Raw genomic sequence first — 72,089 nt, 5'->3', positions numbered from 1 at the left:
AGTTGACTTGAGCTAGTTGACCTAGGGATTCACCCTAACCTTCATTAGAAGTTGCTTTCTAATGACAAGCCCTTATTGCATTCTACTTGTTTTGGAATGCCTAAAGCTGAGAAATAAGAGTTTTACAAGGCTTTGAAAAATATGAAAGTCTTGGATGACTATGCATTAAATATATTGAGATGTGTGAATTTGAAAAACAAAAACTTTCTTCATTAAAGTCACATGATTTCCACATTTTAATGTAGAACTTACTTCCCCTTACTTTATATTCATCAATGTCAAAGCAAGTCACTTTAGTGGTAATTGAATTAAGTAACATATTTAAAGCTCTCTATGGGAAATTTTTGAAAGTGGAAGAGCTTAACAAATTTTAAAATCAAGCCGCAATTACTTTATGCCACTTAGAAAAGATTTTTCCTCTAAAATTCTTCACTATTATGATGCATTTGATTATCTACCTTCCATATAAAGCAAAAGTCGGTGGACCTATTTATTATTGATGTATGTATCCTATCAAAAAGTATTATTTACTAATAGCTTGATTAGGTTGTTAGTGTTGATCATACCACTCTAGTTAAAAAGGTATATAACAAATATTTTATGCCTTGGGTTTTTGGGGAGGTTAAGTCTTATTGTTGCAACAAACACTATCCAAAAGGTTCTGTTGCTGAAAGATATTTAGCAGAGAAATGTATGACATCTTGTTCTCATTATTTGGAAGATGTTGAAACAAGATTTAATAAACCATCAAGAAATGTTGGTATGTAGCATATTGACTTTGCCTACACTTATTTTTTTTGAAACTTTTGGTCAACTAGTAGGCAAAGTTGAAGTGGTGGAGTTAGATGATAAATCTTAGGCACAAGCACATTGATATATTCTTTTCTATCATGACTTAATTTAATCGTTTCACACATAAGTTTTCTTGCAAGAAAATCATTCATTTTACAAAGCATAATTTATTATATTTTTCTTATTGTTAATACTTTATCTTGATCATGTAACGAGTATAGAAACAATTTGAGAGCTTGTGCACATTACCAACAATCAAACCCTCGAAAGCTTGATAAGTTGTTCACTGATAATTTTCATGAATGGTTAGGAGAAATGTAAATAATGTCATACTTCCCATTATGAGAATTGTACATATAATGCGTAGGGTATAAATAAAATTAATAACATATATATATTTATTCCACCTTTATAGGTTTGGAGTGGAAAGCTTAATAACGAAGAGGTGAAATATCTTTCACAAGGTCCAAACAAGATTGTGAACGATATAAGGGTTTTATCATTAATAAATTTAAATTTCACACTAAATCCTATAAACAATTTAGAATAACTCAAAATTCAAGAGTTGTTGTTACTTCGTCAACTACTAGCTATGTTAGTACTAGGGACACAAACTCCTTTGGAGGAAAATGTTGACAATTATGGCATGATTAATGAATCGTTGAGTTGGATTATTATAGCAAGTGGAAGGTTGTTTTATTTTGGTGTGATTAGGCTTATGTAAATAGTACAAAGGGTATTAAAAAATATCAATTTCGATTTACAATCGTGAATTACTCTGGATTAATTCACACTGAACAACAACTCATAGATGAACCTAATGTTTTTTCCTTTCAAGTTAAACAAGGTTTTTATTTTGAAGACCATGAAGAATTGGTTGGTTTGTTGTTCTTTGTAACACACCTAGGGACTTATTTGATATGGGGTCAGATACCAGCGATGATGTTGAACATGGAACTGAATGTTTTCCTTTTGCTGAACAAAACGTAGATAGAAATATCCCTAATACCTTTGCTCAGTGGGTCCACAAAGATGTTGATGAAGACATTTATGAACCATGATGGTTTATCTATATTTTGTAATTAGAGTGTTTAAAACATAATGTAATAAATGCTTGCATGTAATTTATGTGGCATTTGCTTTCGTATATTTATTATGTTGTAAATCATACATTATCTTTAATTTAATAAAATCAATATTTTTTTTATAGATCGTTGGTTATGATTTCTTAACTTCTCAATGTCTTTATATATGTTCTTTAGATATGTTCTTTATATATTGTTTGTTATATTTACAATGTTTAAACTTTTCAACTTTTAATTGATTCACTTTTATAATACAACTAAGTTACATTGCTGAAGAGTAGATTGAGAGGAATATATATTAAAGATATTAGTTCAAAACCGTCCGTGGCACTTGTTGATCTTGGCCATGGATTAAATCTTTTGGAAAGGAATATGCCTACTGTAGTTCTAACTAAGTCACTTTTAACCCTTCAACTAATATTGGTTTAGTAATGTGGGAGCTCCAGGTTTAGATAGTATCCCATCAATTGATTCTGCTTCTAATTTGAATGCAGATATCATAAACCCTATATTTAGATTTCAATTATAATCATTAAAGTATTAGTAATTTACTAATTGACTTTTTTATTTTATGCAATTCATAACAATGGTCAACGAAAGACCAGAGGCATGACAACTTTGAAGGAATTATTTGCACTACCTACGAATGAATGTATTATGGTACCTACAAATTCTGATAGGCAACCAATTGGTTAAAAGTCTTAACTGTTGAATGGATTTTTAGGCATGATTGCCATCAATGGAATAAAACTGCCTATTCATTATGAAACATGGCATAAAGTTCTAGCAGAAGTTAAGGCCGATTCGTTAAACATTATTGAGGTATTAGTATAATTAATTACATATAAAAAATTATTAATTATTTTAAATTTGGTTTATCGATTATAACTTTTCTTTTTTATATTGTTACAGTCAAGATTTATACTTAAAATACCTACTTCATTTGTGCTTCAGTCATTGGAAAAGAAATGAAAGACTATAAGCATAATTTGATGAAAAAGTATTTTGATCGAAATAGTACTATACAGGCCACAATGGAACATCTACCTAATAATGTGTTAGATGGCAATATGAACAATTGGTTAAATTTTGGTTCTCAAAAAAAGAAAAGGTACAATAGAAATATAACCACATGAGTGGATCAAAAAGCATTGCAAGAAAACAAAAAGAAAAGGTAAGTTTACGATATTAAACTTATCTAAAAAATTGAACTTGGTTTCCATTGTTGATATGTGTGAAAAAGTTACAATTTATGTTTATTTAAGACTTTTTGTACCGTTAAAAGGTAAAAAAGCAAATTTGTAGTTATTGTTATGTTTTAGCAGTTTTGATAGCTTCAATACATGATATTAAACTTGTTTGAATGATTGAACTTGGTTTCCATGATTGATATGTGTGAAAAAGTTGTTATTTATGTCTATTTAGGACTTTTTGTGTTGTTAAAAGGAAAAAAATGCAAATTTGGTATTATTGTTTTGTTATAATATTTTAGATAGCTTAAATACATGATATTAAACTTGTTCGAATAATTGAACTAGGTTTTCACAGTTGATATGTGTGAAAAAGTTATCATTTACATTTGTTTAGGATTTTTTTTTTGTCGTTAAAAGGCAAAAATGCAAAATTGCTGTTATTGTTCTATGTTAACAATTTGGATAGCTTCAATATATGATATTAAACTTGTTTGAATGATTGAACATGGTTTCCATGATTAATATATGTGAAAACGTTGTCGTTTACATATATTTAGAACTTTTTATGCTGTTAAAAGGCAAAAATGCAAATTTGCTATTATTGTTCTATTTTAATAGTTTGGATAGCTTGAATACATGATATTAAATTTATTCGAATGATTGAACTTGGTTTCACGGTTAATATGTATGAAAACGTTATCGTTTATGTCTATTTAAGACTTTTTTTACTGTTAAAAGGCAAAAGTGTAAATTTGTTATTATTGTTCTATTTTAACAGTTTCGATAGCTTCATTACATAATATTAAACTTGTCCGAATGATTGAACTTGGTTTCCACGGATCATATGTGTGAAAAAGTTGTCGTTTACATCTATTTAGGACTTTTTTATCATTAAAAGGCAAAAATGCAAATTTTTTGTTATTGTTTTATTTTAACATTTGGGTAGCTTCAATACATGATATTAAACTTGTCTGAATTATTGAACTTGGTTTTCACGATTGATATGTGTGAAAAAGTTGTCGTTTACATCTATTTAGGACTTTTTTTGCTGTTAAAAGATAAAAATATAAACTTACTATTATTGTTATGTTTTAATAGTTTGGATAGCTTCAATACATGATATTAAACTTGTCCAAATGATTGAACTTTCTTTCCATAATTGATATGTGTGAAAAGGCAAAATATTGTTATTGCATATGTTTGTTTAGGACTTTTTGTGCCATTAAAGGGAAAAAATATAATTTTATAGTTATATTTTTTCTTTAACAATTTAGATAGCTTAAATACATGATATTAAACTTGTTTGAATTTTAAACTTAATTGCCACACTTGATATGCATGAATAAGTTGCAGTTTAACAATAATATGTGTTTTTATGCAAGAGATTAAGAAATTAGGGTGATTCTTCTCTTTATGATTGTAGGTGCTGCTGTAAAAGTTATGAGAGGGTTTTGTTTGCTTCATAAATTACAAGGTCTCAACCCTAAGTGGACACCTATAAGAGGATTAAAGGCCTTCACAAACTTCACATATCAGGAGTGGGTTATGGATGGCTCGGATAAGGGCAACAAATTATTGGGTTTCTAGAGCTTCTACCTTCTTGGTCAATATGGCAAGTTAGACTGTGATAGTGGTTATGGTATCTAGCTCAAACACACTAGTTACTTTTTTGTGGGCTTTTCTTTCAGCTCCCCGTTGATAGTTGTTGGTTGCCATTTCTTCAATCAGCTCATGAGCCATTTCAACAGTCATGTTCATGATAGCAACCCCAACTACTGAATCAATGGTGGTTCTTATAGAAGAAGTAAGCCTATTGTAAAAGATTTGGACTAGCAGCCACTGTGGTAATCTATGGTGTGGGCATTGTCAAAGCATTTCTTTGTACCTTTCTTGAGCATCATACAAAGTTTCACCATCATATTGCTAAAACATGGTGATCTCATTTCTCATCTCTATAGTTTTTGTTGGGAGAAAAACTTTGCAAGGAACTTCTAAACTAGATCTTCCCATGTTGTGATGAAACTATAAGGTAGTGATGATAGCTAACTTTTAGCTTTGTCCCTAAGAGAAAAAGGAAACAACCTTGGTCTAATTGCATCATCTAGCACTCCATTGTACTCAAAAGTGTCAGATAATTCTAAAATACTAGAAAGGTAAAGGTTAGGGTCATCATGGGGTAATCCTCCAACTGCACTACTGTTTGGACCATCTAGATGATAAACGGCTTGATCTCAAAATTATTAGCTTAGATTATAAGTTGCCTAATTGATGGTTGGAAACCTTCAGGGTAGGGATTGCATAATCCCTTAGAGTCATTTGTCCTTCATTTGTTGTGTTAGCCATGGAGTGGTTATTTGTTCTCACCTAAGTCTGTTAAATGTTCTTTCAATGTATTTGTTTAAAGGAGCTAAGTGACCACTTTTTGCACTACCCATGCAAAGAAAAGAAGGGATTAAAATAGATTAAAGCAAATACAAACAAAAAGAAATTTAGATTACAATACAAATAAAAAGAAATCTAGATTACAAAGTTGAAAAGCAAAGTTATCAATATTGGTATTTAGCACTACTATAATCCTTGACAACAGTGCCAAAAGCTTGATTGCTCCTTTTTATGAGGCTACAAGTGCACAAGTCGTTATCAAGTAATAAAGTGTGATGAGGGTTATTGATCCCACAGGGACTATATAATGGTTCTAGATCAAGCACTAAAAGTATGCCTTTTAACTTTATATTTAGATGGCCGATTGTTTAGAATAAGGAAAAGAACAAATTGAAACTTAATAATGTAAAGGCCGAAAGAACCAAGCTAAACAAAATAGGAATCTTGCTAGCAATGGTATAGGCTAATTGGATCAAAGCAAAGGAAAAAAGATTTGAAATGACTACAATCTTAAGAGAATTAAATAGTTTATTAAGAAAATGGAAGTTGGCCAAAGAAAAAAAGTGTTTGCAATATAAAATGTAAAACAGAATGCTTTAAGTAAAATAAAATGGAACAAAGTAAAAGAAAATAGATTTGTAAAAATAAACTATAAATTGAATGCTTTAAGATGCAAAAGGGGAATGGTCAAATATGCTTCAAAGAAATCAATATGATTGCAAGTTTAAAAAGTGAAAATCGAATGCTTTTAAGGGAATTGTAAGTGAACCAAAACCAGATTAAGTGTAATAATAAACAAATCAAAAGCTTTAGAAAGTAAACAAGAATGTTTAAGGGAGATTAAGAGAAGATAGTTTGCTTGTATTAAATTAAATAAAAGAGAGATTGTGCAAAATGTAAAAAAGACTTAATATTAAAACAAAATTAATGAAAGTAAAGGCTAATTTATCACCTTAGCTAAAAGGGAAAAAGAAGAAAATAACTAACAAAAACTAAAAATAAACTAAAGAAAGAAAAATGGAAAAAAGGATGGGAGAAGGGAATGGAGGATGGGCATCCATTACAAGAGAAATTCATGGCTTATTTATAGTGTATGTTTAGCCAATGGGGGATGAATCTGGACATTCTTGACTTTGGCACGTAATCAATTACATTTTCACTAATTAAAGGATTATCCATGAATGTGATTGATCCTAATCTTGTTCTTGCCTTCAACACCATTGTTGCCTATAATTTGCTATCCAAGAAGGGATTTTGGTTAACCATTAGTAAATTAACCTGTAAGACCCAAATTTCTTAATTTGCATAAACCATATGATTCTAGAATAATTCACTATTTGCATTTAAGTCATTGTTTCCCATTATTTGCAATCCAAGAGAGCATTGTATCAAGTATTAAATTCCATGATTTGTGTGATTTAGTAAATCATCATTAAATGCCATATCTCTTTGATTTTGCATGAATCATGGAATTTATTAGGATATCACACAATTCACTCTTGTCTTCATTCTAGCAAATGAAAAAATATCTTTTGGATCTCCATGGATTCTTGATGGGTTGGACTTGCTTGTCACCTTTGCATGGATCATATCTTTGCATTCATGACCTAACTTTGCCACCTTCGCATGGGTTGTATAGGATTTGCTGTTCACATTTAAAGTAATAAATTTCTCCATGCAAACCTAAACATTATCAATTTACATCATTATTGAGCAAAAATCATAAAAATTTTTGAAATTTTAACTCTCAAATGATTTGTAAATATCTATAAATCCTAAAGTTATCACTTACCCCTAAGACTAAACTTCTCAAATCCCTGAAGAGATGATATCCAGAATATTTTCAACCTTTATTAATTTTGTGACTCGTACACTTATGGTACTCTTGAAAGGAAGCAAGAAGAGCCTTGACCTTATTCTTTTAGACCCCCAAATAGAGAAAACCCTTAGGAAACTTTGGAAGGAAAGACTACGAAATCCTACCCTTACTCAAACCATGACCAACCCCATAGATAATAGCACCTTACAGGATTAAGCCATGCCTAATGTGGATGGATTTCAGCAAAGTATAAGATGACCAGCAATTCAAGCAAATAATTTTGAGTTCAAACTTATGATTGTTCAAATGATCTAAACTTTTGTCCAATTTAGGGGTTTAGATAATGAGATCCAAACCAATACATAGGGAACTTACTAGAAATTTACAATACCTTTCACCACAATGGTGTTATTAATGATGCCATTAGACTTGGGTTGTTTCTCTTCTCTCAGCATGATAGGGCAAAAAATTGGCTCACTTCAATGTCCCCAGAATTGATCATGACATGGGATAATCTGGTCCAAAAATTCTTTCAAAAAGTTTTCCCTCTAGCCAACACTGCTAAGCTTAAAAATGATATCATCACCTTTAGTCAGTTTAAGGTAGAATCCCTTTGTGAGGTGTTGGACTGATATAAGGATATGCGTTGCTACCCTTTAGGAGTACTGCAAGTATATGAGTTGCAAAAATAATAAAAATTGTAAGTATTCTAAATTATCATCTCTTTAGGGATTTGGGAGTTCTAGACATAGGGGTAAGTACCAATTTTGACCTTTCAAGTGTATCTAGTCTTATGACAAATTTTGAAATTGATTTAATTAGCCTAAATCAATCTAAATAAAATTACCAAACAAATTAAACCTAAATTAACCAAATTATGGAATTTAAAGACCTAAAGAAAAATTACTAAAATGGTAGTTTCCTAAAATAGTAGGCTACTAAAAATAGAGAGCAACAAAAATGAAAATTAAACTAAATAAGATTAAAAGCAAAAAATAAAATAAGAACAGAGTGATAGAAAACAAAACTTGGAATAAGCAATAAAAATTGAAATTAACTTAACAAAACATTAAAAAAAAAGGAAATTAGCATTTTTAATTTTTAAAATTAACTTAGTTAAAATTCTAACCTACCTATGATGCATAAAAAAAGTGAAACAAAAATTAAACATGAAATTAACATGAAAATGTTGGTATATGCCCTTCATGTCGAATCATATTTTGGCTAAGATATTGTCATATTTGTATTACTTTGATATTTAATATCTTATAAAAGTCTTATTTCTTTATCATTTAGCTTGTATACATATGTTTCAATGTTGATGATTATATGATAAAGTCCTCGGAATATAAATAAAGCTCTACAAGGGAATCACAATGAAATTATAATTATGAGATCATCATTGTATAAAAGCCATATGCTCTATAATTGTTCCTAGTCGATGCTTTATCAATAAGAGGACATTGACAAAAGTTCTTGAGACTAGCATATGGTTAAACTCTTACTTATGAACCAAACAATCAATCTCATAAGTTAAAGTTTGGGTAAACTTGAGCTAATATGTGGGTGCTTATTACAAGACCAAGCTTACTGAACATGACTTGATATAAGAATGCTATATGGTAGTTCACATAGTGCCTATAGCTACATTCTCATGTGATGGTTGTATAAGTGATCCTTTGACTTAAGATTACTTATGATCTTATATGATGAATGTTACACTTTGACTTCGCTTTACTTATGGTTCTAACCAAGAATGCTCTATTGAGTGTTGTTGGGTATAACATAACGCATATGAAGATGCATAAAGTAATCAAGATGAGATTCATTACCTTATGTGATCAAGAAAGTATCTCAACTAACCTTGATTGAATTAACATGAAAAACTTTAGCCAAAGTAAAATAAGATTTTAGAATTGTTCTAAAGCTTATTTTTTAGTTAATGTCGAGGACATAACTAAACATTGTTGAACAAGATTGAGTAAACACTCAACCATACTCAATGTTCAAACCAAGATTCTATCTAATGAAAGGATATTAATTATAAATAAGACTATTCACGGATAGGTTGTCAAGCCATATTGACTTTTCTTTAGCAATTGGGCATCATGGCAATGAAGCTATAAACATAAGATTGGCTAATTAGAGAGTTGGTGATAAAGACAAAAGGTTTGTTTCATATATAGCCGAATACTAAGGCTTACAATGCTTGTGTTTATTGCCAACATGCTCAAGAACCTAATGAGTTACACACAATAAGATAATTTTGAAAGATTAAAATTTGGACAAAATAAGTTGGACTTAATTTGATTTTGATATGACAAAAATAGAGGAAATAAAAAATAAGAGAAAAAGTTTCCCTTGTTTGGTACATTCAGCTAGCATAGGGTTAATTATGAAATTTTGTATTCTATGCATTAAACCTAATGTGGCTGAATGCTTCCCCTATAAAAAGAACATCAAAGCACCCCCTCTTGTATCAAGTCTTGTAACCAACCAAGCATCTATAGAGAAACTCAAAAAAATACAAGAGGTCTTACAAATATTTACTATCTATAGTGTGGCTTTAAGTTCTACAAACCTTAGAAAAGGTTCTTTCATAAGAGTTCATGTGGATCACCATTAGAGATTGAACACTTGGGCAGCTACTTGGCTTGGAACCTATTTGGAAGATCACCAAATTGAACCAAGGGATTTTTGGCATTCAAAGTTAACACCTTTAGCCGAAACTATGCATGCTTGTATATATATGTTTTTTATATAAACTTATTGATTGATCTTGGCTTTAAGGAATTAAAATTTTTAAAATTACACTACTTTAACTCTGATAATGATACACAGTTCCCTTCAAGTGGTATCAGAGCCTCTTTAATATAGATTATACAAATTAGAAGTTTGCTTGCTTGTTCATTATATTAAAACTATTTCAATTGCAATCTATTTGGTGACGTGGAGGCTAGAAAATTAATTTTTCTTGTATTTTTTTATTGTATTTTTTTTAATATCAAAGCATGATGTCTTAAGATGATTGGGATTAAATTTTGTAATTTATGGATATCATTTGTATGCTCAATGAATTTTTTGTTTGTAATCTATCCATATCAGGAAAATTCTATTATAGTAATATTACGAAAATTGTTTCTCACTCTAAGATATTATTTGGCTACGAATTTTAATAACTGAAAATAGACATATTGATAATCATCATATAAAAATTTTAGAATTTTTGGAGTTGATTTGGTCATTCAAAAGTCAAGTTCAACACAGAAATTTGCTAGAGGTGGTTAGGCATGTAAAATATGCATGTAACTCATGGTTGCCCTAATATGATTATGGCAGTTGGTTTTCTTGATGCAATTGGTATTTTTAAATTTAAGAGACTTTAAAACTTGCTCACTAAAATTTTACTGAAAACCTACTTGGTAATCAATAGTGGGAATATTAGGAAACTTGTTCACTAAGATTTCAAGATTTGCTTTCTTGATACCAAGTTTAGTGGACTATTTTTATAAAAGTCAAAGTAATTGTTATTTGTGATTCAAGAATCATGACCAAAGGCATAAAGAAGCATAGGAAAGATTTTAGAACTCCTGGAAGGTGGCTAGTAGGGGCAACATAGCAAAAGATGGCCGAAACTCATAGTTTCCATAAAAACTACCCTAGCCACAACTTGCTTTCCTTCTTGGATGGGTTTTTGGCCAAACCAAAGAATGGTGCTATTTTTTGTTGAATTTGGATTCCTAAATAGTTTAGGTTTGAGAAATAAGGTTTCATATAAAATCCAAATTGAATTTGTTTAGAACTTCTAATTAATAAGAAACTATTTCACTACAACACCTAGTTGGACTAGGAAAATCCCAATGCATGTAATTTGGCTTGATTTTAATTGATTAACATTCCTAAATGGCTCAAAGTGATGTTGACCATGTTACATTAAAATTCAAGTAAAATTATAATTCCTTAATTGTTTAGGAAATTATGCTTGCAAATTGTATATTCCTAAGATAATAGTTAGACATATTCAGCCATGATCGCTAAACATGTTTATGCCTTGCATCACATTGAGTTAGATTGATAATTGATATATGATATTGATATTGATTCAAAGAATAGATGTGCAAGATCATGAATTTGAAACAAACATGATGATTGTTGTAGTATGCATGTTAGTTACAAGATAAATACCGTGTATGCTATATTGATTTATCATATAAGCTAGAACCTATATATGATAAATGCCATGTATAATTGTGAGATGCATGATAAGATTACATGTATTGGATCTATGATGAATTCTTATGCATGCTTGATGAGACCTATGATGAATAAAAAATCCCTTATGAAAAATATTAACTATTGATGCATTCCATTAACATAAACAACTAAACTTTCTACTAGTGGGGCTTGTTGAAACTAAACTCAAGGCACTCATAATTCGAAATAAGGTTATGTTATGGTTAATGAGTCTTACTTAACTATCATTGTATTGTCCAAATGCAAAAAAGTTGACCTTATAATGATAAAGGTATTGATTGGGAGAATCACATAAGATGTGAGTAGATAAAGAGTTGTCAACCAATTGATCTAAGAGTTAAATAAGGATGGGATTGATAAGCAAGTTATCTACCTAATTTACTTATCATGGCTTGCTAAGACAAACCTCAAGGTTATGGTTAACTAAATGGGATCCTAGCCTACTAGAAAAAAATAATTTTTCCAAATTGATAATGAGTGCTATTGATTTTATTAAAATAGCGAGATCAACCAATATATAGATTTGGACCTTATCTATATTGGTATTGAATAATATGACTGATGCTTGTTCATATTTTATAGGTTGCAAAATGAGTAACAACTTGTCACTTCGTAGTATACTTGATGCTAACAAGCTCACATGGCTTAACTTTAATGATTGGTACTACAATTTGAAGCTTATCATAAAGAAGGAGAAAATGCTTTATATTCTTGATGAATCAGTTCCATCGAAACCAGATGCTAATGCTGATGATGCAGTGTGGCGGGTTTATGAAACCCATTAAGACCATGCTGATCAAGCCACATACATCATGGTGGCTAGCATTACCCTTGAGTTGCAAAGGTAGCATGAGAGATGGATACTTCAACAATCATTCTACACCTTAAAAAGTTGTTGGACAAACAAGGGGGAATTAAGAGGTTTGAGACCTTTTAGGAATTGTTTTGAACAATGATGTCCTAGAGCACTTTAATCAAACTGCATTGTCTCAAGATGATCAATTAAATTGAGAAACTTGGAAAATTAAGATTTATGATGGATCATGAGTTAAGTGTTAACTTGTTATTGTTATCTCTTGCCAGTAGCTTTTCACAATTAGTTATAAACTTCAATATGCACAAGATGGAAGTAACATTACTATAATTGATGAATATGTTTGACATTGCCAAAAAGTCCATTAAGAATCAAAAGCTTGAGACTCTTCTAATTTCTTCATCTAAGGCCAAAAAGATGACAAGTAAGAAAGTTGATAAGAAAAAAGATGCAAGTAAGGCTATTAAGCCTACAAGCAACATCAAGAAGGACAAAGTGCATGTCACCATTGTAATAAGGAAAGTTATTGGAAGAGGAATCACAAGGTCTGCTTAGCAAGCTTAAAGGAATAGAAGTCTAAAGATACTTCTACTTTAATATGTTCATGATTGAGATCAATCTATCTTTTCTTGACACATTCTTAGGTATTGGATACCGAATGTGGTTCACACTTATTTAATGACATAAGGGACTAAAAAAGTGTAGATGCCTAAAGAAATAAGAGTTGTCCTTGCATTTTGGAAATTGCACAAGTGTTATTGCATATGCCCTGTGGACTTATTATTTACCTTTACCTTCTAGTTTAGTTTTAGAACTAAAGGATTGTTATTAATACTTAAGCCATGATTTTCTAGGTTATCTAAAAGAGAATGGGATTTTCTCACAATGGACTTCGCCTGGAACACCACAATACAATAGAGTTTCTAAAAAGAGAAATAACCTTGTTGGACATGGTTCGATCCATGATGAGCAATTCAAATCATCCTATATCCCTCTAGTGTTATGCATTTGAAACAGCTGCTTATCTTCTAAATATAGTTCCATCTAAATCCGTTAACAAGACACCATATGATATGTGAAAAAGTAAAAGACCTAACTTGTCACACTTAAAGATTTAGGGATGTGATGCTTATGTGAAGCATGCACAAGCTGACAAGCTTGAAGCCATATTAGTTAAGTGTAAATTTGTGGGATATCCAAAGGTAACTATCATATATTATTTCTACAACTATGAAGAAAAAAAGGTATTTATTTCTAGACATATTGTCTTCTTGGAAAAAGAGTTTATCCTTGAAAAGAACAGTGGCAGTAAAGTAAAACTTGAAAAAAATTCAAGAAACACAAATTGACACAAGGATGGAACTTGAGCCAATGGCTAAGGCATCTGATACGCAGCTAAAAGTTCAAACTACATAAAAACTCCACAGGTCAAGTAAGACTTGCCAAGCTCTTGAGAGATATGGATTTCTCATGGACAAGGATGAGTTGATCATAAATGATGATCCTATTACCCATCAAAAAGCAATGTTGGACATTGATTTTAAAAAATGGCATGAGGCCATGATGTAAACATTCATCTGTCTTTAGGGTTTATCGAATCAATTTTTATTTACTAGTATTACATTACTATACTACTATTATATTATTATTATAGTATATTATATTATTATTTTATTACTATTATATTATATTATTATATTATAGTATATGACATTATTATATTATTGTAATGTATTATATTATTACTATTATTATTTTGTTTTTATTTTTCTTTTCTTTCTTGTTCAATCAATGGTGAGAATTTTGATAACTGAAATTTTGAATCAGCTAGATCAGAATCCCATAATCAAAATTTTTTAATACAGAATAAAGTCAGAATAATTAAGACCAAATCAGAGACCTAAGATTATGTTAAACAAAACCCAATCCCAGGATTCAAGTCTGGATTGATTCTATCTGATCTTTAAAATTCCTATTGAAAGAGGCTTATAAATTAGATAGTTTCCAGAGAACACATAGAGTGGATTTTGATAAGGAAAGGCTTGGTGTTTAAAAACTCTGAAAATAGGTTTCTGGGTAGTAAGGTTTCTAGATTTCGATCTTAAAATTTTTTTAGATTTTTGGGTTTGGACATAGGGTTTTGGAGTTTAAGTTGAAGTTCTGGAAGGTTTTTGAAGTGATCTAAGAAAATATGGGAAAATCTAGGATTTTTTCTAGGAAATCTGGGTTTTTGAGATGAACTTTGAATTTTTTAGTGTTTGAATTTTTCGATGGGATTCTAGTGATTTTTCCAGAAATCGATGAACTTTTCTAGTTTTTGGTGATGTTCTTGGGTGGATTTTAGAGAGAAGTCAAAGGATTCCAGTGTTAAATAGAAAAGAGATAGAGCAAATGGCTTCTAAAGAAAGTGTAGGGGACTTGGCTTTTATACTAACTCAACAAGACTTCATTTTTGCATACCCAAAATCCGCATGAACCTGAATAGGATCCACGTGTTAATCTGTTTCAACTTGACCTAATCACAGGTTTTTTTTTCTATTTTATTTTTATTTTTTGATTTGATTTTATTTATTTTATATTTTGAATTTATTTACTTATTTTTATTTATTTATTTTACTGACTTTTATTTTTTTTTATTGAGTGATTTATTATTTGCTAAATATTTTTATTTAAAAAAAAAGAAAAAAATCTTTTCAAATAAATTCATGAATCCTACCAAACTATTAAAGGATTTTCATGGATTTAAGTTTAAATGGAATCCACCAAACTATTGGGAAATTCCATAAATAAATTTCAAAAAATAAAAAAATAATTTTTATCATACCAAACTATTGGAGGATTGCTTTTTATATTAAGTCTTACCAAACTATCGAGAAATTTAATACATTTTCTCGAGAGAATAAAATTTTATAAATACTTTTCAAATAAAATCTTACCAAACTGTGAGAGATTTGCCTTAAAATAAGTCCTAGCAAACTATTGGGAGGCTTTACTAATTTTTCTAAACAAAATATTGTAATAAATCTGATGAATGAGCCTTTTTCAGGTAGGACACTAATCTCCATAAATGCTCTTAAGGTGAGAGAATTATCTTAAATTGTACTAAACTATTGGGATAATTTTAAGACTGATTTTCAATATTAAATATTCTGGTAAATTACAAACATTTTCAAGGCTTGGATATTTTGAAATCAAACGAGCACCATCTTTTGATGGACACTACGGGAGTTCTATAACCTTCCTCACGCGTAACTACACTCTTAAACCTAAAATATGGTTTCACAAATCAGAATCTACTATATAAAGATACCTAAGTCAATATTGGGACTCCTCTTTAAATAGGATAGATTCGATCAGGTGGCCAATCTCACCTAAACAAAAAAGATTGATGGCGACTCTCTTTAATCTATATCTAGCGATAGGTTCATAGATCTATACATTATGATAGTTTAAAGATTCCATTGAGGACATCGAGAGTCAAGCCAGTAAATGATTTCTTATTATCCAAGCCTTGCCTAATAAATTTAGGATTATTTTTTCCTATTTACTTTTTTCATTGCTTATATTTGTTTAGTTATTGATTTATTTATTGTATATATCTGTCATTCATTTGCATGTGCATAACATAAAGCTCTCCACCCAAGCTCTACCATTAAGAGGGAGTGAAGTACCAAAGCTTTTGTGAGATTGCATGTCTTCGCATGGGCATGTGAAACATTCTCACTCAAATTGAATCCTTTTTGTTTATAGCCTATGATGGGCGATGATCGAGGTGCCTTATTAGTTTGTAATGGATGATGATATAAAGAACAATTTGGGGACCTTTTCGAAGTAATCCAAACCACATATAGTTAACTTTAAGAGCCAAACCGTAGGTAGAGCGATAACCTTCCACCCTTTATAGTTAATCCAAAAATGTAGTGTCATGTTGTTATTTTACTTGCTTTACAGTGTTTATTATGTATTTTATATTGAGGTTACTAACTAATTTTCTCATCTTCTTTTATTGTTTTTCTTTTTGTGCATATTCATAAGCATATACGTAAATTGCATATTGTTCCTACACTAAAAGTATTTTCAACAAAATCTTTTATGAACAAGTTTGTGCTTCGTCTATACTTTTGAAATGTGATTCACCTACAAATGTGAAAATAAAGTCAGAAAAAAGGCAACAAGAAGAAGAAGATTGTTTACCACCTAATTATATCTCTACATTACCAAAAAAAGTGCATTTTTTCCTCAAACATAATGACCTGCCTATAAGATATATGGAATAGTATGGCTCTTTTGAGACAACAAGCTTTTTGTTAGAAGTTCAGGCATATTGCATATCTTCTGTTAATGAAAGTTGATAACTCACTCCTTAAGGCAATGATACAATTTTGGGATCCTTTCTATCGTTGTTTCATCGTCAATGAGGTTAACTTGGTGCCAACAATAGAGTAGTATTCAACTTTAGTGGGTATACATCTTTGGTCTCCAGACATAGTGTATGTGAATAAGCACAAATCAAAGAATCGTAGGAAGCTTATTCATATTTTAGGAATGGGAAAGGAGCTCATAGATTCATACATCTAAGAAAAAGGAAAGCATAAGGGTATTTCATGGGAGATTCTTTGTGATTTCATCATCAAACATCCAAATGATGATAAAGGAATAAGGGTGTTTGCTCTAGCCATATATGGGATGGTCATTTTCCTCAAGGTCTTAGGTTACATCGAGATAGAAATGGTGGATCTATTTAAATAGATTGAAAAGAGGTGTAATCTTTCACCAGCGATATTGGCAAAAACCATCTGATCTCTGAGCTTTCGTAGATAGAATGGCAAAGCATGTTTTATGGGTTGCATGCCACTGTTGTATTTATGGATGAAGAGCCATTTTGAATGCAAGAAGAGTGCTTTCTCCAAGCTTTATTTTGGCAGTCGAATTCCAATTAAGGAATTCTATCATAGTAATTGGCCAGAAGTAAATACCTAAAAAGAATAAGAGTGTCTACTGTAAAAGCTCATAGCTTGTCAAGTGAAATGGTTAGCTCCATGGATGAATCAAAAACTTATGTTGTATCAATGTGAAGATGAGATATGGGTTCCACTCTTAGGTTTATGGGGGTCAACAAGCTATGCACCATTAATGGTAATGAGACAGCATGGAGCTGAGCAATTTATTTTTATGACATGCAAGCTTAGCTAGTTTGACTATTCGTATAGAGAGTTGGGAACTTTTTAGAAGATTGATAGCATAATCAAAGCTTGGAAAAAACCCAAGAAGGTGAGCCTTAGACCATTTACTAATAAAACAATTCAAGGATATCTGATCTAAAGAGCCAAAAAGAGCTAAGAGATCACACCTATGATCAAGGACCATTGCCAGACAATGAACCAGGAGATGGGTAAAGTACTTTTAGAGTTAAAACTTACAATGAAGGAACATGAAGCAGAGAAAGAGAAATTGAAGTAAAAAATACTAAGACTTTAGAAAGAAAAAGAATAGTGGAAAGACAAAGTAGAAAAATTAGAAGTTTAAGTCTACAAGATTTTTAAGGAATGCAACAAGACTTAAAAGGTTATCAGAGAACGGGATAATGCCCTTAAGTAGTTGATAGAGTTGCAGCAAGAACACAAGAGGTTGCAGATATAAGTACAAGCAAAAAAAATATGAACTACAGACTATGGGGCACTATTTAGTACCAGAATGATGATCCCACCTAAGTTCAAAGTGTCAAAATTTAACAAATATGACAGTAGTAAATGCTCTATTACACATATCATAATGTACTATCAGAAGATGGTAACACATGCTAACAATAAGAAGCTACTCATGTATGTTTTCTAGGATAGCTTAATTGAGTCTACTACAAGGTAGTATGTTTAGTTGGATAAAACTCGTATAAGATCATGGAAGGACTTGACTCGACCTTCTATTAATTAGTATCACCACATCATAGATATGGCCCCTGATTGCCTTTCATTGTAAGGAATGGAGAAGAAAGCATCTGAGTCCTTTAAAGAATATGCTCAAAGGTGGTAGGAGGTCATTACTCAGGTACAACCTCCCCTAATAGAAAAAGAAATGACAGTGTTATTTGTAAGTACTCTAAAGTTGTCATATTATAAGAAGATGATAGGAAAAGTGACTAAGAATTTTATCGATATGGTGATTTCGAGAGAGATCATCAAAAATGCCATTAAAAATGGCAAACTTGAGGGGGCAAATCCTTTATTGCTAAAGAGGTGCCCAACTACACAACTATCAACCAACTACATAACCTTCTTATCCAACCATACCAAGATCCCTTACTCACTCAGCCAACACAATAAGTGGTGTTCAAGAATCACAAACTCGGGAAAGACCGACATTTGATCCCATTCCTATAAGCTATACCAAGTTATACCAAGAGCTTTACAAGAACCACCTGATTGCCCCTATTTTTGCTAAACAGCTTAAACTTTCTTATTCCAAATGGTATGATTCCATTACCTATTGTGACTACCATTATGGAGTGGCTGGCCATTCTACTAAGAATTGCAACTTTTTGAAGCATAGGGTGTAAAACTTAATTAAAAAATGGCTAATAAGCTTTGATATCATTGGGAATTCAACACCCAATGTCAACAAGAATCCACTATCTAATCATGCAATTAATGCCTTGAATAAAGAAAAAAGACATAAAAATAATAGTGAAGAAATCAACATGTCATTTAGGCAGCTATATAATGCTCTATATGAGGTCGGATTAACACAACTAGTAGCCTCATGTACCTATCGTGAGAGATGTGTCCCAAACCAAAAATACAAGTATCATAGTAGGGCTCTAGGACATTTCATTGAGACATGTCGATAGTTTCATGATAAGGTATAAAAATTAATGGATTCCTACTAGATAGAGTTATATAAGGAGTCAGAGGTCGTGGAAAATGCTAAAATGGCCATGACAAACAAATGGGTACCAAAACCCATCACCATCCACTGTAATGAAAAATCAAAATTAGTTGGGCATAAGTTTGTTCCCAAACCAATCACCTTCAAAGCCCTATGTCCATTCCCCTACAAAGACAAGAATGCTATACCATGGAAATATGGTTATAAGGTAACAGTCCATGAGTAAAAAGAAGTTATGCCAAAATCTAAAATGTCCAACATAACAAGTGTAGAAGGTATGACCAGAAGTGGAAGGTGTTATACTCCTGAGTCCTTAGAGAAAGCAAGGAGGGGGGCAAAAAAACAAATTGAGTCCAAGTGATTCCAGAGAAAGACGTCCTAAAGTCTATGCCCAAAAAAAAGGCTTACGAGTTTTTGAAGCTGGTAAAGCTTAGTGAATGCTTTGTGGTGGAGTAATTGAACAAGATGCTAGCCAAAGTTTTTTTGCTGTCACTTTTGTTAAACTCAAAACCACATCGCAATGCCTTGCTAAAGGTATTTAATCAGGTTTATGTGGCATACAATGTGTTCATAGAGTATGCGAATCACTTGGTAGGGAATTTAGTGGTACCATATCACATCTCTTTCAATGATGATAAGATTTCATCCAAGGGTAGAAAAAATGCCAAGGCTTTGCATATCACTATTAAATGCAAAAGCCATATAATAGCTAAAGTCCTTATTGATAATGGATCGACTATCAATATTATACCCATATCTACCCTGACCTAACTGCCTTTTGATAGGTCTCACATCTAAAGTAATCATATAGTGGTTTAAGCATTTGTTGGGACCAAACGTGAAGTCTTAAGAGATATTAAGTTACCCATATAGATTGGGTCATGTGTTTTCAACATAAAATTTTAAGTCATTGATATCTTTCAATCATGTAGTTACTTATTAAGAAGAGCATGGATTCATAAGGTAGGTGCAGTTCCTTCCTCATTGCATCAAAAGATCAAATTTAATATGAAAGGACAATTGGTGATTGTGGTTGGAAAAGAAGACTTATTAGTGGCTCAGCCTATAAATGCCTTATGTGTAGAAGCTGCAGAAAAGTCATTGGAATGCTCTTATCAGTCTTTCAAACATGTCAATGCAGTAAGTGAAGGCTTAAATTCAATAGGATTGTGATTAATCAAATGATCAATAAGGGTTGGAATATTAGGTTTGCTTTAGGTAAACGCTTATACGAGATAAGAGAGCCACCAAGGATTAAAGACAACAACAAAAGACTGGGTTAGGGTTGTGAAATGAAAGAAGTGTGAAATAACAGCAGAAGGGCAAAGAATAGGTCGATGGTTGTTCCCTATTTAAATGAGACCTTTATTCTTGGAAGATACATGTACCTGAGAGTAGAAGAGAATACAAAAGAAAAACCAAAGTGGGAAGAGACTTTAGCCAAATTGACCATTCATATAGTAGGTGAAAATAACCCAAATGAAGAAGCATTGGTTTACCCGTGCCCCTCAAATTTTGAGTGGAAAATTTAGAGCATCATCCAGATGCCTGTTGTTTTTTTATTTTTTTTCAATATAATTACAATTCCTAATTGCTTATGCCCAAAGGCATTAGGATGATCTCTTATGTTTGGGCCTTTTATTTTTCACTATTTTAATAAAAGATAAGAGCATGCTTTTTATCCATTTGTTCTATTCAAAGCATCTTGCCAATATTTCCTGTTTCATTTATTTTCAGGTCCCCATATGCTTATTAGGGTAATCATGACAATGATCAAAGATATAATTTTGATAACTTAATTAATACTGATGAACTCGACACTGAAGAGGATTCTAAAGAATACACTTTACCTATAAATTTATTAAGATTAATTAAGCAAAAGAATAAATTTATTGAGCCTCATCAGGAAGTTACTGAGATGTTCAATCTAGGTAATATCAAGAACAAAAAAGAAGTTAAGGTTGGTACCTCACTGCCAGCAGCTGATAGATAACGATTAGAATATCTGTTTTAAAAATTTGTAGATATGTTTGCTTGGTCCTACCAAGACATGCCTAGACTCAGTATTGAGGTAGTAGAACATAGATTACCCTTGAAGCCTTAATGCAAGCCGGTTCAGCAAAAGTTGAGAAGAATGAAACTGAAGATGTTGCTAAAAATTAAAGAAAAAGTAAATAAACAATTTGATGCGGGCTTTTTGCAAGTGGCCAAGTATCCTGAATGGGAGGCTAATATAGTACTTATCCCTAAAAAGAATGGAAAAATACGAATGTGTGTGGATTACCATGATTTGAATAGATCTAGCTCAAAAGATAATTTTTTTCTGCCACATATTGATAAGTTGGTAGACAATATGGCCTGACACGCAATGTTCTATTTTATGGATGGATTTTCTAGGTATAATTAGATAAAAATAGCCCAAAATGATATGGAAAAAATCACATTCATCACTATATGGGGAATTTTTTGTTACAAAGTCATGCCCTTTGGACTTAAAAATGTTAAGATGACCTATCAAAGGGCTAGGTGACACTTTTCCTTGATATGATACACAAAGAGATTGAGGTATATGTGGATGACATGATTACAAAATCTTGAAAAGAAAAGGACTATGTAGCTAACCTCAAAAAATTGTTTGAGAGGTTAAGAAAGTTTTAGCTCAAGCTGAATCCATCCAAATACACATTCGGTGGCAAGTCAAGGAAACTACTAGGATTTATAGTCAGTGAAAAAGGGATAGAAGCTGACTCGAATAAAATTTAAGCCATTCAGAACTTATCTCCTCTAAACACACTAAAAAGGGTTCAAGGTTTCTTAGGTAGATTGAACTACATTTCTTGATTAATCTCGTAACTTTCTTTCAAATGTGATCCTATCTTTAAGCTCTTTCGAAAAAACAACCTCGGTGAATGGAATGAAAAATGTCAAAAAGCTTTTGATATGGTTAAACAAAACCTATCAAACCTTCCAATTTTAGTGCCACCTATTTCAACAAGGTCATTGATTCTATACATAGTGGTGCATGAGAAATTGATGGGATATATGCTGAGACAGCATGATGAATCTAGCAAGAAAGAAGAGCTATCTATTACTTGAGTAAGAAGTTTACAGAGTATGAGTCTAAGTATTCATCAATAGAAAAGATGTGTTGTGCTTTGGCTTGGACAGCTAAAAGGTTCAGGCAGCGTATGCTTTACTACACGACTTGGCTTATAACCAAACTGGACCTAATTAAATACATCTTCGAGAAGCCATCATTATCATAAAGAATTGCAAGATGACAAGTGATGCTTTCAGAGTATAACATAGTCTATGTAAGCCAAAACGTCATTAAAGGAAGTGTCATTGCCCAATTTCTTACAGATCAGGTCGCTAAAGATTACGAGCCTATGAAATTTGATTTTCCAAATGAGAAATTAATGGCCACTTAGGTTAGAAGAGGATAATGATGATAAAAAAACATGGAGAATGTATTTCGATAGGGCTGCTAACGCTATAGGGTATGGGATTGGAGCAATTTAAATATCTCCAACAAAACATTATTACCTTGTTACAGCAAGATTAAACTTCAACTACACCAACAACGTGGCTATATATGAGGCTTGTGTCATGGGATTACAAGCTGCTTTGGATAAAAATATTGAGGCATTAAAGGTGTTTGGGGATTCAACCTTGGTCATTTATCAACTAAAAGGTGAATGGGAAATAAGGGATTCAAAACTCATCATTTATCATAAATACACCTTAGAGTTATGCAAATAATTCAAGACAATCCAGTATAAACACTTGCCTCGTGAAAAAAATTAGATCGCAGATGCTTTGGCCACTTTGATTGTAATGGTACAGATTGGTAGTAGTGTTGAAATTCAGCCCATCAAGTTAGATGTCAAGGAAATACCAGTGCATTACGGCAATCTAGACCTACACAATTTTTCTTTTAATCTGTGTTTACTTTTTGTTGCAAATCAAAGTTTTTATTAGTTTATATATAAGAGTTTAGTTCGTCACCTTTGGTACTTGAATCTTTCTGATAATTTAATTCTATAATCCTTATGGGATGATATTCTACTTTCATTACTACTATTACTTAATGCGATTTGTGCACTTGTAGGTATTGTGAAAATCAATCAAGCAATCAAGTTTTTGGTACCGCTACTTGGGATTATAGTAATGTTCAATTCAAAATCAATAAGGATTCTCTACTCTTTTGTAATCTAAACATTTACTTTTATTTACTTTTATCTAGTTTGATCTTTTGTTGTTTGCATGCCTAGATCTAGAAGTGTTGACCCAGCTTCACTCAACCAAAAAATTGAAAAGACTTTAAGACATTTAAGGAAAAATCAAACAACACTACCTACATCTATACCAATGTCGAATGCAAACAACAAAGGTCCAAGAACTTTAAGGGATTATGCTATCCCTAATATTAATGGTTTTCAACCATCTATCAAAAGGTCTTCCATACAAATGAATAACTTTGAGATCAAGCCTTCAATCATACAAATGGTCCAAACTTCTATACAATTTAGCAGTTTACCAAGAAATGATCCTAAGCTTCACTAGTTTAATTTTCTTGAATAATGTGATACTTTTAAATATAATGGTGTTTTAGATGAGGCAATAAGACTAAGACTTTTTTTTTCTCTCAAGGACAAGATGAAAAGTTAGTTATTATAATTACCATCTAGATCAATCACAACATGGAAGGATTTGGTGCAAAAATTTCTCACAACATTCTTTCCACCTACCCAGACTACCAAGTTAAGGAATGAAATAACCATCTTTATGCAAGTGGATGGTGAGAATCTCTATGATGCTTAAAAAAGATTCAAGAAGCCGTTGAGAGAGTGTCCACATCATAGTCTTCCCCAATATCTATATATTCAAGTATTCTATAATGGTTAAACTACTTCCATGAGAACTACCTGCTATAGGAGCCATAATGAGCAAGACTTATGAGAAGGCTCATAAGTTGATAGAGAAGGTGGCCGTTAACAATTACCAATGAGGTATGGAACGTAAGGTAAATGAGAAACCTACTAGCATTTATGAATTAGATGCCTTTACTTCCAATAATTCATAGTTGGCAGCCTTAACTAAGAAAATTAAAGCCTTAGGATCCACATCTCAAATCATCCATGCCATATAAAATCTTTTTGTATCCTGTGAAATATGTGATGGAGCTCATGTTAGTGATAAATGTCAATTTAGAATAGAAATGGTCCAGTTTGCTCAACAATAGTCCAAGCAACACTTACAACCTAGGCTGGAGAAACCACCTTAACTTTTTGGCAATGTTATAACAAATAGGTAAGATTTATGTTCATAATATTATTTATGGTTTTTAGTGTTTCATAGCAAATTACTAATATACCTTTAATATTTCTTTTAAGGCTGAGAGTACATATTTGAAATTAAAGAGGCATATTAGATCATCGTAGGGGGATTTCAAATTGCTATGGAAGATAATGAATGCACTTATTAAGCTCCAATATACAGAGATCAATGATTCATTTAAGTGAAGTATTACCATTATGAAGTATAATTTTAAGCCTTCATTGTTCAAAGAGTTGTGAAGTTTGGTTTCTAGGAGCACACTAAATATGATATTGATAAAGGTCAAGCAAGCTGATCATGTTGGGATTAATGCAAATGCTTGTGGTTGTGTGATCAAAAGCACTCATGGATTACTTTGTACTCATTAAGTTGCAAAGCATATAAGAATGGGAAGTCCAATTTCTTTATCTAAAATGCATCTACATTGAAAAAAGTTAAATTTAATGAAGAGCGAAGATAATTCAATATCTGATGAGTTAACCATCCGGTCTAAGGTTGGCCGAATCATCAAACGCTTAAATGAATATAATGAGTTCGGTATGTTAGCCATGAAAAGAAAGCTACAAAAACTCGGTGATCCGTCCACAACTGTCTTGATGCCATCATTAGAAATGGCTAAGCCAAAAGGTCGTAAAGTGCTAAAACATATACTGCTACACGACTCGACTTGTTACAATGAGAGATTATGTTATTAGCTTAAGATACTATATCACTACCAAGCACAACAATCTCAAAGAAACCAACACAACAAATTCGTAAAATTCCTATTCACTGGCCCCATGGTAAATAAAAAATACGATAATTGGATAGTTTACCAATAGAGTTACATCCGTATGTACAAAGCATTGTTGATGATGAGGTGGATGGATGCTATAGGTTTTATGCAATTGTTGGGTTGGTTGGATTGGGATTAGATGGTTGGGTACAAATGTGACGAAATTTAATTGAAGAGCTTAATCAATATCAAGGTGATTATTTGACTTTGTATGGATCCATGGAACGTGTTGAGGAGTTTTTACAAACTTTATCATGTTTTGAAACTTCTACATCATATGATAAGTGGATGACCTTACTTGATATGGGTCATCTGATTACCTCCCGATATAACATTGTGCTAGTCCACATCAGTCTTAAACAGTGCCTGACATATCTCTCTATTATTTCTGTACCACCTGCACCATTGGAGCATAGATTAATTACAATTGGATTTGTTAATGATTGTTATTTTGCACAGGTAATGTTAATTAGTGTTGTTGATTACTGTTTATGTTTATCGATTGTATTTTACACAAGCGTCAATGACATTATATAAATAATGTTCATATATTATGCAAGTGTTTCTGAAGTAATTCACACCAATACCTCCTATTACATGCAACTAGCGTAAGATTCGATATAATTGTGACCAAGGGTGGGAGATTCCATATATTCCTCATTTTGAATATTTCAAGTAATTATCTAGTTCAAATTTTGATATAGCCATTCAAGAAACAATAGACATTAATTGATTTTTGTAATGATCCTAAACATTTTGTATTAACGTTTGTTATTTATATTTGTTTATTCTTTAAATTATGTTTTGAAGATGTTATCTAATGGACAATTATTAAATTTAGGGGTTTAAGGTTATGAACATGTTGTCCAATTGACATTTAACAGATAATAAGCTAATGAATATTCTATAAATATAAACATACACATAACTACATATAAAATCAGTGTGCAAACATAAAATCAGTATCTAAACATCAATTCTTTTCCCTCGGCCTCTTGCCTTGATGATATATACATGGCAAAGGAAGAATGGGCTCTAATATAGTCTTAGTAAAATGGAGAACCATGTGGTGCGGATGACACAGAAGCGAATGAGATAGGTGAAGCTGATGGACCATGCACGATCAGGCTAGGAGTTGGCTTTGCTATCGTATCCAAAGGTGCAGGTGATGATTAGATTGTGGATAAAGCGAGCACGAGTGGCCTCGATGATCTAGGTGGTCTAAATGCATGAACTGATAGTGAAGGAGTCGATGTTGGTCTAGACTAACTGTTGCTGCCAACAATAATATGGTCAAACCCTGTCTAATATGGCTCGTACTCGGATAAAAGCATCTCTCTAATAGTCAATACTCTGACCAAATCTACCAGCCAAGATATTATCAACAAATGATAAAGCCGCCAAGCTTCTCTACAAAAATATTCATAACATTTTTAGTCTTGACATTATATAATTTAAATTAACCAATTAATAAAAAACCTTTAAATGATAAAATTTATAACTTACTGAATCACTCATATGTGTTATATGAACCAATTGAGGCTGAAATCTTGATCAATGCTCTAGATTTTGAATTTAAGGGTGTGAAATAGTTGCGAACCAAGCATCCTAATCTGATGAACACTTTTCAGGCCTCTAACATCTCTGGCCTCAATGCTCAACTGAGACAACATGCATATCCCATCGTTCCCAATATTGGTCTAGGAAGCTATACATAACATTGTACTAGTTGAACAATGGTCCTCATCGAGCATGAGACAGGGCCAATGATCTCTGCAGAATAGTTTATACAAAGCTGAACTGGGTTAGAACCCTCATTAGGTGATATGGCTCTATGATTGCCCCACACATGATACATCTAGGGAAAAAAATAATCTCATCCAATGGATGTGCCTTTAGTGTATCAGTATATGGGGCCCAGCGCATGTCTGATACTATCAACCTAGCCAAGCTCGCACATAAAGCAGGTAATGTATCAACATAAATACAAGCCTTCCACCATCAAGCACACAATAAATTGTCTGAGTATATCAAATTTACGACAGGGCCCAACAATGGAAAGTGCTCATAAATCCACTCCTACATGAAATACATAAATAATATTTAGTTAAACAATCACAGATATGACCAATAAAAAATATATCAAATCATTATAATATGTTTTAAATAATTAAAAATACATCCTGGACAAGTGTCTAATAACTAATGATAATGCACGTGTGCCCTGCTCGCAATCTTAAGCTACCTATACAAGTAAGTGAAGCCAACCATCCCTCAAGCATACGTCATAGTGGCAGCGAGTAGGGTCGGCAAATCAACCCGAAACCGTCGGGTTTCGACCCGACCTGACTATTTAGGGTTGAATTTTTTTTAAAAAAAATGAGTTTCGGGTCGGGTCGGGTCGATTTTATTTTTTGGAATGTCAGATTCGGGTCGGGGTCGGGTTTGTATGAAACCCGACCTAAAATATTTACCAAAATACCCTTAATGTATATATACTTTTTTTTAGGGTTTTTGAATTTTAATTTCTTTTGGCCGCTCTAGGTCTTTCGTCTCCCTTACTTTTAGTTGTAAGTCATCCGTTTTGCATTTATGTTTCTATATAAAGTGATGCCAGGCTGCTTCACACAGGTGCACTTCGCTCGGCCACATGATGAACATGTTTTGAGCTAACTGCATGTCAAGCGCTTAAACTTCGCTTGTGGTCACTCATTCTTCGCTTGTTCCAATCCTAGTACAGAACTTCAGATCCGATTTTACACTACATACGATATTCCATTTCGACCCTCACTAGCTCTTCGCTTGGTTCTACAACGAGCATGCCCAAGGGGGCTATTAGGCTCACCGCGCATTTGCATCACCACCTGAGCTTCGCTACCGCTTCGCCCAGCTTTTACACCTACCATGAACTTGATCTGCTTATCCACCCATCTAGCCATCCCACATTTCTTCCTCTGTTTAGGTTTCATATATTTCCAGATTCTTTCCTTTAATTCAGCAAAGGAATCCTTCAAGCCAGAAAGAAAAAATTCAATCGAACAGAAAATAGAAGGAGGACGAGCCAATTGTTAGTCCCTAGAAGCTGCCGTTTCCCCTTTTGAGAAACAAAAACTGCAACAGCCAAGCTTTCCTCTCAGTAATCGCCATTAGTACTAATAGATCTGAGGTAAGCTAAAACCATCTCTTTTATATATCTTATTTACAAGTATCAATCATTTTTATTATGTATTTTTCTTAAAAACTTGCTAATAGCTTAGAGACAAGACAACAAGGGTCAGGTCCGTGGCATTAATGGCTTGGTTTTTGAATTGAATACTCAGTGGGATTAGATTCTAGAATTAAAGTAAAAAGGAGAAATTGAAATTAGATGCTTCAGTGGGACATATTTAGCTGTAAATTTAGCATTTTTTGGCATATAATAACATAGTTTTAAATCAAATGACACTTTCCATCTTTGATAGTTGTCCAACTGATGTTGCAGGCAAAATTATAGTTGTTTGCAACTCTCAAGTCATCACAAAAATTACCTCATTGAATCAACTTTTTAGATTTAACACTAGCGCTTGAGGCCTCTTAGCCAAAGTAGGGGCTCTCTTAGGGATATAAACCTGGTAACTCACCTGAAAAAAGAAATTAACAATATTATAATAACACGTAAAGAAATCAGCGAATCAATGCCACCGGGTTAAAACCTAACTTGTACCATTTCCCCACCCCGTATCACAATTCACAGACATTGTCTTTTGCTGAAACTGTGAACTATCGTTGGTCTCATCTTTCAGTTTATCTGAGCTAATACCTCCAAAGGTAGATATGGAAGAAGAAAATGGCTTATTGAAAGCAGAATCATGGGTGTCATTAACTTTACCACCACTATTGCCACACTCTGGGGGGTTCACAGTATGGGTGGTTTCTAAACTACCCTCATTCATGCTACTTTTAGTTACCAACTTAGCTTGAGCAGATTCTTGTTTTTGGGTGGTATAAGTATTAGGTGATTCATGTCTTATTTACGATTTAACGAACTTTGGCCTATTCGAAACAGAAGTTGCATTGTACTCATGGGGTTTCACAGTTTGTGCAATTTCTAAACCACCCTCGTTCACAAATATAGGTGATTGTCAAATTTATAACTCTCTCTCCAAGAGATTTAAATAGAATTCATCTTTTCCAAGGATATAGATGTTAGCTTCCATACTCTAATGTTGTGAGCAAAATTTCTCTATAAAGAAAAGCTTCTTGCAATGGTGTAAGTACAAAACCTATATCTACAATTAAAATTAGTCCCAATTTCTTCTAACTTGGAACATTTATAAAGTTAATCAACTCACACATGAGAATTGTTACAATTAATGTAAGGAATCATTCATAATCTAGGAAGTTGATGAACTAGCTAGTTGTTGTTGTTGTTGTTATTATTATTATTATTATTATTACTTTACATAGTTTCTTGGCTTTTTAAGTTTGATAAGACAAATGAAGATACTTTAACTTGTTTTATATGTTAATTAGCCTTCTTATTTGGTTAAAGGTGCATGCTAAGTTGTACATGGTAGGATAATCTCTTACTTTTTTTTTAAGGAATGAACTTGTCTAATTTTTTTTATACTTAGATTCTAAGTTTGGTTTTCAATTGTTTCGGTAGAATTATTTGTTAATAAAACTTTTTATTTTGGTTTTATATAGTTAATCTATTCAGTTGCTTTATTTGTTAATATAAAAAATAATAACTCTATTTTTTTTTATGAATGAAGGTAAAATGTCTAATTTGGGAGATAATTCATGTTCCCTAACACCTCCTACTTCTACCTCACATCAATCACCAATTCAGCAAACTCCAATTCCAACATCTGATGAAAATACAACTCAATCATTAAGTGTGATGAATCAGGGTGCTGAAGTTGATGATAATGGGTATAACTCAAGTAAGCTAAAATCAGAAGTATGGAAACATTTTAAAAAAGAGAAGATCAATAATGAATGGAAGGCAATATGCAATTATTGTAAGAAAAAACTTGGTGGTGCTTCAAAGAATGGGACAAGTCATTTACGTGAACATTCAGAGAGGTGTAGCAAGCGATTTCAAATGGATATTCATCAACAAGTGCTGGTAGCAAATCAAAGGAAGGCAGATGGAAAAGTAACACTAAAAAACTTTTCCTTTGATCAAAATGTCACAAGGAGGGAGCTTACCGACATGATAATCATGCATAAATATCCTTTATCAATGGTTGATCATGTGCAATTCAGAAAGTATTCTTACAGTCTCTAACCTTTGTTTGCTATGCCTTCTCGAAATACTATAAAGAGTGATATTTTGAATATTTTCAAAGAGGAAAAGGCAAAAGTAATATCCAAGTTGGAAGCTAATGAAGGGAGAATTACTATCACAACTGATATGTGGATTGTTGATCACCAAAAAAGAGGATACATGGCTGTCACTGCTCATTACATCAATAATCAATGGAACTTACAAAAACGCATCATCAAGTATATTTTATTAAATTGTCTTATTTTGATAATGTTTATTTTTTATTAAGTAATTATTATTATTGAATTAATTATTAAATTAATGTAAATAATTGATTGTTTAATTAGGTTTGAATATGTGCCAACTCTACATACAAAAGAGGTCATTACTTCAAGTTTGATGAAATGTTTCCTAGATTGAAATATTGATAGAAAATTTTCATCTATTGCAGTGGATAATTGTAGTGTGAATGATGGTGTTACTGAGTTGTTAATTGATAGAATTGGTTGTGATGCATTTTTGCTTAATGAGGCTTTTTTTCATATGCGTTGTTGCGCACACATCTTGTATTTGATTGTGAAAGATGGATTGAGTGTGATTGGAGATGGAATTGAAAGAATTCATGATAGTGTTCTTTTTGGGGTGCTACACCAAAGAGGTGCGAAAATTTTGAAGAGGCAGCGCGTCAATTGCGTATTCCAACTTTAAAAAAGTTGTGTGTTGATGTCAAAACACGATGAAACTCTACTTATTTGATGTTTCGAACAACTTTGTTTTATAAAGATGTTTTTCCTCATTGTGTGCAATTACATGGTGATCCTTTGTACAAATATTTACCAACTGAAAATGATTGGATCATTGCAACCGAGATTTGTGAGAAGTTGAAATTGTTTTATGATATCACTAAAGGGTTTTCTGGCACAAAATATGCTACTGCAATTTTTTATTTTCCTAATATTTGCAAAATCAGATTGGCATTGAATGAATGGATTATGCATACCAATAGAATTATTTCATGTATGGCTGTGAGCATGTTAGGCAAATTTGAAAAATATTAGAATGATGTGCATGGCATAATGGGTGTTGCTACAATTTTAGATCCAAGGTATAAAACAGAGTTGTTGGAGTATTACTTTGAAAAGATTTATGGAGAAAATGTTGAATTTGAAATTGAAAGGATTTGCTTAAGGAGTATGAGGAGAAATTGGCTTTGAAAAAGGAAGAAGGACCTTCTAGTTCAAGCTTTTCATTCTTAGATGGTGTTGGTGTTACTAAATTGGAAAATTTGGGAGACTAAGATGATTTTGTTTCAAAGAAAAAAAAGAAAAATTCAAAAGTAAAATCAGAGTTTGATCGTTACTTGGATGAAGAAGTCATACCAAGAAAAAGAGATTTTGATATATTGAATTGGTGGAAACTAACTGGACCTCAATTTTCGACCTTACAACTTATTGTTAGAGATATATATGCCATACCAGTTTCTACTGTTGCTTCAGAGTCTACTTTTAGTATTGGAGGGAGGTTGGTGAGTGCACAACGTAATAGACTTCATCCATCAACTATAAAAGCTTTAACATTTTGTCAAAATTGGTTATAGGCTAAAGAAGAAGGTACAATAATTCATATTATGTAATTTTATTTTTTATTTTAGCATATTGTTAGTTACTATATTTTGTTGTTATATATTATTTGCTAATATTTTATTATTTCATTTGTAGGGTCAATTTCATTAGATGAAAATTCTTTTTACAAGGATGTTGATGATAGTGAGATTGAGGAAAAGATAACTAATTTGGTAAATAATATTATCTTTTATAACTAATTCATTTTTTATATTATTATTTTTAAATATATTATTTTATAATATTTATTTATTCATCTTATTGTTTTATTTTATAGGACTAGTGTGGTTAGAGGAGAATGATGATATGAAGCTTAGTGATGATGAAATGATTTGTTGTGGTCTTGGAAGATTTTCACCATATTGGATGAAAGAATGTTCAAACAATTTAACTTTTTATTGTGGTAGTTTAAGCTTTTAATGTTTATCTTGTATTATGTACTATATTTAAATTTTAGTTATTAACTTATGCTTGTTTCATATTTGAATTTTAGTTTACTAAGTTTTATATATTTCATAATTCCATCATCTATTGTGAGAATTTGTGAGTTTTGATTTACTATGTTTTATGTATTTTATAATTCTATTACTTATGGTAAGAATTTATGAGATTTTTATTAAATAAAAAAAAATGTATGTACTAAATTTGAATTTGTGAGTGATTATGTTAAATTTGTTCATGTTTGTAATATATTTAGATTATGATTTATTACATTTGCAATAAATTTGAATAGGTAGTAGATTAAATTAGGGTCGGGTCGGGTCGGGTAAAATTCGGGTAAATAATATTCAAGCGGGTCGGAGTCGGGTTTTTCAGCTACAACCTCCGAGCGGGGGTAGGTCGGGTATCGGATAAAAGCATTAAAGCATCGGGTCGAAGGCGGGGAAAATAAAACAACCCGCCCCACCCCGATGCCATCCCTAGCAACGAGGTCCTCGAGTAAGGGTAAGTACGTTAATGAGACTCTTATGGCGATCTCATCACAAAATAACATATTCCCTACCAAATAAAAAAGCATGGGATGCACATGCAATTGCCTCATCATCCGATGCATCAGTGACATGCCTAAAGGTCTCACACAGCCAAGATAGTCAAATAGTAGATCTTTTACTTGATTTAGTCTCCCATCTAGCATCATCATAAGAAACTCCGAAAACCTCGACAATAATATGTTTGCCTCGTGCATCGTCAACAAATGAAGCATTCTAACCGAGGTCATCCTTATCAATATGTGGAAAAAGATGAACACATCATCCAGCATGATAGTCATCTCACCAAACAGCATATAAAATGTGTTTGTCTCCAGCTACCACCTATTGACAAAAGTGGATACTAATGTTGCGTTGATGCTATGATAAGTGCAGTCAATGAGTGAAGACAACCCTGACTACACCATATGGGCTCAGATCTTTCTCTGTACATCATCTAGATGCCATTGCTATAACTTCGACCTATGGTTAATCGACTTCAACAAACCTCGCTCCTGTAACAATAACAACAACAACAACAACAACAACAATAAAATTTTAATACAACATTCCTAATTTTAATATCATATACAAATCATCAACAATAATATAATTTGAGTGGTTACTTGGCCATTCTAAATTTGGAATGCAACATAAGAAGCGAAACTCAAGATAATTGAGGTATCATGAGAACCCTCTGGGAATGACTCCACTTGATGCTCATCAATGGTGCAAGTTGAAGGCTCAGCCTAAGGAATCTCATTAAACATATGATTCTCAGGCTCACCATCCCCTACAATTCTCCATCACCTCTCAAAGGCACTCGAATGCCTCTGACTAGGACCGACATCAACTCCAGTACCTCTTTCTCTAGTACTAGCCATATCTGTAACAAAACATAAATCATTAAAAATGTCAACTCAAAGACAAATTTGCAAAATATATTAATTCATGGAAAAATTGAATCAAATTTATAGAATAAAAAATAGATCTTTAAGCTTCTCAAAAATCAACTACTGAGAAACCTAAAGTCTTATCAAGAATTGGTTTATGAGAAGCCTCAACTGCTTGAAAATCCAATGCTGTAAGGCCTAAAATCTTTTCAAAAATAGGTTTCTGAGAATATTAGAACCTACCTTCGCAGAATGGGTATCCAAGAATACTACAACCCTTTGGGAAATGAATTTTTGAGAAAAGCATCATTCTTCTCAAACACCCATTTCCGAGATAACTTAAGGTCTCTCGAAAATCAATTTCCAAGAAAACAATAGGTTTCTTAGCAATTGATTTTTGAGAAACCTCAAGTTTTTTCAAAAACACATTTCCAAGAAGCTCGAATTCAACCTCATTCTACCATAAACCCTAAACCTTTATTTCTACATGAATTTCAACCACATTTCAACCAAATTAATCGAAAAGAAAGCTAGAAATGTTGCCTTTAATAAGTAAAAAAACTCAAGAACAAAGTTGATTTGGGATTAGTTTGATTGATTTAGGGTTTTGAAGAGAAAAAAATAATAGAGAATGAAATTGAAAAAGTAAGAAGGGAAAATAAAAATGTGAGTTATGAGATATATTTAGTAAAAATAAGAAATTTTAGTTTGAATATAGATTATATTTAATAGTGGGGTGTATAAAATAAACATAGGAATGTAAATAAAATTCCTCATTTATTACTAATGAGCCTCAACAGTTTTTATCAATAAAAAAATCCAATAATTGACCTAAATTTGACTAAATTTGTCTAGTTTGACTAAATTATCTTTTAAATTGACTTTTGACTTTTTTCTTAATTATTGTTTTTCTTTTGTATTAACCTAAGAATCGATTTATTCAAAAGTCATGAAATAAAAAATCTTGAAAAAGACCCGAGTCTTAACTTTCAATGCATCATATTTGACCAAAACATACCTAAACAAACTTAAGTGTCTAATATTAAAAAAAAAAAAAAAAAAATCTAGATGCTTTATACTTGCAACATTATCCATCAAGTTTTAAATTTTTTTTAATATTAATAAACAAAAGATATAATAATAAAATAAAATAATTTTTTCATTTTTTTATTTTATAAAATCATAAATAAAAAAAATTAATTCTTTTCAACATTTCTATTCATTATTTTTTCTATACTAAAGACTTCCAGAATTTAAAACCATGAAATAGAATTAAAAATCTAAAACCTAGCATTCTACCGTAAGTCTAATATTTAACTAACAACTATTAACATATCTTTCTATATTTCCCCTTTTTCAATTTTTAATTTTTTTTATTTTTCTAACTTACTATTTTCCTATCCACGGTGCAAAGCAAAACCTTAAAATCTACTGCGAATTAAATTTCTCATTTCCAACCATAGCAAATTACTCATTGTGTTTAATTTTAAAAAAAAAAAAGAAAAAAAAAAAAAGAGGCAAATAAGATGATGACTGGCAATATACCATAGAAAACAATTGGCATCGTGGAAGTTCATAATGTATCAATAACTTGGACCTAAAACACATTTTCTTCAACAAATACTGCAAAAAGGGCTTGAAATTTTTTACAAGAATAAATATAATTTATATTTTTACGATCATGCACCACCAGCCAAATCCATATCTGTAACCCCATCAATTCCCTTGAAAACAACACGTAATTTTTTTAAACCAGAAGACTTTTTGTTGTCCTTGTTGATTGTACCAGTCGCATGGAGAATGTCTTTTGGGATTTTATCCATGAGGTCATATAGCGGCAGATTTAGATTTGATCTGGTCATTTCTTCCAGAACAGGAGGTGCCTGCATGTATAGATTCTTTCCGTGATATGTGATTGAGGCCTTCGATATGAGCAGCTTAGGATGCTCCTCTAGCATATTGATGAACTGCTTCAATATAAATCCAATAAAGGGAAAAGCATAAATAAAACAACGTACTAATAATGACCCAAGCCAACCTACAAACTCAGCTCCATAAGATTCAGAAAGTTAACCTTTTGAAGAGTAACAGTAGTATCCAGCTCAATGAGAACACCTGGACCACAGACAAGACAGTCCTTGTCCTTGACAAATTGAGTCACTTTGGAGTGAAGACCTTCAACACCATTATACCTATAAAAGAAGTATGCAAGTTTGACAATGGATTTTGAAGTATAATAGATAACCAACATGAAAATTTAAAATATAATAAACAAATAAATAAATATCACTGTTCTAAAGGCAGAGAGGAGATTAAAACAAGAAATTATTCATCCATGTACATGTATATCAAGTTTGCTGAATGTATTCATTTCTACGATATCCTGTTGACAATCAAGTCATCACAATAGGGGAATCAACTATTTTGCATGGTTTCAGAGAGCCTATTCTCCCTCCCTCTTGCTATCTTTTGCCGAGATTCAGAGATAATTGCTACTATCATAGTGGTTATAATCTACGTACATATAATAAATGGAAAATCAGTAGTGAAAGTACCATACTCAAACAAGAATAAATGTCAAAGCCATTCAAATATAGCCACCACAATCATTGTAAGTTTCAATAATAGAATGCCCCAAGGAGAGGTAGAGAGAGGGTTGGACATACGTAAGATAGTTTGATAGAGTTTTACTGCATCCTGATGCAATCTTCAAGGTTTCCAAAGCACATGCAGCAGAAACAATTGCATTGGTGGAAGCAATAGCTGGTATAATGTTTTTTACAACACCCTGTAAGTAACATTGAGATATTATATTATTTTATCTATAATCAAAGAGGAGAAGACACTAAAAAATGTGACCATTTATACTTTCACAAATGAAAATTAGTTCTTTAAATCTAGCATCATAATGCTATTTTGCTTATTGATACATTGGACACGTATGAAATCTTGAATAGTTAAGAAAAAGTAAATTGTTAAAAAACCAAATTGATACATTGGACAACTTAAAATATAAGCTATTTTCTTCAGGAATCATAAAGAACACCAGAAGTAGCAATACAGTGATCAAGAGAATATAAATCACAAACTTTAGCTTCCCAGAATACCTGTGTAAGAGAATAAGTAACTCCTGGAATGCCGAAAAGTTCAGCTCTCTTGACAGCCTGTGATATTTGGATGTCATTAGTGAAAGAATCACAAAAAGCAAAACCAGCTTAAAGGCAATCAATGCTAAAAAGATTCATATGTTTAACCTCATCATAGACCCACTTCATGTGATCTCCGTTATCTGGATCAAAAGCCTTCCCCCTGTGAACCTATAAGGTAGGGAGAAGAAAACTGTCATGAAAATTCAGAATCAACAGATTCAGAAAATGACAAATAAGACATTAATTATAATATTACCTCATCCCATTTAATTAAGTGAGCATATTCAATACAATGAGCTGCATTTCTGGGGGTTTCTGCTAAAGTACATAAAGGAAACTTCACTTGAGGAGGAAAAAGCCAGATTGTACACTCAAAGCATGGTGTGACCCCTGGCACAATCACCCTAGCATGGCCCTTGAAACCTTCAGTCCCACCATCTACCATAGGCTTCATTGTTTCTTCTCGTGGATTATCGTCAAAATCATACTCTTCAAAAACAGGAAAAAAGTTAGTTACAATATTAGCCTAATTTAATCTAGCAAGTCACTTTACAAAAAAATGTTCGGTACATTAAAGGAGAATAAACGCAGATGATAAAAGATCAAATACCTAACTCAGAATTCATGCTACAAGAAAGAAAAGCAAGTAAAATGGTATCATTACCAGACTCCTGCTTCTAATTATCTGTTGAACTTCAAATTATGAAACTAACTCCTTCAATGCCAGGTATTAAGGGATTAAACATGTCCCAAGCGACTCAAACATGTAGAGAAACATGCAACAGCTCTGAGCTCTCGTGCTTTTCATAGCTCATACAAGCATACGAAGCATATGCCATAAGGCTGTGTCTAATCTATTATCATTTTGTCATGATGATGAACCTAGAGGCTAGAGCATTAGAGTATATTTGCTAGCCCTCACATTAAGATAAATTCCAAGAATTTCCAAATAAAAATTTTGAATTTTAAAATGTCCTAGAACTAATATAATAGATATTTAAAGCAATTTTCAAATAGATGCAATCAACTATTAATAGGTTAAAAAACACACCAAGGAAACTACAAGCCACAGCATTAATGTAGCTCCGAGCCTCAATGGAATCAAGACCAAGGGCAATAATATTGAAGTCACTATAAAATTCAATGTCTTTGTCCTCAATTCGGCAAAAATGAGGCACAATATTCACACCACTAACTCTTTCCATCACACGCTTTGCTGCAACCTCAGCCTTTGGTTTACCAACATCTTCCAGCCTACAAGTATTAACACCCCAAATTACATCAGCTTTAAACTTTCCAGTCTCAAATATAAATTAAACAAAAGATGCATAGTAGATATTCAAGCTGCAGTGACAATAATCAAATGAAAGAGATAGTAAAGCAAATATAATGATGGTAAAATTAGCTAGTGTGAAAAAAAAATTCATAACCAAATGCATCGCCAATCTTTTTATGAGACATCCATGCATCTTTCCGTGCTTGGTTTTTTATTTAATACAAGTGAAAGTTCAACAGTCTATTGCTAGTTTGCTACACAAAAGTAAGAAACCCAATCTTGTACTAGGAATAGGATTTGGACCTAAGACTTCCATGCGAGATTGAATATTTAGAAAAAAGAACTAAAATTATGTTGCAGACCCAAAACAATTGAATATGATTTGGGTTACTTTTTAATACCGTTGGACTTTTTTTTTTTTATAATTTGGACTTTATTTTTCTGTAAGGCCTAAGCTGAGCTTGGCCCATCTAGTATGCATAGCTGTCGATACCATTAGGAGGAGGAAAGAGAATGTAATGTGTCATCCAAGATTCCAGAGGAATAGCAGCTGCCTGGTTACTAGCTCAAAAACAGAATGAGGAAAGGGATACTGTCATTCTGGAGAATTGAATTAACGTCCCATCCCTCAATTGTTCATCTCTTATTCTTCTTCTTCTTCCCCCTTTTCTACTATATTTTTTCTTATTCTGTTATCTTTAGAATTTAACCAGCATCATTTGGTATCAAAGCCCAATACCTGACACCAACAGTAGATGGAATCACTACCAGGAAGATACAACAAAAATGCACAAGAGATTTCCAGATTACAGAATGATCATCAACAAAGGGATGCACAGATGGAACAAAGATTTGTGGATTTGGAGCAGAAGATTGAAGGAATGAGAGCTCGGTTGTTGGATGAGTTTTAAAACTTGTTCGATATAGCTCCAAAGGATGGGAATTCCGCGCCTGATCAATGGGAAGGGCACCAAACTTCGATCGGTAAAAGCGGAGGTTGGGGAAGGAATCAGATTCTAGTAGTGAAGAACCCAAGCTTTCTTCTGGAGACATAACCCTGAACAATACTATGACTTTTGCAATCCAGAACAAGCATTTGATCTCTGAATCCTACAAGCTGCTTAAACTAGACTGTCCTAAGTTTAATGGAGATAACTTTAAGGGTTGGTACATGAAGCTAGAACAGTATTTTGATTATGAAAGGGTCCTTGAACACTCCAAGGTTAGAGTAGTACTGTTGGGCCTAGAAGGGAAAGCCTTGCAGTGGCACCAGTACTCTACTAAGTCTAAGGAGGATTTCAGAATTTAAGCACTGCACGGGGGGGGGGGGGGGGGGGGCCGCGGGGTGTACATTAAGGAGATGAAGGACAGATTCGCCTCTAAGGAGTATGAAGACTCCATGGCAGAGCTAGTGGAGCTTAAGCAAACTTCTTCTATTGAACAGTTTCACAAAGATTTTATAGGCATTCTTAATCTCTTACAATTACTTGATGCTTATGCCCTAAGCATTAGTAATCTTAAACCAAAGATATCACAATCTATTAGACTTTTCAGACCTACAACCTTGAATTAGGCTTTTCATTTGGCCAAACAAATTGAATCTATCATCTACCAAATTTATAAGAAACATACCTTACCTACAAAACCCTCTTATCACTTGTCTTTCCATAGCACCAGCAGGTACACTACCAAAAACAGTAACCTTCCATCCTTATTGCCTACCCCAAAAGCACCCCTAATCCCAACCTTTTGGATCTCAATAATAAAACTTTTACTCACCAACCTAATAGACCCAACTTCAATAGCAGTAGCTCAAACAATCCAAACGCCCTACACCAGCTGAGATGGAAGAGAGGACGAAAAAGGGGCTTTGTTATTGATGTGGAGCCAAGTATTCAGTTGGCCACAAATGCATGAAGTCTCAATTGTATCAATTACTCATTGAAGGGAGTGAAGAGGAAAATGAGACAGAAGAATTCTCAGATTGTGTTGATAATCCAGAAGTACCGATAACTGAGAATGATGGAAGTGAGGAACCTGTACTCTCTTTACATGCTATACCAGGCACTTCTGGGTTTCAAACCATGAGAACTCATGGTGTAATAAAAACCATAAACTGGTTATGCTGGTGGACTCTGGAAGTACCCACAACTTCATTGACCTCTCTGTGGCCAAGGCTTTGGGACTACATATTGGACAGAACCATAAGTTGGTGTAACAGTAGCTAATGGCGAAAGGGTAAGAACTGCAGGATTTAGTCAACAATTGCAATGGTCAGTCTTGGAGTCTGCATTTATAGCTGATTTTATGGTTTTGACACTGAAGGGGTGCGACGTAGTCTTGGGGGTACAATGGTGAAAACCTTGGAAACCATATTGTGGGATTTCTCTGTCTTAAACATGCAGTTTCAATATCAAGGGAATTGGAGGCCACTTTAGGGAATACAACCTGGTATCCTGGATATGGCCAATAAGAAACAAGAAATTAAACTGTTGCAAGCCTTGTCTGTTGGTCAGAAACTTCATCCATGCTCATTGTTACTCACCGCCAGCAACCAAGTTCAATTAAATGCCATCGCCACAACAACAGTTCAATTCCCAGGAAACAGCAACTTTGAGCAGCTAATACAGGAGTATGCTAAACTGTTTAAAGCAACTCAGTACCTCCCCATAGGTCCCATAATCACAGAATTCCTCTTAAGGACAAGACTCAAACAGTCAAGATTAAGCCCTATAGATATCCTGCAATATAAAAAGATGAGATTGAGAAGTTGATTAAGGAGATATTAAACTTTGGCATTATCAGGCACAATTGCAGCTTATTTGCTTCTCCAATTGTCATGGTCAAGAAAAAAGCTGGACCCTGGAGGCTATGTATTGACTACAGACAGTTGAACCAACTCACTATTAAAGATAAGTTTCCTATGCCCTTAGTAGAAGAGTTATTGGATGAGTTAAATGGTGCAAATATTTTCTCAAAACTAGATTTGAGATCAAGATATCATCAAATTAGAATGCATGAGGCAAACATTTATAAAACAGGTTTTAGAACACATGACCGGCACTATGAATTCTTAGTTATGCCCTATGGGCTTACTAATTCACCTTCAACTTTTCAAAGTCTAACGAATTCTCTTTTTAAAGCATACTTGAGGAGATTTGTATTAGTATTCTTTGATGATATTCTTATTTATTCTACTCATATGTGTAGTCATGTAGCTCACATGAGGCAGGTCTTTGAGATTCTCAAAGCTAACAAGTTGTTTCTTAAGAAAAGCAAATGTGTTTTTTGCTGCCATAGAGGTAGAGTAACTTGGACATGTGATTTCTGCTAAAAGAGTTGAGATGGATAAGTAGAAAGTTTTGCGTGTGTTGGAATGGCCTTAGCCTCACAATGTAAAAGAGATAAGAGGGTTTCTTGGCCTCATTGGTTATTACATAAGGTTAATTAATGGATACGGGGTGTTAGCCTAGCTGCTTGCATATTTACTCAAGAAAGATGCCTTCAAATGGAATAAGCAAGCGGGGGAATCTTTCAAGAAGTTACAGGTTGCCATGACTACTACCCTAGTATTAGCTCTGCCCAATTTTAACAAAGTGTTCATGGTGGAGATCGATGCTTCAGGGTCGGGTGTAGGGGCTCTATTGACTCAAGAAGGAAGACCTATAGCATATTTTAGCAAGGCTTTGTCACCTAGACATCAAATTCTATCTACATATGAGAAGGAGATGATGGTTGTTCTTATGGCAGTAAAAAAAAAAAAAAATGGAATGCCTATCTATGAAGGAGACATTTCATCATAAAGACAGATCATCAAAGTTTAAATTCCTCCTTACCAAACAGGAAGCCACTCCTGCACAGCAGCTTTGGATTGCAACGATGATGGTTTATGATTACGAGGTTGTCTACAGGAAGGGGGCATTCAACACAATAGCTGATGCCTTGTCCAGGAAATCCGAGAGTAAATCAGCACAGGTGATGGCCATAACTACTATAGGTACTGATTTGTTGGGAAGAATTCAAGCTTCTTGGAATCAGGATCCAAGGTTGCAACAGTTGATCAAGGAGCTGCAATGCAATACAAATCCCAATTCTAAATACACATGGCATAGAGGTCAACTAAGGTGAAAAGGTAAACTGGTAGTTGGGATGGTACCAGCACTGAGACAAGAACTTTTGCAATATTATCACAATAGCCCGACCAGTGGTCACTCTGAAGTATATGTCACTATGAAAAGGATTGCTAGTGTTCTGTATTGGAAAGGACTCAAGAAGGATAAGAGAAGAATGGTTCAGGAATGCAATGTGTGTCGGCAGTGCAAGTGTGATAATTCAGCCTCTCCAAGTCTTCTACAACCACTGCCTATACCTGAGAGGATTTGGCACAACATCTCTAAGGATTTCATAGAGGGATTACCCAAGTCACATGGTAAGCATACCATATTCGTGGTGGTAGACAGATTGAGCAAATATGCTCACTTTAGTGGCTATTTTCCATCCTTTTACTGCTCTGATAGTTGCACAATTGTTTATGAATCACATCTACAAGCTACATGATATGCCTAGCTCTATTGTTTCTGATAGGGATAAAATCTTCATGAGTAAATTCTAACAAGAGCTCTTCAAGAGACATGGGACTTCTCTCAACAAATCTTCTGCTTATCATCCCCAGTCTGATGGACAGATAGAGATTGTAAATCGATGCTTGGAAACGTACTTGAGATGCATGGTGAGTGGAACTCCTAGGAAATGGACAAGATGGCTGTATTTTCAGAAGGTGGTATAATACCAGCCACCATTCAGCTATCAACTCCACTCCTTATGAGGTGGTGTATGGGCAACCTCCTCCACTACATTTGCCATACATAGCGGGAGATTCAATTGTAAGACAGTAGATAGGAGCTTACAAGCCAGAGAGTTTGCAATAAAAATGATGAAGTTCTAGTCCACAACTCAAACAAGGATGACGAACATGGCTGACAAAAGAGGAGTGATAAGGAGTTCAGGGTGGGAGATCTAGTATATGTCAAGTTGCAGCCTTATAGTAACAAATAGTGAAGAACAAAAGCTGTAACAAACTTGCTGCCAAATATTTTGGACCCTATAGAGTCTTGGAAAAGATCAGTCATGTTGCATATAGCCTATAATTGCCTGGTAATTCCAAAATCCACCACACATTTCATGTTTCACGGTTAAAGAAACATGTTGGCAGCTCAATGGCGCAATCCAGTTTACCTGCTGTGGATGATGATGGATCAATAGTGAAGAAGCCAACTAAGATCTTGGCTAGAAGAATGGTTAAGAGGGGAAACAGAGCCGTTACTAAAGTATCGGTTGAATGGACCAATTCTTTTCTAAAAAGATGCTACTTGGAAGATGCTACTTGGGAGATGCTATTTGAATTGCAAAAGAAGTATCCTGCATTTGATCCTGGAGGGAGCACTGTTGCAGGCCAAAAACAATTGAATATGGATTTGGGTTACCTTTTATTACCATTGGACTTTTTTTTTTATAATTTGGACTTTATTTTTTTGTAAGGCCTAAGCTGATCTTGGCCCATTGATTTTGCATAGCTGTCAATACCGTTAGGAGGAAAGAGAATGCAACGTGCCATCCGTGATTCCAGGAGCATAGCAGCTGCCTAGTTAACAGCTCAAAAGCAGAATGAGGAAAGGGATACTGTCATTCTGGAGAACTGAATTAACGTCCCCTCTCTCTATCATTCATCTCTTATTCTTCTTCTTCCCCCTTCTTCTACTATATTTTTTCTTGTTTTGTTATCTTTAGAATTTAACCAGCATCAAATTATAACAATAAGTGCTAAATATTTTCTGGTTCTAATTCAGCAATCAATTTGATCACAACAAAATAATTCACCGTGGCAGCAAATTCAATCAAGAATTAAACCCCAAAAAATTTTTCTAAAAAAGAAAGTAACAAATATTAAAAGAAAAACCTGAAGAGGAATTGACGGTTGAGATTGGAAACTTCAATCCGGTCCATGTCAATGACCTCAAGATTTTTAAAACCAGAGAGGGCCAAATCCTTAAGTAGCTCACATCCCAATCCTCCAGCTCCTACCACCAAAACTTTCACATATTCCTGTAAATCATCCCTTAACTGCAAATACCCAAAACCCTCACAAATCAAAACTTTAAACCAAAAACAAAAATTTAAAGATTTGCAAACAAATCGTTCCTAAGAAATGGCAAAGAGACAGAGAGAGAGAGAATTATACTTGAACGCCCGGGTCGAAGGTTGGACCAACGAGGTTTCCTGGCCGGAGAAGGAGCTTGTCCAGGTCTCTTGATTTGCTTGGTGGAGCTGCGTCCGCCATATTTTAGGAAGATTTAGGTTCCTCGGGAAGGAGAGGTTTTGGATTTATAAATTGGGAACTCGAAAGAGAAAAAAAAAAAAAAAGAATTTGAATCAATTTTAGAGAAGGAAGCTTGGATTCTACACTTGGCTCTGATGGCTTTTGGATTTCAGGCCTCCCTCCATCGCCTTCACTCTTCAGTCACCCCGACGCGGAAAAAAGAACTTGAATCAATTGATTATCATTTTTTCTGTAAATTTTTTGTATGCTTGAAGCGAAGATATAAATTGTTTTAGAGAGAGAAATGGGCTTGGACCTGTTGTGGATCCTATTCCCCATTGTTCATGTTCTATTTTAGTGCTTATCTTTGACCTTTTTTTTCAAAGAGGATATAATTACAAATTAGTGTCGGAGAAATAGGTAAAAAATGGCAATCAAGACGGCGGTAAGTAGTAATTTGGCCAAAAAAAAAAATGCACGTAGTAATCTTCATGACTTGCGGCAATACTAGCAGCAACAATATGAAAATAACCAGACCGGATAACTTAAAAAAAGTCATCTTAGGATAAAATGGATCAATGGGTCGACCGATTATGAGTTCAGTCATCCCAGTGGGACACCTGAGACTCCAAAGTTCCTTAACTCTGAAAATTTTGGATCCGAATGAGTGAGATTTATGAGATAAAAAAAAAATTCATACATTCCAAGATCAAAAAATCATAGACGCACAACTGAAATTTTGTCAAACAAATGCAAATCGACAGTACCTGTTTCTATGTAAGATCTATTAGTCCTTCTAAACAGAATTACGTTGCCATCCCATGCCACCTAACGCTCTAACATCACATTTTCACCTTGCAAAGAGAAACAGAATTTTTTTTCTTCAATGATGGCAAAAGGCTCATGCGGCCATCAGACTTTCATATTCATGCCACCGGAATAATATCACAAAGTCACCTGCATTAATGCTTACCAGCTATCTTTTTTTTTTTTTAATAATAATTACATCTTTTTTTCCCAAGGAATACGTGATCACAACAGAATACCCAATGTGTAAAATTGTTCTACAGCTTTATTCCCATAGGTTGAATCCGTGCCCACTCATTGCTCTTAAAATTGGGGCTGCTTGAATCAATATCAACTATCTAGCCAAAAGAAACTTGTTTTCTTTTCATAATCTAACACTGCCAAAATCATAGAGCCACTTTTGATCCTTACCCTAGAACTATGGCAAAAATTCAATCTAAACTACCTCCCATTTTTGTTTGTGGCGAAGTCTGATTCATTTCTGTTCATGGAATTCCTATGTTTCGTAGTAGGTGTATTATTAGAGGCTTCATCCTCAATCAAACCTGTGCTTCATATGTTGATGAGTCGAACGAACGTATGATTCATATAATGCTTGAGGATCACTGCGTAGAGTAGCTCATTCCATGCATCAGGCACTCCTGGTAGACACCAGTGACTGCAGTCCTGCAGATGAATTGGAGCAGGACTTTCCTTGGGACCCAAATAGTAAAGAGATGAATGGCCATCTTTCCTTTGTGCCGTCATACGAGTAACATTTAGTATGTCAAATTTTATACCCTCTGATGCATTCGAGTAAGCTGATGACATATCACTGACTATTTTGAATTGTTCCCAAGTTTCAGATGGCACTAGCGATGTACCCATCTCTGGCAGTGTCTCCAAGTGGCAGCTTCCCCCATTTGTCCAATCTCCTCCTCTGAGAAGTTGTAGAAAGTTTAGCCACTCCCATAAAATCCACAATTGCCTATAAAATCTACTCAAAAAAGTCAAACACAATTTTTTATTCTTCCTTGGCAAGTCTTGAGGAGTAATTCAAGTTTATTTAGATACAAAACAAGTGGCATTAATGCAGGCATTTTGAACTACATATGAATGTGCATATTAGAAGAGAGACCAAATAACAGTCTCATAGTTTGATCAAGAAACTAAAAACTGTGTCGTAAACTTTAGGATCAACTTTTACCTTAAATATTTAATGGTTTAAACAAGGCCTTGAATGCATAAGGAATGCAGCATAAGAATTAATCCACTGATTTTGACAGGAAAACTTACATTTCTAGATTTAGTTTGAAAAACACAGCAAATTTTTCAGTGACATCCAAGCTTGTTTAAAAAAGGTAGAACCTAAAATTTCTCACTGGACTTTCTCCCAGGTCTCTCTACCTATGCCAACTCTTTCCAGGAGACCAAAATACTAAAAAAGGTGTCCAGAGAATGTAATATAGATGTGCAGAGGTCTAAACGAGCACTATGCCATGGATGTTAGCAGTAAAACAGCTATAAAATTAAAACAAACCTGAAATGTACAGGTGCAAATGTGCGGAAGAAGACCTTGGTCTTGCTTGAATTCACCTCATTATGTACCTTTTATATGCTTGTTCTACTCTCATTTCCATGTTGACTTTTTTCCCTTCTTGAAAGTAACATCCCCTGATCGACAAATGGAAATTTAAGAACAGATAATGATAGTACTTCCACCTAGTTTAAGCATTTATGATTACTGCGAGGACTGACTCCCAATTTCTATTGACAGTTGGCCTTCTCTTTCATATCTTCCTCCCTTGCATGTGTAAGAAACAAAATCCAAAAGGTCCCATCCAGAATTCATTCATGGGATTTATATGCCATCCAAATCATAAATGAGAAAATGTAGTGTTCATTGTCATTAAATGGTGAAATATAATTTAACAAACCATGCATGCAAGCAAAGTCCAATGCCACAAATTACCTTCTCTGTTTAGTCACACTTAAAATATGGATGGAACCTTCTTAGATATCAAATTGGCAGCTAAATTCTTTACCCAACGGCAATTTACAGTTTGAAATCATGATTGCAAGTGCAGAAGCAATGTTGTTCATATCATCGAGTTATTCATCATATCATTGAAGTGAAAAAAATAATAATAATAATAAAAGATACAGAAAGAAGCTTGTTTCAAAAGCAAGTTTGTTGAGCTGTCACAGGACCACATCCTATCATTCAATTAACAACCACAAATTTCCAATTATGAATATGAACCATAAGGGCCCTCCATCATCCTAATCTACAAAAACTGCAGCTAGTCGTCATTGATACGCTAGGCATCCTCCATATCAGAAGCTGATCAAGATTCTGATATTCCTTCCTGGACGCCATTCAGTCATTCAATTGCTGTTTTCTTGGGACACCAAAACATGCTTGAAAAAACTCATTTTTCATAAGCAACTGATCTTCATTATGTTTGCGTTGGAAGATTTTTTTTCTTTTTTTCTTTTTACCAAAGATATAATATTACTACAATATAAACCAAATACTAACCCGCACATGCTTTGATTTAATGAAATTTTTAGTATCCAAAGCTAACCCAGTTAAGCTCATCAACTTGGCATTAAAATCAACAATATAGACACAATGATAAGGAATCTTAAGAACAAAAGAAATAGTTTACCCTCTAATGGTCTTCTCATAATTCCACCAATGCCCGGTATTGAAGACCAATAAATCTGCGTCTTTCCACCTAAAAGAATTCCATTCCATTTGATCCAGTTTAAGTGTTGTCTTGATCTTTTCCGAAGACCCAGCGGGAGGCCTGCTCTGCAGGACAAGAAAAGGAGCTCTATAATACTCCACGGTGCAATTATAACCCTTGAACTTGAATACCAAGAAACCTTTATGCTTCGTAATTGGGCTGCCATTCACTTCATATATAGAATCTTTATTGGGAACTGCAGAAGCAAGCATGCAGAGGAGTGATTCCCATTGATTTCTTCCAATTGAATCACCAACAAAAACCAATCGCTTGTTTCGCAACTTCTCTAACATCAATTTTCCATCAAATCTGTTTTATCCATGAAAGTAAAACAAATAAATAAACCTTCATGAACAAATAACAAACACAATCAAGTATTCTCAAATCCTTATATTTTCCATTGGCAATTGCCAAATAGTGCTACAATGATGAGAAGAATCAAAGATAAGTCAACAACCACAAATAAAAGAAGGGTCACAAGCCTTCTAGGATATAAAAGTCAGAAATAAAACTTAAAATTTAAGAGAATGCCATCAAAGAGCAGCAGTAGAATATGAATAGTATTTGAATAATTAACCAGTTACTAGTAATAACTCAAGAAATACAGTATTAAAGTAATCTTTAGTATATCGGTAAATGGTAATTAGCCGATTTCAATTACTACAAAGAGAAAGCTAATTTTGCCTTCATTGTTTAAAAAAGCTTCAAATCCTTATGTGTTCACGGTTGAGGCTTACCCACGGCAGAACATGGCCACAAAATTATGAGAAAGGAACAGATACAGAAATGAACAATGATGAAGTTGACTGGAAAGAAAAGACAAAATTTTAATAAAATCACGGGAAACCATAGTCAAATTCGCGCTAAGTCCAACCACTTGTGAACCAACTTGCTTTGAAAATCTATCAGGAAAAGAAGTGAAATTAATTAGGAACCAAAATACATAAAAAGAAAAAGAACATTGAACAGCTGTCATTTTCATTTGTACAGATAATTTTTAAAGCTTTATGATTAAGCCTAAGAGCGTATACGGAAAAAAACCAAAGAAAAATGGCTAGTTGTCAATGAAACTCAAACACCACAAGTAGACTGCACTAAACCAACAAAATTAATAAAAATAATACATTTCAAAACCACTCAATCTTCATAGCTTCTGTCGCTATTGCTTCCAAAACTTCAAAACTTCAAAACTTTCCGTAAATCAGGCTCTAATAATAATCAAAATTTTCTTCATCTGTCTTTTGTTTCCCGTTAATTCCTCAGCAACCAAAAAGTGTAAGAGAATGAAAAAAATAAAATAAAATAAAATAATCAAGAAAAATAAAAACCTGGGAAGGTTACAATGCTTAGGCTGCCATCTCCATTTGGTGTAGAACAAATCTGGCCTTCCATTTTCAGTACACCTAAATCCTTCATCAAGAAAGCTGCAATCTCTGGATTCATAAAGAGGATAAGTTTCATCCCACACCCAATCACCACCAAACACATCACACCTTTTACCTTCCTGGCTCAAGAAATCAACTTTTTTAATCTCACTTGAAGAAGACCCATCTAGTTTAAGCCACATAAATCCATGTGACTGACTAGGAACTCTATACCCTTTAGACACAACTCTATAATCCAAGTAAAAGAAACAACAAATCACAAAAACAGCAACAAAGAAGAAGCCAAGAACCCCCAAACATGGCTCAAAGAGTCTCAAACGCCTGAACCTTTTAAAAACTTCAAATTTTGGCATGGTTTCATGGCCAATGGTGTTGAACCATGCTTTTGTTTTTGGCTTTTTTGCTTGATAGGTCATTTTTGTTAAGTTATGACTATGAATGATAGGCAACAAAGAGAGAATATATATATATATATATATATATATATAAGGGTGTCAAGGAAGCAAGGCAATATTCACCTGGGAGTGATATACTTTCTTCTCTTTTTCAGTTTTCGTTAGAGAGAGGAAAAGAAAAAAGTTGAATAACTGAAATAAGAATTTGCAAGTAAGCTACCGGTAAAATGGATTCATTTCACAATTCAATAATCAGAAATAAAATAAAAAATCATAGAAACTTCAAAATTCAATAAAGAAGAAGTAGGGAGAGAGATAGAGGATACAAGTATTTTCTTCGTAAGTTTTCATGTTTTTTGTGCTTAAAATTGGTGTGCTATTTCTGAAATTGTTAGCAAATAAGACAACTTAAGCCACAATCGCTAGCAAGCAACTCAGATATACACGTATGAGCTTTGAAACAAAGAGCTTAAGAAGAAGATGCAAGTAAAAGAAAATAAAATCTTACAAGATGAATAACAAATAAATCGTTATTGCTGAATCTGTAATACAAGCTTAGCAAACTTTTGTACAAGCTTAAAGCTCTAATACCATTTACAAAGGGATGCGGAAAAGATCTATGTATAAAGGTTTTTACAAACTAAACTTAAGAATTTACAAGTAGAGGATGGTGGATTAAAGAGAGAAAGATAAGAGAGAAGAAAAAGAGTATAATGCCAAAAGAATGCCTAAAACTAATTACAGCGAAGGTTTAAATAGAAAAATTTTAAATAGTGACTATGTACAGTTTTCGCTACAATGTACAGTAGAATTTTTATCTATAGTACTGCTACAGTGATTTCGATGGTAGGTCTCTATCTCTTTCTACTACAGTGATTGCTACAGTGATGTTTTTTCTATATGCTATAGTTTTTTCTGTCTACTAGTCTCAAGAGCCAAGTGAACTTGTTGTTTTGTGTCGGCAGTTGGCTTATCCTTGTTTGGAATATGCACAGTAATTATCCTTTCATAATATTGTTTATATTATAGAGTTCTTCGTCTAGTGCATTAAAAGACTAGGGCGATGAAGGAGATCTAGAATGTGATTTGTTTCACATTTACCATCCTTCTTGGTACTGGTATAGTAATTTTATGGAATGACCTAGATTTTCCATGGTAGATAATTTTTTCAGTAGCTAGATTGCTTCTGGTTCATTTTGAATGTCCAGATCTTCATGTGGTTTAATAAATCTAAGGATAAAAATTCATCTACCATCTGTCCAGCAGGCTATTTTAGGGTAATCTAATTTTGTAGCTAAATGGAGAAAGAATTTTATTTTTTCCATTAGGTCAATTCCTGTTTGGAAGTGATAACTGTTTGGGTTTGAATATTTAGTGATGATTTTGTTTAAATCTTCTGAAAAATCGATATGGTCTGTTGATGGATCAAGTATGGTAAGGGGTTGTAGAAAATATCCACCAGATATTTTATCAAATTCTCATATTTGATATGGTTGATAAAATCTTTCTCTTGGAAAGGTACCCAAAAGACTGTATATAGTAAAATGGATGTAATAAAAATATTTTGACCATTTTATACATCCGTAAAAATGATGCTTTATAAAAGTAGAGAAATATTTTAAAAGATGAAAAGAAAAGTTTTATACAGTAATTTGTCTGACTAAACAAAGTTCAATACTTTTTACATCAAAGGTTTCATGATCGAGTCAAAAGTTGATTTTTGGTATAAATTCACCAAGTGCAGTATTATACATATAAGTAGAAGTATAATAATCAAAAAAATTTTCTATCAACAGTTTTTCTGTTGACTGTAGAATAGAAGAATTAATTTACTGGAACAATTCCTTAGTTAGGAATACCGTAACTTTTTCAAAAAAAAAAGAGATTCTCTTAAGCTTGTTTAGCTTAGAAGAATTATAATTCTCTTTTTCAAGATATTCACATAAAGTCAAGAAATTGTTTATCTCGTGAATACTGTATTGATTTTCTTTCAAAGCAAAGAAATCAATATCTTGTTGTTTTAGCAGATTTGTTGATAGAAGGCTTTAGAAAGCTATTTCTTTAAAACTCTGTAATTCTTTAGCTTGGTTGACTAAGAATTCAGCTAATTTAGTCATTCCTTTTCGAAAGTTGGATTTGTTTTCTGAGAGATAAGATTTTCAAACATTGTTTAACAAACTGTAAACTTGTGGTTCAAGTTCAGGGTTATAAAAATCTTTGATCTTTGGGTTAGAGAGTTTTGTTCTTTCAAGCAGTTGTTCTGCTAAAGAAACTATTTGAGAGTAACTCATAAGTATCCATTCATTTGGATCTTGAGCGAATTGAAAGAATTCTAGCTGAATCTTCATGAAATGAGGTCTGTAAAATGGTTATTGGTAAAGATATAATCCTTGGTTAGGATTATTGTAAAAACTAAATCTTGGGTTAGGATTTGTAGAGAAAACAGGGGCTCTTGGAGAAGTAGAAGAAGATTAAGGCTTTTTACCTGTTTTTTTTTTATTGTTCTCCATTCTCCTGTATCCTGGAGAGGTTGTTTTCCTCGATCCATTGGATCGACTCAGATAGTATGTTAAGAGGTTTTTGTCTCTGTTGATGAACTCTACCTGAAAATGATATTAACAAAGAAAATTGTACCATCAAATACGCCTGGGACTATTAGAAAGCTTTTTATTTTGAAGGAAGTTTCTTACTGCTTGGTTATCTATTCGAATAACAAAGATCTTAGGGGCTAAATAGATGTGAAATCGATGTACACCATTTTTTATGGTTAATAATTCTTTTTCAAAGATAGTATAATTTATTTCATTCGATTTGAATTTACCAAAATTGTAGCCACAAATTAATTCATCTTTTTTATGAAGATTTTTTGCTTTAAGAACACATCCCTAATGTTCTTCACTGGCATCTATCTCTAAATCAATAGGTCACCTTGTTTAGGTAGATAAACCTTTGGAATATAGGTTAGCTCTGATTTGATTTGTTTGATAATATTAGAGTCGGTTAGTGTCCAAACAAAATCATTATCTTTACGTAATTTACGCAAAATATATCTTTTTTTTTAGAAAAATTTTTAAAAAATTACTTGCCATAATTAACTATACCTAACAGCTGTTGTAGCTGTTGTAGCTGTTTTACATTATCCAGTTGTTCTGGAAACATTTTGATTTCTTCATTGTTAGTGTTTCTAGAAAAAAAAAAGTGTGTGAATTTAAAACAGAATAAACAGAATGATAAAAGGATTGGTTATCACCTGTTTCAGGCTGAGATGGATTATTTCATGCAAATATAAGAATTTGAGCATTATCTGTATTACCTGTATGGCACATACTATTTGCTCGTCGGAGGGTTTCTGTACTGTTTGTATTGTGTAAACTTGAAAAAGAACTTCGATAAGGAGTACAAAAAGATTGATTAGAAGTTATACTCTCTATATCATCATCTTGTTGATGATCAAAAGTATTAGTAGGGGGTAAAACCAGATTAGGATTAAAACTGGTTGATACATGTGAATTTTTGAAATAAAGATTTTTTCCTGATAAGAAAAATTCTAAACTTGGTACTTTCTGTTTTTCAGAAGTAGTAGAGATATCTTCGAGACACCATCCTTTTGGGATAGATAAGTCTGCAATGTTAACCAATTTTGGTTTGATTTCTAAATCAAAACTATTCGGTTAAAAAATCTCAATAATATTGCAATCATCGGTTTGATAGAAGTATTTGTAGTATTTGTAAATTCATAAACTGCTAACCAGTTGATTGAAAGGTCATGCAAATTAGATTCAATATCATAATTGGTTATTTTGATAAGAAGATAAACATTTTGCAATGTTTTCGTCAAAAATAGAAATAAAATAGTTTGGTTTAACTTTAAATAAAATTACTCATGCTGCTAAATTGGATTGGATTCACCAATTACAACATTGCAGAATTTTTAAAATGGTTATCCATTAAAACAGCTATGATTGGAATTTCTTTTATAGATAAAAATAGTGGTTTAATGGTGATCAAAATCATACCTATGTGGATGTATTTGACCTTTGGATATTTAGAAAGAAAATGGTTTATTTTCTTTTTAGTAAAAAGAAAATTTTCTACTGATCCTTATTTAGAATCTTTAGCAACTGTATCACCAGATAGATTTTTTATATGGTGTTTATACCAAGGTTGGAATTTTTTAAACCAACTTGTTTTGTAAATCTTATCTAGTTTGATGAGTTGTAATTCTTTGATTTTTTTTTTCAAAAATAGAATGAGTTTTTCTCATAATATTTTTTAGTTTAAGCATACCTTCGCCTTCAGTAATTGTTGTACCTACTAAAAAGGCAACTTGAAACATTATCTTGATTAGATTCAATATTCAGCATAAAAATAAAATCAGATTCATCGTCAGAAGAACTATAATCAGTTTTTGAAAAACTTCATAATAGATTTCTTTGTCAGACAATTCATTTGCAAAAGAAATTTGAAGAAAATTTTCATTAAGTTTTTTTATCATTTTCTTAGCACTTTTCCCTTTGTTAGGGCAATTGTTTGCAAAGTGACCTTTTTTATCACAAAAAATATATTTGTATGTTTTAGAAGATTTTTTCTTCTTTTTGACAACAAATTTACCTTTTTTAGGTTTAAAAGTTGTAGTGGGTTTCCACTTTTTCCAAAGATATTTTTGTTTTTTCTTAAAATGATTTTTCATTGAGAAATATTGTTTATTACAACCAAATTCAAATTCATTTTCCAAAAATCTTTGTACATTGTTTATACGAAAGTTTGGACTTTACTTGCTTAGCAGTTTTTTGCTTGAGGTAATATTCTGTAATCTAAATTTGAACGTAGCGTATTCTACATCCAAAAGTATCATAGAGTTCGATATTGAGATTTGAAGCATGAACTATTTTGAGTTTTAACTCTAAATAAACAGGATAATTTTGTGAACATAATTTATCTTATGGTGAGGGAAGTTTGAAAAAATACTATTGTAACCAAAACTTTGAATGTTTTTCATCCAATTTTTTATATTTAAAAAGATATTTTTTAGAGAAATCATCAAGATTTTGAATATCACATAGTTTTAATTTTGATAAAATAAATTGAGCTTCTTGAGTGGGATCCAGAGATTTTGTGCTTCCACAAAACTCATTTTTCAAGATTTGGATTAAATCTTTTAGTAATTAAGGAATATTTTTTGTGGCTAACAACGTTGATTTTTACTATTCTCCAAGGGTTGTTTCTTATTTTTTGAGAAATTGTAGGACATAACCTTGCCATGTGCCATAAAAGTAGTTGAAGAATCATTTTTTGTTCCATTGCTTCTTGTAACCTGTGACAACAATAGACATAGATTATGCCCAATTGTTTATGATTTTTCTATAGTCTTTGAGTTGGACTTTGGTTAAATCCAAATAAGTACCGCTTTGAGAAACCGTTCGTTTGTTTAATGAATCGATGATAGGAGTTTCGATCTTAACCTAACTTGTTTAGTTAGATTCAGATGTTTGTTTTATCTCATCCTTGTTTAGGTGAGAATTTTTTTCTTTCAAATGAGGAAGATGTTGATCCATTATATCTAGATCTAGCAAATCTAAAAATCTTAAAGTATCATCAATATCTGGGTTAGATATTGTAGATGCTTTTCTTTTCCTACGTTCTTCTGGTTTAGGGATAGGAATTTGACTTGGTTCTGGATCTAGTTGATCATCAGAACTATCAGTGTCATCTGATATGGTTTCATCTGATGAAACTGGTTCATCTTTGACTACTGGGTTAGTAGCAAGAATCTCAAAATTATCAACTACTAAATTATCATTTGCTTCTTCACCACAGATACTAGTTATGTCATAGTTAAGCATATAATGATAATTATACTTAATAAAGAGTCCTTTATGTTCTTCATAAAGAGTCTCTATAGCTTAAAGATAATCAATCTGTTGTTACGAATCTTCAATTTTTTTTATTTTAGACTTAAAATTTTCAATAATATATTTATAAGAGTCGAAATCAAGTTTTTTTTTATTTCTCCTTTGCTAAGGAAGATGAAGGTTTTTCATCATTCATCATAACATTACCATAATAAAAGAGGTCCAAAGTCTATAGATGTATCTAAAGGAACATGTCTTTGGTCTATCTTTTTTACAAACAAATATACTTTATCTTCTATATTATCCATTTTTACATAAAGTTTATGAAAGAAAAAAGAAGTTAAATTTATTAAACCATTTACAATTCTACATATGCTAATATTACTAGATTCATATTTAGGATATATATGCAAATCATGAATATAAGACTTATCTTTATAGATATAAGTATTTTTTTCATAAGTTTTTATATTTTTGGTGCCTAAAATCGGTGTACTGTTTTGAAAACACTAGCAAACAAGGAAACTCAAGCCACAAACGCCAGCAAACAACTCAGATATGCACGTATGAGCTTTGAAACAAAGAACTTAAGAAGAAGATGCAAGTAAAAAGAGAAAAAATCTTACAAGATGAATCACAAATAGATCATTATTACTGAATCTATAATACAAGCTAGCAAACTTTTTTACAAGCCTAAAGCTCTGATACCATTTACAAAGGGATGCGAAAAAGATCTATGTATAAAGGTTTTTACAAGCTAAACTTAAGAATTTACAAGTAGAGGATGGTGGATTAAAGAGAGAAAGATAAGAGAGAAAAAAAAGTAGAATGCCAAAAAAATGCCTAAAACTAATTACAGCAAAGGTTTAAATAGAAAAATTCTAAATAGTGACTATGTACCATTTTCGCTACAGTGTACAATAGAATTTTTATCTACAGTACTGCTATAGTGACCTGCTACAATGATTTCGATGATAGGTCTTTATCTTTTTCTACTACAGTGACTGCTACAGTGATATTTTTTCTATCTGCTATAGTTTTTTCTGTCTACTAGTCTCGGGAGCCAAGTGAACTTGCTGTTTTATGTCGGTAATTGGCTTATCCTTGTTTGGAATATGCACAGTAATTATCCTTCCATAATATTGTTTATATTATAGAGTTTTTCATCAGTGCATTAAGAGACTAAGGCGATGAAGGAGATCCAGAATGTGATTTGTTTCACATTTGCCATCCTTTTTGGTACTGGTATAGTAATTTTGTGGAATGATCTAGATCTTTCATGGTAGATAATTTTTTCAGTAACTGAATTGCTTCTAGTTCATTTTAAATGTCTAGATCTTCATGTGGTTCAATAAATCTAAGGATAAAAATTCATCTGCCATTTGTCCAGCAGGCTATTTTGAGGTAATCAGGTTTTGTAGCTAAATGGAGAAAGAATTTTATTTTTTCCATTAGGTCAATTCCTGTTTGTAAGTGATAACCAAAACTTTGAATGTTTTTCATCTAATTTTTTATATTCAGAAAGGTATTTTTTTAGAGAAAATCATCAAGATTTTGAATATCACATAGTTTTAATTTTGATAAAATAAATTGAGCTTTTTAAGTGGGATCTAAAGATTCTATTCTTCCACAAACTCATTTTTCATGATTTGGGTTAAATTTTTAGTAATTGAGGAATATTTCCTGCGGCTAACAACATTGATTTTTGCTATTGTTTCTCATTTTTTGAGACATTACAAGACATCACCTTGTCATGTGCTATAAAAGTAGTTGAGGAATCCTTTTTTGTTCCATTGCTCCTTGTAACCTGTGACAACAATAGACATAGATTATGTTTAATCATCTATGGTTTTTTCATAGTCTTTGAAAGAGACTTTGGTTAAATCCAAATAAGTATCGCATTGAGAAACCGTTTGTTTGTTTAGCGAATTGATGACAGGGGTTTTGATCTTAACCTAACTTGTTTGATCAGATTCAGATGTTTATTTTATCTCATCTTTGTTTATGTGAGAATATTTTTCTTTCAAATGAGGAAGATGTTGATCCATTATATCTAGATCTAGCAAATCTGAAAATCTTAAAGTATCATCAATATCTAGGTTAGATATTGCAGAGGCTTTTCTTTTCCCAAGCTCCTCTGGTTAAGAAATAAGAATTTGACTTAGTTCTAGTTTTGGTTGATCATCAGAACTATTAGTATCATCTGATGTGGTTTCATCTGATGAAACTGGTTCATCATTGACTATTGGGTTAGTAGCAAGAATCTCAAAATTATCAACTATTAAATTATCATTTGCTTATTCACCACAGACACTGGTTGTGCTATAGTTAAGCATATAATGATAATTATACTTAATAAAGACTCCTTTATGTTCTTCATAAAGAGTCTTTATAGCTTGAAGATAATCAATTCGTTGTTACGGATATTTACTTTTTTCTTTTTCAGACTTAAAATTTTTAATAATATATTTATAAGAGTCGAAATCAAGTTTTTCTTATTTTTTCTTTGCCAAGAAAGATGAAGGATTTTCATCATTCATCATAACATTACCATAACAAAGAGGTCCAAAGTCTGTAGATGTATCTGGAGGAACATGTATTTGGTCTATCTTTTCTATAAGCAAATCTAATTTATCTTCTATATTATCTATTTTTACAAAAAGTTTATGAAAGAAAGAAGAAATTAAATCTATTAAATCATTTACAGTTCTACTTATGCTAATATTACTAGATTCATACTTAAGATCTATATGCAAATCATGATTATAAGACTTATCTTTACAAATACAAGTATTTTTTTCATAAATTTCCATGTTTCTGGTGCTTAAAATCGGTGTACTATTCTAAAAACACTAGCAAACAAGGTAACTCAAGCCACAAACACCAACAAACAACTCAGATATGCACGTATGAGCTTTGAAACAAAGAGCTTAAGAAGAAGATACAAGTAAAAGGAAAGAAAATTTTACAAGATGAATAATAAGTAGATCGTTATTGTTGAATCTGTAATACAAGCTTAGTAAATCTTTATACAAGCCTAAAGCTCTGATACCATTTACAAGGGGATGTGAAAAAGATCTATGTATAAAGGCTTTTACAAGCTAAACTTAAGAATTTACAAGTAGAGGATTATGGATTAAAGAAAGAAAGATAAGAGAGAAAAAAAATAGTAGAATGCCAAAAGAATGCCTAAAACTAATTACAGCAAAGGTTTAAATAGAAAAATCAATATCTTACTATTTTAACATATATGTTGGAGAAATCGTTCTTTGTTCCATTACTTTTTGTAACCTGTGACAATAATAGACATAGATTGTGCCCAATCATCTATGGTTTTTCCATAGTCTTGAGAAGGACTTTGGTTAAATCCAAATAAGTATCGCATTGAGAAATCGTTCGTTTGTTTAATAAATCTATGACAGGGGTTTCGATCTTAACCTGACTTAATCTTGTAAGATTTTCTTTCCTTTTACTTGCATCTTCTTCTTAAGCTCTTTGTTTTAAAGCTCATACATGCATATTTGAGTTGTTTGCTGGCGTTTGTGGCTTAGGTTACCTTGTTTGCTAGCATTTTCAGAATAACACACCGGTTTTAAGCATCAGAAACATGGAAACTTATGAGAAAAATACTTGTATCTGTAAAGATAAGTCTTATAATCATGATTTACATATAGATCCTAAGTGTGAATCTAGTAATATTAGCATAAGTAGAACTGTAAATGGTTTAATAGATTTAACTTCTTTTTTCTTTCATAAACTTTTTTTAAAAATTGATAATATAGAAGATAAAGTAAATTTGCTTGTAGAAAAGATAGACCAAAGACATGTTCCTTCATATACATTTATAGACTTTGGACTTTTTTATTATGGTAATGTTATGATGAATGATGAAAAACCTTCATCTTCCTTAGTAAAGGAGAAACAAGAAAAACTTGATTTCGACTCTTATAAATATATTATTGAAAATTTTAAGTCTAAAATGAAAAAAACTGAAGATCTGTAACAACAGATTGATTATCTTCAAGCTATAAAGACTTTTTATGAAGAACAAAAAAGATTTTTTATTAAGTATAATTATCATTATATGCTTAACTATGGCACAACCAGTGTCTGTGGTGAAGAAGCAAATGATAATTTAGTAGCAGATAATTTTGAGATTCTTACTACTAATCCAATAGTCAAGGATAAACCAGTTTCATCAGATGAAACCACATCAGATGACACTGATAGTTCTGATGATCAACCAAATCCAGAACCAAGTCAAATTCTTATCCTTCAACTAGAAGAGCGTGGGAAGAGAAAATCATTTGTAATATCTAACCTAGATATTGATGATACTTTAAGATTTTCAGATTTGCTAGATCCGGATATAATGGATCAACACCTTCCTCATTTGAAAGAAAAATATTCTCACCTAAACAAGGATGAGATAAAACAAACATCTGAATCTGGCCAAAACAAGTCAGGTTAAGATCAAAACCTTGTCATTGATTTGCTAAACAAACGAACAGTTTTTCAATATGGTTCTTATTTGAATTTAACCAAAGTTCCTCTCAAAGACTATAAAAAAATCATAGACAATTGGGCACAATCTATGTCTATTGTTGTCACAGGTTACAAGGAGCAATGGAACAAAGAACAATTTCTTAATTACTTTTGTGGCACATGGCAAGGTGATGTCCTATAATTTCTCAAAAAATGAAAAACAACAACCTTCAGAGAACAGCAAAAATCAACGTTATTAGCCGCAAGAAATATTCCTCAATTACTAAAAGATTTAGCCCAAATCTTGAAAAATGAGTTTTGTGAAAGCACAGAATCTCTGGATCCCACTCAAGAAGCTCAATTTACTTTATCAAAATTAAAACTATGTGCTATTCGAAATCTTGTTGATTTCTCTAAAAGATATCTTGTTGATTTCTCTAAAAGATATCTTTTTGAATATCAAAAATTGGATGAAAAACATTCAAAGTTTTGGTTACAATAGTATTTTCTCAAACTTCCCTCACCATGGGATGAATTATGTTTACAAAATTATCCTGTTTATTTAGAGTTAAAACTCAAAATAGTTTATGCTTCAAATCCCAGTATCGAACTCTATGATACTCTTGGATATAGAATACACTATGTTTAGACTCAAATCACAGAATATTGCCTCAAGCAAAAAGCTGCTAAGTAGGTAAGGTCCAAACTTTCGTATAAACAATGTACAAAGATTTTAGTAAATGAATTTGAATTTGGTTGCAATAAACAATCTTTCTTAAAGAAAAATCGTTTTAAGAAAAAACAAAAATATCTTTGAAAAAAGTGGAAACCCACTACAACTTTTAAACTTAAAAAAGGTAAATTTGTTGTTATAAAAAAGAAAAAATCTTCTAAAAGATGCAAATATTTTCTTTGTGGTCAAGAAAGTCACTATGCAAACAATTGCCCTAATAAAGGGAAAAGTGCTAAGAAAATGATCAAAAAACTTAATGAAAATTTTCTTCAAATTTTTTTTACAGATGAATTGTCTGACGAAGAAGTCTATTATGAAGTTTTTCAGAAATTGATTACAGTTCTTCTAACGATGAATCTGATTTTCTTTTTATGCTGAATACTAAATCTAACCAAGATAATGTTTCAGTTGCCTCTTCAGCAGGTACAACAATTACTGAAGGCGAAGGTATGCTTAAACTCAAAAATATTATGAGAAAAACTCATTCTATTTCTAAAGAAAAAATCAAATAATTACAATTCATCAAACCAGATCAGATTTACAAAACAAGTTGATTTAAAAAATTCCAACTCTGGTATAAGCGCTATATAGAAAAACTATCTGGTGATACAGTTGCTAATGATTCTAAATAAGGATCGGTAGAAATTCATCTTTTTACTAAAAAAAAAAAAACTATTTTCTTTCTAAATATCTAAAGTTCAAATACAACCCTATAGGTATGATTTTGATCACCATTAAACCACTATTTTTATCTACAAAAGATTTTCCCATCATAGCTGTTTTAATGGATAACCGTTTTAAAAATCTTGCTAATGTTGTAATTGGTGGAATCCAATCTAATTTAGCAGCATGAGTAATTTTATTTAAAGTTAAACCAAACTATTTTATTTCTATTTTTGACTAAAACATTGAAAAATGTTTGTGTCTTCATATCAAAATAACCAATTATGATATTGAATCTAATTTGCATGACCTTTCAATCAACTTATCAATAGTTTATGAATTTACAAATACTACAAATACTTTTATCAAATCGATAGATTCCAGTATTATTGAGATTTTTGAACCGAATAGTTTTGATTCAAAAATCAAACCAAAATTGGTTAACATCGCAGACTTATCTATCCTAAAAGAATGGTGTCTCGAAGATATCTCTACTATTTCTGAAAAACAAAAAGTACCAAGTTTAGAATTTTTCTCATCAGAAAAAAATCTTTACTTCAAAAATCTATATGCATCAACCAGTTTTAATCCCAATCTGGTTTTACCCCCTACTAATGCTTTTGATCATTAACAAAATGATGATATAAAAAGCATAACTAGTAATCAATCTTTTTATACTCCTTATCAAAGTTCTTTTTTTAGGTTTTCACAGTATAAACAGTATAGAAACCTTCGACAAGCAAACAGTATATGCCATACAGGTAATACAGATAATGCTCAAATTTTTATATTTGCAGGAGATAATCCACTCAGCATGGAATAGAAAAACTTCAGTGAAGACCCATTGAAGCTTTGGAAACAAAGTCCAAGATACTGTGAACTTACTCTTCATGATCCAAAAGAGATTATCAGAGTAAAACCCATGATCTATACCAAGTAGGATATAGATGAATTCGAACTTCAAATTTCAAAATTACTCGACAGAGGTCTGATATAACCAACTACCAGCCCTCTCTCTAGTCCAGCTTTTTTGGTAAGAAACCATTCTGAAATTAAAAGAGGTAAACCCCGAATGGTTATCAATTATAAGAAATTAAATCAAAATCTTATTTTTGATGGCTATTTTATTCTTCGAATAGATGTTTTGATAAATTTAGCTAAAAATGCTAAATTTTTTTCTAAATTTGATTGTAAATCTGGCTTTTGGCAAATCATGCTTACAGATTTATCCAAATCTTTAATTGCTTTTAGTGCACTAACAGGCCACTACCAATGGACTGTTATGCCTTTCGGTCTATGCAATGCCCTTCAAATCTTTCAGCGTTGGATGGATAATATTTTCAGTAAACATAAAATAATTTTATTGTGTTTATATAGATGATATTTTAGTATTTTCTAATACTTTGGATGAGCATAGGAAATACCTGAACATTATCGCTCAAGAATTTATTTTACATGGTATTATTTTGAGTCCCAAAAAGGTAGAACTTGAAAAAATTGACATAGAATTTATTGGTCTCAACTTATCTACAAATGGACTAACATTGCAGGATCACATTATCTCGAAGATCAAGAAGTTTTCAGAACAACTGGATAATGTCAAACAGCTACAATAGCTGTTAGGTATACTTAATTATGGCAGGTAATTTTTCAAAAACTTTTCTAAAAAAGAAAGCTATCTTTTTGCGTAAATTGCATAAAGATAATGATTTTGTCTGGACACCAACAGACTCTAATATTGTCAAACAAATTAAATCAGAGCTAACCTATATTCCAAAGCTTTTTCTACCTAAACAAGGTGGCCTATTGATTTTAAAGATAAATGCCAGTGAAGAACATTGGGGATGTGTCCTTAAAGTAAAAAATCTTTATAAAAAAGATTAATTGATTTTTGGCTACAATTTCAGTAAATTCAAACCGAATGAAATAAATTATATTATCTTTGAAAAAGAATTATTAGCCATAAAAAATGGTGTACAATGATTTCACATCTATTTAGCCCCTAAGATCTTTGTTATCCGAACAGATAACCAATCAGTAAGAAACTTCCTTTAAAATAAAAAGCTTTATGATAATCCCAGGCATATTAGGTGGTACAATTTTTTTATCAATATCATTTTCAGGTAGAGTTCATCAACGGAGACAAAAACCTCTTAGCAGACTATTTGAGCCGACCCAATGGATCGAGGAAAACAACTTCTCCAAGATACAAAAGAATGGAGAACAATCAAGAAGAAAACAGGTAAAAAGCCTTCATCTTCTTCTACTTCTCCAAGACCCCATGTTTTCTCTACAAATCCTAACCCAGGATTTAGTTTTTACAATAATCCTAACCAAAGATTATATCTCTACCAATAACTACTTTACAGACCTCCTTTCATGAGGATTCAATCAGAATTCTCTCAATTCACTCAAGATCAAAATGAATGGACACCCATGAGTTACTCTCAAATAGTTTCTTCAGCAAAACAACTGCTTAAAAGAACAAAACTCTCTAACCCAGAGATCAAAAATTTTTATAACCTTGACTTGAACCATAAGTCTACAGTTTGTTAAACAATGTTTGGAAATCCCATCTCTCAGAAAATAAATCTAGCTTTCGAAAAGGAATGACCAAATTAGCTGAATTCTTAGTCAACCAGGTTAAAGAATTTCAGAGTTTTAAAAAAATAAATTTTCAAAGCCTTCTATCAACAAATCTGCTAAAATAACAAGATATTGATTTCTTTGCTTTGGAAAAAAATCAGTACAATATTCAAGAGATAAATAATTTTTTGAATTTATCTGAATATCTTGAAAAAAAGAATTATAATTCCTCTAAGCTAAACAAGCTTATAAGAATCCTTCTTTTTAAAAAAGCTACGGTATTCTTAACCAAGAAATTATTTCAGTAAATTAATTCTTCTATTCTACAGTTAGCAAAAAATTGTTGATAAATTTTTTTTATTATTATTATACTTCTACTTATATGTATAATATTGCACTCGGTGAATTTATACCGAAAATTAAATTTTAACTCGATCATGAAACTTTTGATGTAAAAACCATTGAACTTGGTTTAGTCGGACAAATTACTGTACAAAACTTTTCTTTTCATCTTTTAAAAGATTTTTCTGTTTTTATAAAGCATCACTTTTACGGATGTATAAAATGTTCAAAACATTTTTATTACATCCATTTTACTATATACAATCTTTTGGGTTCCTTTCAAAGAGAAAGATTTTACCAACCATATCAAATATGAGAATTTGATAGAATATCCGATGGACATTTTCTACAATCGCTTACCGTCCTTGATCCACCAACAGAGCATATCGATTTCCCAGATGATTTAAACAAAACCATCACTAAATATTTAAACTCAAACAGTTATCATTTTCAAACAGGAATTGACCTAATGGAAAAAGAAAAATTCTTTCTCCATTTAGCTACAAAACCAGATTACCTTGAAATAGCCTGCTGGACAGATGTCAGACAAATTTTTGTCCTTAGATTTATTGAACCACATGAAGATCTGGACATTCAAAATGAACCAGAAGTAATCCAGCTACTGGAAAAATTATCTACCATGAAAGATCTAGATCATCCCACATAATTACTATACTAGTACCAAGAAGGATGGTAAATATGGAACAAATCACATTTTAGATCTCCTCTATCGTCCCAATCTCTTAATGCACTGGACGAAAAACTCTATAACATAAACAATATTATGGAAGGATAATTACTATGCATATTCCAAACAAAGATAAGCTAACTGCCGATACAAAATAATAAGTTCACTCAGCTTTAGAGACTAGCAGACAAAAAAAAAATTATAGGAGTCAACTGTAACAATCACTGTAACAGAAAAAGATAGAAACCTATCATCGAAATCACTGTAACAATACTTTAGATAAAATTTTACTATACACTATAACAGAAACTGTACATAATTACTATTCAAAATTTTTCTATTTAAACCTTTATTGTAATTAGTTTTAAGCATTCTTTTGGCATTCTATTCTTTTTCTTCTCTCTTCTCTTTCTCTCTTTAATCCACCATTTTCTACTTGTAAATTCTTAAGTTTAGCTTATAAAAATCTTTATACATAAATCTTTTCCGTATTTATTTGTAAATGAGTTCACTTTTATGTTTTTGAGGCTGAGTGGGGGTACGGGGCTTGAACTTGAACTTTAACTGCTACAGTAAGGGTAACGGATAAGCTCAAATCCCTCCCACTTCTCTTAGCATGTGGAGAACACCGTTTCTTCTGAGAACATTTTCTAATGTTTTTTCTCAACTTTTTCTATTTGGTTCGTGCACGTGCAATGAAGGAGGGAGACAGTGATGCTGATTACGATGACGTTAATAGGTTAATTACAGTAGACTCAGACACCAACGTTGCCAGGGAAAGCTGAAATTAAGATTAGTGTCGAATTGTCTTCCTAAATCTCGTCACTGGTTGTCAAAGACTTAGGGCCCTCTTGGGCGTTGGGAGCGGCTCTTAAGAAAATTAAAAGCAGTCAAATCTGTTACTTATAATAAAAGGAGACCCCGACTCCAATTGTAAGTACACGTACTCAATGTCAAAAAGAGAAAAAGAGAGGATAGATTTAGACAAACAATCAATTGGAAGAAGTTTTTAAAAGGCGTCTTTTTCTTTCTTGATTCATGTTTAGGTCGACAATGGGCATTGATGCTATTATAGTCGGTTCTTCACCACCTTTTCCTTCTTTCCTTCTCTCCTCAACTCAAACAGTTGTTTCAAATTTTAATCTCCAATCATTCAAATTTCAATCTCCAGTTAAAGTCTCCATTTGGTAATATTTCCTTCTTGGACCTTCACAACAGCAACCATGCATGCTGTTCTTTAGAATTGGTAAGCTTGATAGTTGATGTCCCTCCATTTTTGTGGTTGCATGTTTTAATTTAGAACAAAAAATACTTCTATATATATGCATGTGTTGCCCAAAAATCAAATTGCATGTTTTAATTGAGAACAAAGAATGTTTCTGGAAGTTTTTATATTCAAGTTTTCTGCGGTTGCATGTTTTAATTAAGAACGAATCTGGCAATTGCGCATTTAAAAATAGTGATGACTCTTGGAATAACTTGAATAAGGATGGTTCGAGGTTGAGCGAAGTCAATTTTGTTGGCGCAAAAATTGTCCTTAGAAGTTACAAAAATGTGCAAGGATTTGGAGCAGAAAGAGAAGATTTTGTCCGTAATGCTAAGGAAATCTAAGTTGTATACGACAGAGAAGCAGTTGCCTTTGAAGGAGATTAAAGTATCAAAGGCAAAGAAGAAGCAAGCTGAACTAGAAACAGAAAGGTGGTGGGCAGTCTCTGAGTCTAGACATGAGAGACATTCATTGGAGTCTATTTTTGCTAAACAAACCGTTTCAAAATTGGATGTTTCCTTGGGTGTCGAAGAGTTGTCAAACTCTGGTAAAATCAGATTACAGCCGACTGATATTATTTTGGAATATGACTATTCAGAGTTGAAAACAGATCCAGAAGTCTTTTCTCCTCTTCCTGATTATCATTCTCCGGAAGGGGGTAAGGGCTTGGGTAAGAACAATTTCTTTATAATTCTCTTGATCACCAAGCATTGTGTATGAATAGTATATGGGATCCAGTCGAACGCTTACTGTGTTAAGATCGTTATCATTTTTGTATTAGATTTTCTTTTCTTGTTTTGTGTTTTTATTCTTTTTCTGTCCTTGCATTTGAAGTAGTGACAGTTGATGTCAAGAGATTGGGGTTGGGTTTGAGCAGCAGCAAAAAAGTATGAAACTGTAATTGAGAAGCGACACCTTTTGAAACTGGATGCCTTTGCAGAACAAATGAGATTGAAAGATGAGAAGTTAGAGGCTTTTCGTTGGCATTTGCTGAGCATGGAACTAGAATCCAATTAGCTAAAGTTCCATGTTGAAAGACTGAACCAGGATGTGTCACAGCTTAGACAGGACAATATGAATGTTAAACTGTGTTTTATTTGTTTTGGATTAATAATTGGGGGTGGTATGTATTCGATTGTTTTGTTTTCATTGCAATTTAACAATCAAATGATGCAGGCCTCTCTCAATTCTCCATCTGATTTCCTCATTGCCCTTTCGTTGCAAGCTCAAATCCTCTTCTCTGGTTGAACAACCGCATTTGATTCACCTCCATGCCTCTTGCTTTTATGAATTCAAGGTTCTTTAATTTCTTTCATTTTTTTATTCAAAACTTTAATTACATTTTTAGTGTTTTAATATAATTAATTGTTTTTTACTGTGGTTTCTTAATTGGCAGCAGTTTTGATTTGAGATGAGGAGGTTCATATAGTGGTAATGCCAAGTAAACAAAATGTAATTTAAAACTTAATGGATAATAGGGATTAAGACTATACAATTCCTGCTTAGAGTTTGTACAATTCAACTGGATTTGTATAATTTCATAACCTATTTGTGCAATTTATACAATCCCTATGGATCTCTAGGACCTTAAACAACACAAACCTTAAACGGGTAATGAGGAAATCGTTTGTGCAATTCGTATGGTTTTTGCAATTCAACTGGATTTGTGTACAATTCCTGCTTAGCACAAATCCAGTTGATGCTTAGTGAAATTACACAAACATTAAGCATCCGGTTGAAATTACACCTTAAATCAAGCATCCCTAAGTAGTAATTGTTTCAACTGGATTTATGATGTAATTTAAGACTTAAGACTTTAAGAGGTGTCACATGGAATTTACTGAGCTGATTATCATCCTGTGATGTAGGCATTATGATAAGTACTCAATATCACACATTTCTAAAGAGCATGGGATGAATAGATGGAATCTATTTGGAATATGAATCTGTGTATGTTATCTTATTTATGAATAGTTTGCCTTGTTCAGATTGGTGAAACCAGCGTGCTTGTGATGTTATGTCTTGCGTGGGAGGAATTGAGAAGTTATTTGACTATAAAATGACAAAAATGCTTTGAAGTATATGTTTGTAATATGGCTGAAAGAGATTATGCCTTAGAGATGCGGAGACTTCTTGATCCAGAGGCATACCTGATAAGTTCAAAGCAACTACTAGATTGAGTTGTTTGTGTCAAATCTGGCAAGTGTATAACAATTTTAAATATTTTCTTTTGTAGTTGGATCTTGATGTTTTATCATTCTAAAAACGAAACTTCATAAAGTAATTATGTTATTTTGTGGAATCTAAGTTGTTGAATCTTAATTTTCGATGAGCATATTTGAAAACTGATGGTTCAAACAAAGAACCTGTTGTAGTAAGTAGTCTCCTTTTCTTGATGGTAGCCCCACCTTGCCATCTACTTTAATAAATTCAATGTCCTTTTGTTTTTTAATAATTGTTGCAAGTTTCAGGCAATCTTTGCTAAAGGTGTTCCGAGATGGCAAGTGCATCCATAGATGGCAATGGTAATTGATGACCGTTCAAAGGTCTGGTAGGATAAGGATCAACCTAGAGTTCATGTAGTTCCTTAATTTGCACCATATTATGCTCCTCAGGCAGAGGTACATGATATGCCTTTTTGGTAAGCCAACTTATTGAGATATGATTTCTTTTTTCTAATTTTTTTGGCAAATTCTCTCCCTCCTTTATTAGACAGTGAATGCAGTTCCAATCCTCTGCGTAGCAAGAAATGTTGCATGCAATTTCAAAGGTTTGTTTTTCAAGTAAGCCATTAATTTTGAATGTTCAATTCTTTATAAATGGGTATCTATCCTCATCATCCTCTTATGTTTGCATTTCTAATTTCTGATGGTACATTTTATCTAGAGAGTTTGATGAGAATGTATTACCAAAACTACATGAAGATTTCTATGAAGACGAGGTGGCAAATCTGCCTCTTACTCCTGATGTGAGCAGCTATTTGATGTCAGAGGTACCTAAATTGACAGTATATGATAATTAAATAATTGAGACAAACTTTGAATTCCCAGTTGTATTTAAAGCATTTACTTGTCACTAATTTGCAGGATTCTGGTTTTGCTCCAAATGGGAATAGTGGTGTTTCTATCAGTGAAGGAATGAATGGAATTGAAGTTGAGCAGACAACGAATCAATCGATAAGGTTTGGGTAATTACGTGGTGAATAAATATAAACTTATGTTGTGGACAAGTTTAGCGTAGGAGATGTTGGCATTCGTTGTATTATTGGATGTTGCAGAAACTGCAGGCCATGCAACACAGATCATGAACAATATTGCAACAAGAAGATTTGGTCATGCAATGATGTCTACACTGATGGCAAACCCACACAAGGTGGATTTACTGGATCCATGGTCGTTTATCAAAAGTAAGGATCATAAGTTCAAAACTATCAATCGTAATCATAAACATTATGTGTTCTGCATAAAAACATTGCTAAGATGACTTTTTTTTTTTCTCCAATTCCCAGGTTCCTTAATTGCATGATTATAGAGTATTTAGCTAATTTTCAAGCCAAACTAAGTCTCATATTAATCATGAAATATATAATCTAGAAGTTAATAATACAACAGTCCAAGAGAAATTAGTTTCAACCTGTGCCTTTCTTTTATGGAGTTTTTTTTTTTCTTGGTAAATGAACTTATTTGTTGTCATCTGTTTTATGTTTGTGGTGAAAATCCCAGATGGAATGGCACCGGAACAAGTGGCACCGCTCTTATGTACTGGGGTGACTGTTACAGCTCACTAAATGACTTTGGTTAATTGGGGAGTGGTTTAAGAGGAGGGATATTAGGATTTGGAGGAGTAGGGCACATGGTGGTGAAGATAGCAAAAGCAATGAGACATCATGTAACCGTTATAAGCTCTTCTGATAAGAAAAAAATAGAGGCCTTCGAGCATCTTAGTGCTGATGACTACTTTGTCAACTCTGACACTGAAGGGATGCAAAAGGCTGCTGATTCACTTGACTACATTGTTGACACTGTACCTATTTTTCACCCTCTTGAGCCTTACCTTTCATCGTTGAAACTCGATGGAAAGTTGATCTTGACAGGTGTTATTAACACCCCTCTTCAGTTTGTTACCTTTATGGTCATGCTTAGTGAGTCAAATTCTTTAACTTTGAGCAAATTTTATATTTTATATTTTTAGGTTTTCAATAAAGCTCGAAATCTGAATTTCTGGTTCTTGAGGTCAGTAAGTAAATGCTTCTCATTTTGACTGCTCGGTTCTTTGTTTTGGCTATAGCCTTTGAATATTTTTGAGCCTTTGGTGAACACTTTATGTTTATAGTTTAAATAAGCCCGCAGCATAGTGCAGGATACCAACTAGTTAGTTAATATAGCTACCGTGGTAAAATTAAAATTAATTATTGAAATAATGTAGTTTTATGTATACATTAATATTATTTGTAAAACTTAAAATTATAAATTTTTATTCAAACAAAACATTAATATATATTATTTATTAATTATTTATATAATAATAAATTTTATTTTATTAATTTATTGTATAATGATAAAATTTTATTTATATATTAAATTAATAAAATTATTTTGAAATTTTTAAATAAAAGATCAAAATGGAAACAAAAAAATAAAAAATAAAAATTTAGTGATAAAAATATTTTTGCATAATTATTATAACCTCAAGGAAAATAAAGAGACATGAACTGAATTGAAAAGAAAGGGTGTAATGAAAAGAAAGATTTTCAATAAACCTTTTAGATCAAGAGAAAAAAAATTGTGGCACGGTAAAAATATTCAACCGTGCCACACTTGTGTTAATCGAACATCGTGATAGGAGGGACTGGAAAAGAAATCTGTGTGAAATCTTGTATAGAAGCTAAAGCCATAGCAGCAAGAGAAGGAGTATGGCTAGCACAGAAAGAAAGGTTCTCAAAAGTTGTATTGGAAATGGATTCCCTCATTCTCTATTACCATCTTTGTTCTAGAGTTACTGAACAAGAGTGGAGAATTTAGCCAGTGGTAAAAGACATATTAAGAAGTATTAAGAGGCTGGAGGAAGTCAAATTTGTGTGTGTGGATAAAAAAAGCTAATAAACTGCGAATTGGAGAGCTGTCCAATTCAGAAAGAAGATGAGCTTTGACAGCCGGGTGAATACACCCAATCTTTCTTTAATGTTCATACTTGATAAGGATGGATTACCTGCACCGCCATAATTGTTTTGTTAAGTACATTGATATGTAGTGATGTTCTGTGAAGATTTCTATGTGTATCTTTGTATTATTGCAACTGATCTTGGAAGTGTATAGGATGGTTTCTATGAATACAATGCTTGAA

At 32.5% G+C, this 72,089-nt stretch overlaps 3 protein-coding genes, 2 non-coding genes and 1 pseudogene across 10 annotated transcripts; 3 read left to right on the top strand and 3 right to left on the bottom strand.

Annotated features, from left to right (window-relative positions):
* Window positions 1-4,916: 4,916 nt before the first annotated feature.
* LOC149512613 (small nucleolar RNA R71) lies at window positions 4,917-5,023 on the top strand. Its single transcript, XR_016332222.1, has one exon. It is a non-coding gene; the product is annotated as a small nucleolar RNA R71 (small nucleolar RNA).
* An 18,959-nt stretch (window positions 5,024-23,982) lies between these two features.
* Window positions 23,983-24,089, bottom strand: LOC149512612 (small nucleolar RNA R71). The gene has a single exon (XR_016332226.1). It is a non-coding gene; the product is annotated as a small nucleolar RNA R71 (small nucleolar RNA).
* An 11,497-nt stretch (window positions 24,090-35,586) lies between these two features.
* LOC111307932 (NEDD8-activating enzyme E1 catalytic subunit) lies at window positions 35,587-45,065 on the bottom strand. Of its 3 annotated transcripts, XM_022906279.2 has the most exons (10): window positions 44,734-45,065; window positions 44,452-44,615; window positions 41,159-41,236; window positions 38,271-38,473; window positions 37,476-37,708; window positions 37,325-37,387; window positions 37,178-37,234; window positions 36,737-36,858; window positions 36,145-36,262; window positions 35,587-36,037 (listed from the first exon to the last, which is right to left on the bottom strand). In XM_022906279.2, exons 1-10 carry the CDS (start codon window positions 44,830-44,832, stop codon window positions 35,750-35,752), a joined length of 1,425 nt encoding a protein of 474 aa, XP_022762014.1. In that variant the 5' UTR covers window positions 44,833-45,065; the 3' UTR covers window positions 35,587-35,749. The 3 variants fall into 3 exon arrangements, with proteins under 3 accessions (XP_022762014.1, XP_022762015.1, XP_022762018.1); XM_022906280.2 differs by lacking the exon at window positions 41,159-41,236; XM_022906283.2 differs by lacking the exons at window positions 41,159-41,236; window positions 44,452-44,615; window positions 44,734-45,065 and adding an exon at window positions 40,944-41,035.
* A 798-nt stretch (window positions 45,066-45,863) lies between these two features.
* On the bottom strand, window positions 45,864-50,826 carry LOC111307318 (protein trichome birefringence-like 11; annotated as a pseudogene). The gene is made up of 4 exons (XR_016331875.1): window positions 49,679-50,826; window positions 48,270-48,659; window positions 47,138-47,271; window positions 45,864-46,537 (listed from the first exon to the last, which is right to left on the bottom strand). The product of XR_016331875.1 is annotated as a protein trichome birefringence-like 11 (transcript).
* Window positions 50,827-66,517: 15,691 nt separating this feature from the next.
* On the top strand, window positions 66,518-71,039 carry LOC111307317 (uncharacterized). Of its 3 annotated transcripts, none has more exons than XM_089751641.1 (9): window positions 66,518-66,725; window positions 66,968-67,416; window positions 67,584-68,043; window positions 69,218-69,367; window positions 69,459-69,516; window positions 69,633-69,738; window positions 69,833-69,927; window positions 70,024-70,152; window positions 70,469-71,039. In XM_089751641.1, exons 5-9 carry the CDS (start codon window positions 69,503-69,505, stop codon window positions 70,545-70,547), a joined length of 423 nt encoding a protein of 140 aa, XP_089607767.1. In that variant the 5' UTR covers window positions 66,518-66,725; window positions 66,968-67,416; window positions 67,584-68,043; window positions 69,218-69,367; window positions 69,459-69,502; the 3' UTR covers window positions 70,548-71,039. The 3 variants fall into 3 exon arrangements, with proteins under 3 accessions (XP_089607767.1, XP_089607766.1, XP_089607765.1); XM_089751640.1 differs by having other exon boundaries at window positions 67,581-68,043; window positions 70,469-71,011; XM_089751639.1 differs by lacking the exon at window positions 66,968-67,416 and having other exon boundaries at window positions 67,923-68,043; window positions 68,735-69,516; window positions 70,469-71,011.
* On the top strand, window positions 67,032-67,607 carry LOC149512611 (uncharacterized). Its single transcript, XM_089751638.1, has one exon. It carries the CDS (start codon window positions 67,032-67,034, stop codon window positions 67,464-67,466), a length of 435 nt encoding a protein of 144 aa, XP_089607764.1. The 3' UTR covers window positions 67,467-67,607.
* Window positions 71,040-72,089: the final 1,050 nt, after the last annotated feature.

This window comes from Durio zibethinus, chromosome 22, assembly GCF_047325235.1.
Source record: "Durio zibethinus cultivar Kanyao isolate XHJ-2024 chromosome 22, ASM4732523v1, whole genome shotgun sequence".
Taxonomy (NCBI): domain Eukaryota; kingdom Viridiplantae; phylum Streptophyta; class Magnoliopsida; order Malvales; family Malvaceae; genus Durio; species Durio zibethinus.
This window is presented reverse-complemented; position numbering and strand designations above follow the sequence as displayed.

Bases quoted from the DNA above. Each gene is read 5' to 3' on its own strand.
- LOC111307317 (XM_089751641.1), top strand. The intron at 69,739-69,832 runs GTACCTAAATTG...ACTAATTTGCAG, and splicing joins GCAGCTATTTGATGTCAGAG to GATTCTGGTTTTGCTCCAAA. The intron at 70,153-70,468 runs GTAAGGATCATA...TGAAAATCCCAG, and splicing joins TCCATGGTCGTTTATCAAAA to ATGGAATGGCACCGGAACAA.
- LOC149512611 (XM_089751638.1), top strand. From the start codon at position 67,032: ATGTGCAAGGATTTGGAGCAGAAAGAGAAGATTTTGTCCGTAATGCTA.
- LOC111307932 (XM_022906279.2), bottom strand. From the start codon at position 44,832: ATGGCGGACGCAGCTCCACCAAGCAAATCAAGAGACCTGGACAAGCTC. The intron at 37,709-38,270 runs GTGTGTTTTTTA...CTGTTTTTGAAG, and splicing joins TGTGGCTTGTAGTTTCCTTG to AGTATGATTTTGACGATAAT. The intron at 36,263-36,736 runs GTATGTCCAACC...CTTCTTTTATAG, and splicing joins ACTCTATCAAACTATCTTAC to GTATAATGGTGTTGAAGGTC.